The sequence below is a fragment of the Micromys minutus genome (assembly GCF_963924665.1).
Source record: "Micromys minutus genome assembly, chromosome: 2".
Classification (NCBI taxonomy): Eukaryota; Metazoa; Chordata; class Mammalia; order Rodentia; family Muridae; genus Micromys; species Micromys minutus.
In genome coordinates this window covers 6,147,041-6,219,129 of record NC_137971.1, presented here as the reverse complement: position 1 = coordinate 6,219,129, position 72,089 = coordinate 6,147,041, and positions in this window count along the sequence as shown.

The following is a 72,089-nucleotide window of genomic DNA, read 5'->3' as shown; positions in this document are numbered from 1 at the left end:
TTGGCTTCCCGTGTGAAGTAGTCTAATATTTCCTAGAACGTTTACTATTAAAAATGTACTTTGTCACCCTCCAGGGACAGTCATCAAAAAGAGTTAGAGGAAGTAATGAGCTATAGAATGAGTTCAGTGTAACAGCACTTTGATCAAAGATTATTGATTCCTTTTAGGAACAAAGCCAGTACATTAGAGATGATCTAATCCAACTGAAGTCTAAAGCCATATGAATATGTCTGACTTGGCAATAGAAGCTCCAGTCTTGTCTATGAGTTCAAAGCTTCTCCCAGTAGTTATATCATGAGCTGCAGGGTTCTCCTATGAACTGGGAGAGCTAGAGTCTCTTGTGAGGTCTGTGTGAGGAGTGCTGGAAAAGCTGTTTAGGCTGGAAAGAAGGCCCACACAAGAAAAGCAGAACAGCAACTGAAGAGGACAGGGCCATGGACTCAGGAGACAGGGACTGTGAGTGACAGTTAAAGATTGATGGAGCTGAAAGCACAGAAAATTGAGAATGGTCATATTCCAATGTGAAGATGGCCATTTGAAGCAGCTGGTACAGAGTGGAAGGATACAAGGCACAGAGAAAAGAAAGGGGAATACAATGATATCTCATTAGGGCAGACAGTTCTCCTCAAAGATGTGGAAGGAACCTTGGTAGTGGGAATCTGTCAGGATGTTCTTGTTCAGACACTTGATAACCTTCCAGAACCCTTCCCATTGTGGACACCCTCTCCTTTTCCCTAAGTAGCTCCAACTATAACCATCAGCAATAGGTAATAGTTACAAGATCAACTCACGAGCAAGAAGCAAGTCTTTTATTTTTTATTAATATTTATGTGTATAGGTATTTTGTCTCCATGTATGTCTGTGCACCATGTACATGCCAATTACCTGTGGAAGCCAGAAGATAACATCAGATCCCCTGCAACTGGAGTCATGGCTATAAACATCTGTGTGTGCTGGGAATCAAACTCTGGTCTTTGAAAGAATAGCCAGTGCTTATAACTAGAGTCATCTCTCCAGTTTAGAATAGTTCCTCTTAGAGGGCACAGACCTTATTTTTGATGTCAGCCTAAGTTTCCCTGACTTTTATACAAGTTTTATTTATAAGACAGACAAGAACTTCAGCTCACACATAGCACCTTACTAGGAGAGGACCGCATCCCTTCCCTCCTATACATTGTACTGAAGTTCTGTAACATCATCACTGAGGTCATAACCAAACCTCAAGAAGAAGCTCCCAATGGTTATCCTGTTAATTCAGTAAAAATAGTATTAAAGAGAGAGTCCTGTTTACCAAACAGAACCAAATTTCTAACATAATAATTCAAAGAAAATTTTGAGTTTGTCTATTAAACTAGTGTGTTTGTTTGAATAGAATGTGTTTTTAAAGTATTGCAAATTCTTATGGCCACTGGTAACAGCAATAAGTAAGTCACTGTGGAAATCTGAAACTGACACCCAGTGACCCTATTCTAATCACTTTATTTAGACTGACTCATTTAGTTCTGCCAATGTCCCCATGTCTTAAAGCTACTATCAATGTGGTGAAACATTATGACCACCAGCAACTTGCATGGGAAACTATTCATTTTTTTTTTAATTTTGTACATATTCTGAATCACAGTCCTCTGAGGGAAGTCAAGACAGGAAATTAAACAGGATAGGAACCCACAGGCAGGAGTTCATGCACAGACTCTAGAGAAGTGCTGCTTACTGGCTTGCTTCTCAAAGGCTTGCTTGACCTGCTTTCATATAGAACCCGGAACCACCTTTCTTTTTTTTAATTGAACAACTTTATTTTAAAAAACAAAGATAAATGTATAGATTTTAAGCATTTTTACATACATTTTTGTCAGTACTTTGTTTTTTTAAAGGTTTGATAGTGTGCATTAAGATCTTACTAGTTACAATGCGCATAAAGTACATGGAAAACAAGATGTAACCTGGAATTAGTCAAAGTTTTCTTGGTGTGTAAAGATTAAACATAATAGTTTTTCATTTTCTTCTTTTTTTTCTTGACCTTCATATAGTCTGTGAGTTGTTTCTGGGGTGTTCAGAGCTTTCTGGGGTTAGTGTCCAATTATTAGTGACAGTGACTGCATATTATGTCTGTTCTTTTGTGACTTGGTTACCTCACTCAGGATGATATTCTCTAGATGCACCCATTTTCTTAAGAATTTTATGAAGTCATTGTTTCTGATAGCTGAGTAGTACTCCATTGTGTAAATATACCACAATTTTTGTATCCGTTCATCTACTGAAGGACATCTGGGTTCTTTCCAGCTTCTGGCTGTTATAAATAGGGCTGCTATGAACATTGTGGTGCATATATCTTTGTTGTATGTTGGTGCTTCTCTGGGGTATATGCCCAGAAGTGGAATAACTGTGTTTTCAGGTAGTACTATGTCAAATTTTCTGAGGAATCCCCAGACTGATGTCCATGGGTGTGCCAATCCACAATGGGCTGGACCCTCTCCTGCCAATCACTTGTTAAGAAACTGCCCTATAAACTTGCCTGCAACCAGATCTTATAGAGGCATTTTTTAAATTGAGCTACCCTCCTCTCAGATGACTCAAGTGTGTCAAGCTGACATAAATAACCAGGTCAATGTATTACATGTACACTATTACAGCAAAAGTAATAAAAGTGAACTAAAACACTTCAGGCATCAACCTGGGTCAGGGATTCTAATCTGGGCATGGTTCCAGTATTCAAGTGCTGCATAGCTCCTCTACACTGTATTTCAATTGCAAGATGTTCTACTTTCCTTCCATGTCAATCAAACTGTTATGAAAAACAATGTTGTAGGTAGAAATATACTTGCATGTAGGATCAGGAAGGAACCATAGGAAAGAATCCTAATTAGCAGCAATGCTACTAACAGTCCCAGAAAAACCGTGTCTGAGCAGAATCTGGTTTGTAGTTATTTCATACAGATTGTTGGGTTGTATAACACATCATTTATAAAGGCCTCCTTTGCCAATCAGAATAGTATTTTATAGGTTAGAGTCAGCTTTGCAAGTATTGATATTTTGGGGCTAATTGATTCTTTCTTGCAGACCTCCTGTGTCCTAAAGGATGCTCAGTGCTATTATATTATACTCTGGGGATCAAAATCACTTAGGTTGAGAAATAACTCTGCCATCTGACTCTCATCTAACCTAGTGCTGTCAATCTCCATTGAGCTTCACTATAAATGGGAGAAGGTTCCTATGAAGCAAAATTTTACAGCAAAATAGCCATGTGAGGATAAGATGGGGACTGGAATGAAAAGGTCAGTTTCCAAAGCCAAGGTCTACTACCTAGTGTATATATACATAGGTCACTCCTTTGAGCATCATTTATTCCTTAGTGTTTTCAGAAAGAGTTACTGTAAACTCTATCGTAAACTGTGTGTTTTAGAGCCTTGCAGATCGAGTCTGGAATCAGGACCTTTCTGTCAGATATGCTTCTACAGTCTGTACCCTTCCATATCCTCATCACGGAAGTCTACACAATGACTCCTCTGCCTTAGCCTCCTCCATCCTTATACCCTAACTGTCAGCTGATTATGTCTACCTCAGGTCTTTGGGATATTCAAACTCACTCTGGTGTGGTAAAGACCCTTTAATTCTCTGCATTTTTGAGCAGCCTTGATCCGCATTGCAGTGTTTTTTTATTTAAATTCTACTTCCTATTACTCCTCACACTCATAGTTCTAAAGGAAGCAATCCTGGGCTCCTATAGTTATCAGAATAAAGACAAGTTCCTTATGAAGTATAAGAGCTTGGCAGATTGTGATGCTAAACATCAGATCTAAAGCCCGGCCTCCAACTTTGTGTCATGCATTTCCTTTACCCTACACAGCAATCCTGGGGTTCTGTGTCACCACTCTACCACACCAGCACTGGTTACTGCTTCCTAAGCTTTTAAGAGACCATCTTGTTCACCTCAAATGAAACTCTCCTCTCAGCCCAACTCCCATTCACCTCTTTCACTCCATATGTTGACACTTTGAGCAAAGGACCCAAAGCATGTCGGTCAGTCGTCATAATTCTCCCCTGCTGTTTATCCATTTTTCCACACCCTTTTGCTACCATGGAATGTCATCTATTAAAATATCTTGCAAACCTTTAGCTGTATGTTCATTTGTCCTACTCCACATATTACAATATTTATGAGGCTTCCTACAAATGTAAAGATCAAGGTGCCATCTCAGTTTGGAAGGGTACTGTGACACTCTTTCAGATGTCTCTCTGTTCTTCACCAGCTTCGAGGCAAGCTGACTACTATCTCTCTATCTATCTACAAGTGGTGTGAAAGGCCAAATATAATAAAATTCTTTTTCTCATAGATTTATATAGCAATGTGGGCAGAAGCACACACCTAGAATATGACAGTCTTTGGCTGTAGGGATCAGTCTGTGGTGGGACTGCCAACCTTGACTAACAAGACATGAGGGGATAGAGGTTGTTTGGAAAGGTTTTTCCCACATCTGAAAGAAAGCCTAAGAGATGTTTTCCCAGATGCGTGAATGTCTGTTTGAAGCCATCTTTCTGTGCCCTGAGGTCTCGAAGTCACATGAATGTGAGCAGAACTGAGAACAGTGTGGAAAAGACCTTGACCTCCTTTTGAACATTTCTTGAGCGTGGGCAAATAATTTCTTTGAATGTTTGAATGTGCATAGGGTTTCCATTCCTCAACAGCAAATGGATCTTTCATAATCCAAGGAATCAGCAGTTTCTTAAGTCACTCACCTTTCAAAGTAGGTTTTGAATTTGTTTTCTTTAGTTGTTTTTTGTTTGTTTGATTGCTTTTTTTTTTTTAGAACACTCTCATATAGGTAGGGGGAGGGAGGATGGGATAGGGAGATTCCAGAGTGGAAACCAGGAAAGGGGATAACATTTGAAATGAAAGTACCACCTTTAAATTTGAAAAAAAATGATACAGAATATTTTAAACCAATTCTGCACCCTCAAGAAAGGATAAGATCATTAATCTGAAAAACATATAACTTCTCTATGAGTAGGTGGGGAACAAATGCAAGCCCATGTTCTTGGCAAGCTAGCTGCATCCTAGGACTAAAAGGGATCATTTGGATTCAGTGTTTATGTCTATCTTCCTATTCTTTAATTTATGTGTAAGAAAGACTTCCTTGTTGGAATTTTTGCTGACTTGAGATTACGCATGCCTTGTATCTGCTCTTACAACTGGTGTGACTGCCTATTTTCAACTGCTCTCTTATATTCATAAAAATGTAAATTGTGGTCATGCATCTTGAAATATAATAATGCAGATATTACATACTGCAGTGCTGTGTAGTATATAGAATTGGGATATAGGGAAAGAGATAGATACTGTCATACAGGAACTAGCATGCTGGTAGCTGCAAAGGTGAGCACTGGAGACTTGCTGAGCACCCTTTTATTGTTTCACAGCTTCTTCTGGGTTATACTGTAGCTACTAATAGCAATGCCAAAGTTTGTGGACCCCAGTCAAAGGGCTCTACATTCTTCAGAGCCTAAAGGCAAAATATTGGAGATGAAATAAAAAATTATATTATGTCCTATTAAGGAGTCGCAGAAACCCTAAAAAAAGACTGAACCTTGGCCCTTAGGTTGTAGCAAAGAACAGCCAGAAGTTAAGACAGATGAAACCCATGCATCATAGCAAAGGAAAGACATCCTTAAACTATTCACATCTGTCTGTTGAACACTTTCACAGAATGAAGACCTCAAATTGATTCCAAAACATAGGAATCCTCTGAGATTTACCTTTCTTTAAGAAAGACTAACATTTATGTGTCCTTTGTGATCACAAATATTGTGCCTGGTTGAGTGTAGTCCTTCTTTGTCCTGTAGTAATTTCTAGAAATGGTTTCAGGTACAAAGCATCTTTCCTGGGAAACAAAGAATTTGGGGGTTTGGTTTCACTCCATTGAACCTTATATTTGGCCACATGCTCAAATGTACTACCACTTTGAGGATACTGTGAGTCCGTTCAGCTCTGCCATTTTGAGAGGAAAAATGTGAAATTACTTTGTGATGAACATGGATCCGAGCAGCAATGACTAGGAAAGGAGGAGCCCTGATTCTCTTCCTCTGTGAAGAGACTGAGGAACTGCCAAACCCACACTCACTTCAAGCCCTTGATCCTGAAATTAGGATCTCACCCTCGCCATCTCTGCTTTTGCAGGTTGGGTCACCCCCTCTGTAGGAGCTCAGCTCCCCGATCCTAAATTCCTAGCTCATCCCTTTTTGTTCCTCCTCCTTACTTTATCTGACACAGAATTAGCTTCTTGTCTAGATGTATTTCTTTTTCCATTTTGGGCCATGCTACACTGTTTACTGCTCTCGAGGTAGTGAGACCTGCAAGAACGAGGTCAATAAATGAGGCAGGATAAAGTCTTATGCAATAGCCAACTTTATTCAGAGCATTAGGCAATTAATATTCAGGGGGTTAATAGAAGTCACATAGGTAAAGTGTACAATCACAGGGGCAAGCCACAAGTAGCAAACACTTGATTTTTCATAGAGCCTGTTTTTTCCATATAAATATTATTTTCCATATAAATAAATAACAATAACTATTTGCATTGAATAATCAAAAGCAAACTCATTCCTATCCATTGTATCTGAAACAGACACAAAAGATAATCTAATGACAAGTATGTGTTTTTGAAGAAACTGAGGTCACAAGACTCTTGATTTCTCATGAGCACTTGGAGGTCTCTTCAGACAACTCCATCCTTACACCGCATCTAGCCCTACTCTTTTATGCTCATTGAATAACACAGAAGATGCTAGGGCAATGAGGTGGGAGTGGGTGGGTGGGTGAGTTCTCTCATAGAAGCAGGGGAGATAGGATGTGATAGAGGGTTTTTGGAGAAAAAAATGGAAAAGGGGAATAACATTGGAAATGTAAATAAATAAAATAACCAATAAAAATTTAAAAAATAAAATTAATTAAAAAATAAGTGTCTTCTATTACCTCTAATAATTTTTATTACATACTCTGTATTTACATTTGAGATGTTATCTCTTTCCTCCACCCTACTCCCATTCTGTATCCCCCTCCATTTGTCTTCACAAAGGTGCACTCCCTCTTAATAACCCTCTCTACCCCATTGCATTCTCCTACATTGGGAAAACATGCCCTCCCTGGATAAAAATCCTCTTCTCACAATGATGCCAGGCACTGCTATCTTCAGGTACATATGGAACTGGATCAATAGGTCTCTCAAAATGCACACAAAGGTTGGTGTTTTAGTCAATGGGCGTATTGGAGAGTTTAGTTGGTTGATAATGTTGTTCTTCCTATGAGATTGCAACCCTTTTCAGTTCCTTCAGTCATTTATTTAGCACCCTCATTAGGGTCCCTGCGTTCAGTCCAATGGTTAGCTGTAGGCATGCTCATTTGTATTTATGTGACCCAAGCATAGTCCCCGAGGAAGCATCTCTATCTGGTTCCTGCCAGTAAGTACTTCTTGGCATCAGCTATAGTGCTTGGATTTGGTGGCTGCATATGTGGTGGATCCACAGGTGAGGCAGTCTCTGAATGATCTTTCCTTCAATCCCTGTTCCTCTGTTTGATCTTGCATTTCCTTCCATGAGAGTTTTGTTCTTCCTTCTAAGAAGTACTGAGGCTTCCACATGCTGGCCTTCCTTCTTTTTGAGCTTCAATAGATCTGTGAACTTTTTCTTGGGTATTCAGAGCTTTCTGGGTCTAGTATCCAATTTTCAGTGACTGCATACTATGTGTGTTTTTTTGTGACTTGGTTACCTCACTCAGGATGATATTCTCTAGTTCTATCCATTAGCCTAGGAATTTTGTAAAGTCATGGTTTCTAATAGCTGAATAGTACTCCACTGTGCAAATGTACCACAATTTCTGTATCCATTCCTCTGTTGAAGGACATGTGTGTTCTTTCCAGTTTCTGGCTATTATAAATAAGGCTGCTATGAACGTGGTAGAGCATGTGTCCTTGTTAAATGTTGGAGAATCTTTGGAGTATATGGCCAGGAAAGGAATAGCTGGGTTTTCAGGTAGTACTATGCCCAGTTTTCTAATGAACCACCAGACTGATTTCCAGAGTAGTTGTACCAGCTTACAAACCAACCAACAGTGGAGGAGTGTTCCTCTTTCTCCCCATCCTTGCCAGCATCTGCTGTCGCCTGAGTTTTTGATCTTAGCCATTCTGAATGCTGTGAGGTGGAATCTCAGAATTGTTTTGATTTGCATTTCCCTGATTACTAGGGATGTTGAGCATTTCTTTTGGTGTTTATCAGCCATTCAGTATTCCTTCATTGAGAACTCTTACTTTATCACCATACCCCATTTGTTTTTAATAGGATTATTTGATTCTCTTGAGAATTTCTAGAGTTCTTTGTATATATTGGATACAAGCCCTCTATTAGATGTAGAATTATTAAAGATCTTTTCCCAATCTGTTGGCTGCCATTTTGTTTTCTTAACATTGTCCTTAGCCTTACAGAAGTGACTTTAAGTCAGTTCATTTCTGGGTCTTCAGTTCTGTTTCATTGATCTACCTGCCTATTTATGTACCAATACCATGCAGTTTTTATCACAATTGCTTTGTAATATAGCTTGAGATCAGGGATGGTGATTTCCCCAGAAGTGTTTTTATATTGAGAATAGATTTCACTATTCTATGTTTTTTGTTATTCCAGATGAATTTGCTAATTGCTCTTTCAAACTCTATGAAGAATTGAGTTGTAATTTTGATAGGGATTGTACTGAATCTGTAGGTTGCTTTTGGCAAGATGGCCATTTTTACAATTTTGATTCTTCTAATCCATGAGCATGGGAGATCTTTCTACCTTCTGAAGTCTTCTTCATTTCCTTCTTCAGCGTCTTGAAATTCTTGTCATACAGATCCTTCATTTGCTTGGTTAGGGTCACCACAAAGTATTTTATAGTCTTTGTGACTATTGTGAATGGTCTCAATTATCTAATTTCTTTCTCAGCCTGTTTATCCTTTGAGTAGAGGAAGGCAGTTGATTTGTTTGAGTTAATTTTATATCCAGCCACATTGCTGAAGTCGTTTATCAGCTGTAAAAGTTTAGTGGTGGAATTTTTGTAGTCACTTAAGTATACTATTATATCATCTGCAAATAGTGATATTTTGATATCTTCCTTTCCAATGTATGTCCCTTTGACTTTTTTTTTTGCTATCTAATTGCTCTGGCCAGGACTTTCAGTAATTTATTGAATAGGTAAGGAGAAAGTGGGCAGCCTTGTCTAGTCCCTGCTTTGTAATGGGATTTCTTCAAGTTTATCTCCATTTAGTTTGATGTTGGCTACTGGTTTGCTGAATATTTCTTTTATTATGTTTAGGTATGGGTCTTGGACTCCTCATCTTTCCAGGACTTTTATTATGAAGAGGTGTTGAATTTTGTCAAATGATTTCTCAGCATCCAGTGAGATGATCATATGTTTTTTTCCTTTGAGATTGTTTATGTGGTGAATTATGTTGATAGATTTCTGTATATTGAACCATCCCTGCATCCCTGGGATGAAGCCTACTTGCTCATGGTGGATGATTGTTTGATGTGTTCTTAGATTCAGTTTGCAAGAATTTTATTGAGTAATTTTGTATCGACATTCATGAGAAAAATTTCTCTGAAGTTCTCTTTCTTTGTATTGTCTTTGTGTGGTGTGGATGTGAGTGTAATTGTGGCTCTGAAGAAAGAGTTGGGTAGTGTTCCATCTGACTCTATTCTGTGGAATAGTTTGAAGAGGATTAGTATTAGGTTATCCATAAAAGTCTGATAGAATTCTCCACTAAACATATCTGGTCCTGTGCTTTTTTTTTTGGTTGGAATGCCTTTGATGACTGCTTCTATTTCTTTAGATGCTATGGGATTATTTATATGGTTTATCTGACCCTGATTTAAGTTTGGTATCTGGTATCTCTCTAGAAATTTGTCTATTTCCTCCAGATTTTCTAGTTTTATTGGGTATAGGTTTTTATACTAGGATATGATGAGTTCTAGAATATTCTCAGTTTCTGTTCTTATGTCTCCCCTTTCATTTTTGATTTTGTTAATTTGGACCACACACACACACACACACACACACACACACACACACACACACACATACACACACACACATAGTATATGTATAGGTGAAATGTTCTGTAGATGTCTGTTAATTCCAATTGGTTCATAACCTCTGCTAGATTTACTGTGTTTCTGTTCATTTTCTGCCTTCATGACCTTTCCTTTGATGAGAGTGGGGTGTTGAATTCTCCCACTATTACTGTGTGTGGTGCAATATATGCTTTGAACTTTAGTAGGATTTCTTTTATCAAATTGGGAGCATAGGTGTTCAAGTTTGAGGGTTCATCTTGATAGATTTTTCTTGTGATGAGTAAAAAGTGTCCTTCCTTATCCTTTTTAATAACTTTTGGTTGAAATTTTATTTTTTTTAATTGTTAGGATGGCTAGTCTGGCTTGTTTCCTGAGCCCATTTGCTTGGAAGTTTTTTTTCCAGTCCTTTACTCTTAGGTAGTTTCTGTTTTGTCTCTGAGATTAGTTTCTGATATTCAACAAAATGCTGGATCCTGTTTTTGGATCCAGTCTCATAGTCTATGTCTTTTAATTGGGGAATTGAGTTCATTGAGTTTAAGAGATATTAACGAATAGTGAATTTTGTTAGAGGTATATTTTTATTTGTGTGTTTTTCTTCTTTTGATTTGCTTGCATGGTTATTTTTTTGCATTTCCTTGGGTGTAATTTCCTTCCTTGTGTTGGATTTATCCATCTATTATCCTTTGTAGGACTGTATTTGTGGACAGATAATGTATATATTTGTTTTTGTCCTGGAATATCTTCTATTCGGGGAAGGTCGTCCTCTTCAACCGAGCACGCAGCTTCGAGAGGGACGCACATGGAGCGGTGAGGGAGGAAGGGGACACCCGCCTAGCCAGCCAGATCAGCCGAATCAACCCTGGTGATCAATGGGGTGACAGATGTCGCAGCCAGATCGCCCTCACATCCTGTCCTGGAATATCTTGGTTTCTCCATCTATAGTAATTGAGAGTTTTGCTGGAGAGAATTTTCCTGAGCTAGCATTTGTGTTCTTTTAGTGTCTGTGTGACATCTCTCCAGAATCTTTTAGCTTTCATAGTGTCTGTTGAGAATACTGGTGTAATCCTGATTGGTTTGCCTTTATATGTTACTTGTCCTTCTTCCCTTGCAGCTTTTAGGATTCTTTCTTTGTTTTGAACATTCAGTGTTTTGACTACTATGTGTTGGGAGTATGTGATGAATGACAACACTACCCCACTACCCTTTTATTTATTTATTTGTTTGGTGTGTGTGTGTGTGTGTGTGTGTGTGTGTGTGTGTGTGTGTGTGTGTGTGTGTACACATATCAATGTGTACACAGAAGACAGAGTAGGACATTGGGTGTCTCACTTTACCACTCTCTCCTGATAAAGTACCTGCTTGAAACTGGAGCTAGGCTAGAGGCAAGTAAGCCTTGTGATTTTTTTATCTCTGCCCCCAATGCCAGATTATAGGCACACATATAACCATGCTCAGTCTTTCCCATAGGTACTGGATATTTAAACTCAGGCCTTCATACATACCCAGCAAGAGCTCTCATCCGGTTAGCTCCTGATAGCTTTATTTTAAAGTGAAGAGGTAAAGACCTAATCTGAATCATGTCAGAAAGACCTGGGGTCTAAGATATGCACACTTGCTAAATTTCCTTGATACCATTTCATTTTGGTATATAATCTATAATCCTAGTTTTCATTCGTATTTGGCATTAGAACAAAAAGCCACATTTTTTTTCTATAATAAGGCAAATGGATCTTTCAAAAGAATACTTTAAATCAATCCTAACCTCTCCAGAAATCTGACCCAAACTAGTTTCTGGGTTGCTGTGCATCTTTGTGGGTGTGTGTTAATTTCTCCAGAAATGTTGCATACATCTTTTATTTTTTACCAGCTCAGTCAATAGCAGCCTGAGAATCCCATTATACAACACACTGAGTCGAGCTAAGCAGTCTCATCATCGTATATTCTTCCAGTTGTGTGATTTCAGCTCGAATGGCCATTGGACATAATGATGTTCTCGGCAGCGGCAGATCTGTTTCCAATGGACTGATCCACTCTGGGGCCCCAGCTCCTCCAACACATCATCCTTTCAGACAAGCAGATCCACCACTGCACACTTCAGTCAAGGCAAAGAGGGCTGTGATTCCCTCCGTAATTACACCATTAGACTGCGTTTTCCACAGACACAAACCCTGGAGAGTCATCTGTGTCATTGTTTAGCTTGAGTCAGCATCAGGTATGTGTGACTCAACGTGAATAAGCTGCTTTCCTTAATTACGTTCTCAGTCTGTGATACGCCTTTCAAAGTTGGTATCATCACAGTCTTTCCCTGTAGTCACCAGTTAGTGCAAATATGCAGTCCACTGTAGTACTTGAAAACAAATCAATTTGTTTTGTATTTGAAAACTAGGTAAGGTTACTGTTTTCACAGATGTTTTTTTCTCTTATATAAAACAAGCTCCCCAAATCCTTTATGAGAAGAAAAACCACTTTTATCCTTATTAGTCATTGTTGCTGGGCCTATAAAAGTTCTTATGAAAAAAAATTGTACTTAAATTCCATCCCAAATTTACCTTTTTTGTCTTCTGCAGGTATGGAGTCAAGAAAATAAAATATATAATTTATTTAAAGGTCTAGCTCATGCTAGTCTATGGGTAAACAAATTCATTATTACATTTAGTCTTTATAATATTCCTATAAAATGAACACTATTAATCTTGTTTTTTGAAGGGGAAAGCTCATTTCTAGGATAAGGAATCTGACCAAGATCACGACACTGGGTTCCTATGCATATAGCACCAACAGTTTCAGAATGTAGCACTATACTTACTTACTTACTTACTGCTCATATTTCTGTGCATTGTATGGCTGGGGTATTTTGCTTACCCTGGCTTCCTCTCTCTAGCCAATGTCACAGGATGATGAGACATAAGTAGCATTCTGCTCAAGAACCCACAGCTGGTGTCTGTGTGGGTTAAAGTCCATATTGCCCCAAGTATATATATATGATCTTGTCATATTTGCGTAATTTATGAATTTATCAACCAAAACAAAACTTAGCCTCAAATGAAAATATAGTTAAGTGTGAAGATCCTGGAGGGTGTGGTTTATTGGGAGACCATCAGATCTGCACCTTATCCCAATTATATAGAAAGGATGGGAAGTTCATAATTTACTAATCATATTTCAGTGAATAATATTTTGTGACCTTTTACAATACATCTTTCCTTTGACTGATTGTCCAGAAAACATTGTAAAAGAGTGGACTTATGATTTCACTGTTTGGTTTTAGTGAAACTTTCTGCAGTTAAGAATGCCTCCTAGCAGAAAACAGTTATGCTCTGAGAAACTTCTACTTTTGTGGGGGCATTCTGAGTTTGTGTCTCCAGGCAGATAGGCTCATTAATTTGTTCTAAATAGCTCAGTGGCTAAGTCAGGACTATTCCATAGTGAATTAGCCTCTCAATTATTTCCTTCAGGCTTCATTTGTTCTGAAGCCCAGGAAATCCAAACTGAACTTCAGTTCAGTTCTCACTTCCCTTCAGATCTTATCCTAAACTAACACGGAGAGAGAAACGTTTCTATAAAGATACAAAACTGGAAACTTAATATAGATGTCAACCTGTAGAGTAAACAAATGAATATAAAATAATAAATCTAAAAATAAAAAATAATTTTTAAAGGGGGGAGAAAAGCTCTAACCAAACATTAGGAGGCACAGAACCTCCAAAGATGCCATTGAATTTGTTTTTCGTTGTTTATCTAACACTGAGCATGCAGCCTACCCTTAAGAGTAGTTTATTTTCCCAGTGAAACTCTATTGGATAAAACTAATTTTTCATTTACAAATAGTTATCAATTAAAGATACCTTCTGGGTTAGGGATGAGGTATATGCCCATCTTTTCTTTCAGCTCTATGGCCCTATCTGGTGTAGCCCTGTGTAAACATGCTGTCCCAACCTCTGAGGGTTCATATGTATATAAGCCCTGGTGTGTTTAGAGGGCCTTATTTCCTTGATGTCCTTCATGCCCTCTTGTTCTTACATTTTTTCTGCTTCCTCTTTCACAGTGCTCCTGAACCCTGAGGAAGAAGGAATTTGATGGTGATATCTTGTTTAGGGCAGAGATTTCTGAGACCTCCCCTCTGCATATTTTCTTACTATAAGACTCTGTATTTGTTCCCATCTCCTGCTGGGGATCTCTGTTTCTTAAGATAATCAGGAAATTACAACTTACTCAGCCCTTCCCTATTCTCTCTTTGACTGAGAAGGCCATCAGTGGAAGATAGCAAAAGGTCAAACCCAAAGATTCTACTCTTAGGTCCCAGGTAATTATGAGACCCTGTATATAGCTTTCTTAGCTATAAAGGGAAGCTGTCAGGGTTGATGAGACAGAGCATTCCAGAGGTCCCATTGCTTATGATCCTTCAGCCCACAAAACTGAATAAGTTCATCTATAGTCATAGACTGCTGTTGACAACTATCATCTTGGCCACCATAATTATCTTTTATGAAAACATGTGTGTAAGAACTTAGATTTGCATTATCCTTCACACTCTGTGTATTATAGAAAGGCTTGGTCCCTAGCCAGTGGCACTGTTATGATGCAGTGGACTCCTTAAAAGGTGGCTTCTAGTGGTGTGTCTGCAGGTCATTTGGGAGTATAGGCTTGAAGAAATTGTGTGGTGACATTTCCCTCCTCTTTCTCTCTGGCCATGAAGTGCGCAGCTGTCCCTGTCTTTACATTTTTGTGGTGACATATTGCTTTGGCCCAGCTTCTAAAGCAACAGAGCCAAGCAATTATAGGCAAGAACTTCTGAACTTAAAAGCCCCTATCAAACTTTTTTTCTTATAAGTTGGTTGCCTCAGCAAGTTTTTAGTGGCGCGGAAATCTAACAATATGTGGATATCATTAATCTCGAATATCTGATGGCTGCAGAGTGGAAGGCATGTGTAATGCATGCACTACACAAAAAGACTGAACACTTGTGAGGAGAAGTTGGGGGAAACTGTGAGATGAATGTGTAACAATTTCTTTCCCTCTCACCACTGCCCTGCATAGTTTAAGCCATTTCAATATTCATCTATATTAGCATCGACTGTCACTATTCTTTTAAGGGTTCAGTTCACGTGAATTAATTCATGCATGTCATAGAAGATACAGGTGTTGGAATGCACAAGCAGAGAGTAGGTCTATTTTTCTAGAGTAAATTATCAGCTTCAAACCCACACTCACAGTCTCCTTTCTGTTTGCTCCTCAACTTCTGACACACAAACTTCGCTGCAATGCCTGTAGCAAATGACACGTTCTCTGTTTGGATCACTTCCTTCGATCACTAATGGCATTGTGATCAGTTACCACCTAGTCCTGATCAGAACTTCCTCTATAAACCACAACCTTTGCTTTTCTCCCCATCTACTAACACCTCTCAGCCTCCATTCTCTAACACTTCTTATTTTCTTTCATCTCATTTGATATTCTCCTTGAAATACATGGGCATTTAATATATTGAACATCATATTGCCTTTTAAAGTAACCCATTTTCTGCTACAGGATAGCTAGCCTCAGGAGAGGGAAGTGCTGGTGCTTTGTACTCTCTGCTCCATTCTCAGTGCTTGGTCCTTCCACCTACACATAGGGGAAATGTAATGAGTAGAGAAGTAAAAAAGTGGAAGGAAAAGAAATACCTTCCTCCTCCCATGCCATAGGAAACCTCCCAGAAAAGGAATCATAAAGAGTCTAAAAGCCAGAATGGATAGGGACACAAAGAAAGCAAGGTTCTCTCAGCACAGCACGGTTGGTGGACTCACAGAGACTGGGGCAGTATGCTCAAGGCCCACACAGGTCTGTGTCATGGGGTAGTCCAAGCACTGAGAAGAGAAGTTGACACAATTCCACATCTATAACCTAGACGCTATCTCCAATTGCTAACTACTCCAATGGAAAATTAGTTTTCTCCAATGGACTCACTAAGTATACGAGCCATTCTTAAGGCCAGGTCCCAAGCCTCCCATTCCCAGCTGTAGATGACCAACACAAAATAAACTCAATAGTATTTTCTGAGCTTTTTTGTCTTATAATATTTTGGACATATTCCCCTGTTGTTCTTTATTTTGCTTACATATTACAATTTCCTATAATATGTTTTTTTAAAATTTCTCTTTACCTGTGTGTGTGTGTGTGTGTGCATGTGTGTGTCTGCATCGATGGGATTCCTGTGCTTTCTCTTTGGCTCTTGGTTTTTATATTATTGTTATTTTTTAAGATTTGTCTGTTTTCTAGTGAGAGAAACAATAAAGAATGTGGATTTCAGTGGGGTGGTAGGAATGATCTGAGATGAGTTGAGAGATAGAACAATAATCAGAATATATTATATGAAAATACTTCTGTCAATATGAAAATACTTACTGTCAATATGAAAACACCCAAAGTCTGCAGAGTCCTCAGTAGCTGCTACTAGCTGCCTTCTGTCTCTTCAAGGAAAGAGCAAAAAAATATAAGACTTGTTTCACAGAAGTTTTTTTATTATTATTATTTCATGTCAAACCATTGGAAGAGTACACAGGATAAGACTTGTTTCGTAGAAGTTTGTGCTACGATTGACCATCAAAGCATTAGGGAAGTAGAAAGCATAAAAACCTGTTTTACATCACATCACAGGTGGCTCAGCCTCAAGGCCTTTTAGGATATTACAACAGAGGCCAATGTAAATGCAAGTGCATGTCACTATTGCTAAGCACTCATCCTGAAGACTTACAAAGCATAAGTCTAGGTGACACATTCAATGTGATGTCACATGACATTTATATTCTGGAGGAAATATGCCTATTATAATATATACCCAGGGAAGAGAAATAACGCCAACTTCTATAGAAAAGAAGAGGGATGAATCAGACCTCATATTTATGACAGCTCTATTTAGGAACTAGAAAGTCAAACTCCACTAATTCACTATTACTCTAAACATAATAAAATTAATGGATGTAACTTTAGAAACTTAATCTACTTATAAACTGAGCATTTATTGTTTAAAAGAATATTAAATACAAAGGAGCATTTGAGTTCATATAGAATTCAGACTCGGAGAAATGGATAATAAATATTAACTAACATGTAATTGGTACTGCATGAAAAGCACTAGTAAGTTTCCCATTAATCTTCACAGTAATTAGTATATTGACTATATAGTAAGGTGCATAAAGACTGTTCCTACATTGTGGATAATATAATAGATTCAGTGTGACTAAGAAAAGCTTGAATCACGTGGCCAGTAAACAGAACACTACAGTGTTAGTCTATGATGCAGTGTAACTAAAATCAATCCCAGGGGTAAGCTCCACAGATCAGCACTTGCATTCAGAGATTCTGTGTCCATTTCTTGATGTTTCAGTGATGCATCCATAGACACATTCATTAGATCATCCCCCATTCATTCATTCATTCATTCATCCATTCTTTTATGCAGGGAATGCTTGCTTGCTAATCATCATGTGTTAATTTCCAATCAGGAGGATAACAAGACTGACATAGTCTCTGTTATCTCCAAGTTCGGGTCTGAAAGGGGAGCACATGAAATTAGAACATTAAGAAACTTCACTTTCTTCAAGTTTTATGAACTAGTATGGAAGAGAAGATAGAAAGAATATATAAGCTGAATATGGGCAGGTGTGCAAGGAAAAGACACCTTCTGGGGGAAATGAAGGCTGACTCCCTGCAGGTGTAGTTATCTGGGTAAGACCTAAACAAGAGTAGTCTCAGCAACATTTCGTCATGTTCTTTGGGGGAGGTGCATAACTTTCCTTAGTGGAGTAGCCACAGATAAATTGACCTTGCTCCATTGAATGATGTCCTATTAATGCCCAGACAGGTTACTCTAATTAAACTAAATAGGCTACACACAAAAAGAAGACATGAACAAAGAAGCTTTAATGAGAAGAAAGGCTCCAATGGGAGTGGTAGAGTAATGAGGGAGAGGAGCAGGAGGTGGAAGTAAATAAAATTTATTATGCGGATATCTGAAATTATGAAACAATAAAAAGAAGCATATTAAATATAAATTCAGGTAATGCAAATTATTAACTAGAACATAAACATGAGGTGTGTATAAATGTGTATGTACTTCAGTTTTCACTCCATGATTATGCTTTCCTGCATTCATAAACACATAAACTAAAATAAAGGCCATAAAAAATGCTGGTAAACCTTGTTTGGTTTTCAGGGGTTTTTTTTTGTTTTTGTTTTTGTTTTTGTTTTTGTTTTTTTACACTACTCCCAGCATTCTTCCCCAGAGCCAAACACTGGTAAATCTACAGTTGTGCAGGCTTATAAAAGACCATTGGAAACTACAGGGAAAGCCTAGTGGAAAGCTGAATAAATTATCTAGGTAATTTGGGAAGAAATATTTCCTGCTGAGACATGGATATTTGGCTGAAGTACTTAGTATGACAAATGATTGAGGTAATTATTCAAGCCCTGATTCTGCTTTGGAAATTTTCTGTTCTTGAGGTAAGGTCGTGTATATCAGTTCCTCTTGAGTAGGATTATGGTCTAGACACTGCACTCTGAGTCCTGGCCTTCTCGTGGGTGCACTTATTTTAATTAAGATTATTTATTTATTGACCCAAGCATTATTTATCTAATATCTCTTATGTCAACTTACAACAAAAATTGTTTTGCTATTACTGAAACATGATTTTGTCTTATATGATAAAGTTTTCTGCTGAGATTTATAAGTTAATTAAATTACCTATTTTTCTTCACAGCCTTGCAAGAACATATAACATACAGAAAATCACAACTGACCATAATGCAAAGACCAACTGCTCACAGGCATCTATCCCCAGTGGATACATCTACATCACAACTCCACATAGCATCTAGGAAGAGGGGTCAAGAGAACTGAGATGTAAGATTGTGTCTCCTAATGTGACACAGAAGTGTCACCCATGATAACTGAACAACATGGTTGCTTAAACAAGATCTAAACAATGACATTATTCACAGACATACAAACCTGGAAGGAGAAATCTCGCATGGTCCTACCATATTCAAAGAACTGCAGACAACTAATGAGTACTGAGAGAGGAATTACTAGTCCCTCTTAGGGATGAGCTTCCTAATTTGTCATGTAATCCAAACTGGTCAGCCCTGATACCATGTATACAGATGCCATATTAAATTGACTCACCAGGTTGTATTTAGGCTCATTTCTATACATTTATATACTTATCATCTATCTTTATAATGATAATAATTTTTTAAAAGTCTAAAGATTTAGGAGTTGGTGTGAGTTGTGGTAAAAAGACATGGAAAGAGTTGTTGGGAGAAAAGGGATGGGGAAAGTGATATAATCATATTTTAATAATTTTTTTAAAATATAAAGAAAAATATCCAGTTTTAGTATCAACACAGAAGTGTCTTGGACAGTATGACCTCATCTTTTCCGTAAAAGACAGAGGGGTTTAAATATAATATAAATAAATATGCAATGAGAATAAAAATAAATTATACAGATTAAAAACACTATAAGAAAAATATACAATGCTTTAATGGTTTTAAGTGAATTACATGGCTGAGTAAATATTCAATGGGTTGAAGGAGCTTATGTTGGCAAAAACTTTTCACACTGAAATCTAGACAAAAAGTATAGAAAATGAAAGTATAATAGGCATGACCTTTGTAATAATTTCAAAGGCATAAATACAACAGCAAAATTAAAGTTAAGAGTAAATTAAACAAAAGAGAAATTAAAATTATTTTTCCAAAAATGATTGAAAAAATTCTAAAGTTATTAACAATGACCAAAACAAAAGTCTAGATCCTAAGACTCCATATAAAATCATGTAAGACAAATCAATAAATTATTCCTGCATAACCCTTTATCTAAACATAGTGTATCTGAACTGCCAAAGATTACAAAGATAACAAAATAATAAAAGAAGTTTTAATTAAAACTCTTAGAATGGATTAAAAAGGAAAACACTTCACTATATGTTTTATATCAGGTCATGTAAAATACAAATAAGTTTAAAGTAGAAAGAAATATACAACAGTAACATCAATCTAAATCAACAATACCAACAAATGAAAATGAAGTTTTTATTGGTATTAAGATGAAGAAGGTTTTAGAAGAAGAAAATTGATGAAGAATGAAGGTCTGACATATTGATAAGGTGAGTTCTCTGACAAAATGCAACAGTCCTATGCATACATGCACTTAACAATGGGCACAGAAATATAAGAGGCAAACACTGGGAGGAGCAAAATGGAGCCACAGGCCTTGCTGCTGACATGTGCTCTCCACCCTCAGTTCCTGACAGAGCAACAGGTAGAAAAGGGTCAGGGTATGTTGCATAATCAACCCCAACAAATAATAATATATAATTAATATTTACTCATCCCATAGTAGGATACAAAGACTATATTCAAATTCGTAAGAGAAATTAGTTGAACACAGTCTATAAATCACAACTTAGCAAATAGAGGACAATGGGACTCCTGCAGAGTATACTCTCAGGAAACAGTGGCGTCAAATGAATCACAAAAGCCGAAAAACCCCAAGAATTTGTATATTGGCTAATACATCTCTAAATTACATATTGATTAATAATGAAAATTAATGAATATTTTTATTAAATGGAAATAAAATATAACATAAGTCTATGACACTTAGTCAAGGTAATGCCTACAACAGCATTTCTATTATAAAGCACATATAAATATAGTATATAATATATATTACAGAAGAACAAAGATCTAAAACCAAAAACCTAATTTTTCCCACGAGGAAAAGAAAAGCAAAAATATAATTTAAACATGAGGCAGGCAAGAAAAGAAAAAAGAAATGGTTAAAACTAAAGTAGACATTGATGAATTTGGTGAAAGCAAAATAGAGAAAACAAAATGCAACAAAACCTAGTGGCAAGAAAGATGAATGAAACTGATAAAAACTTTAGTCAAGTTAACCAAGAAAATTGAAAGCAAACGCCCACAGCTGAGCAGGAAGGTGGTTATTGTACATGTCATGATGGACCATTCATTATGAATCCCATAGATATTTAATAGCCAAGGACTACTAGGAACTCCTGGCCCACAAACTATATGAAGGAAACATTTCTTTCAAAACTCATATTGCCAAAATTCACACAAGGAAATGTATATTTCAAAATACATCTTATTTATTAATTAAATAAAATCACTAACTGCTCATCTCCTGAAAGAAAATAGAAGTCTCAAATGTCTGCAAAATCTACTGAACATTTCTGACAAAACTTAGTCTACCATCCACAACCTGTCTCAGAAATCAGACACCGGCAAACCTAAGATAGTTTTTTTTCCCCTCTAGTGTATCTATTGTTGTTGTTGGTAGTGGTGATTCAAGTTCTTTTAGTCTTTTTTATTTAAAAAATAACTTATAGAATTGATTTTAGCATATGTAATTTTTATCTTATATTTGCCTGAATGTATCTGTGCATGTGTGTGCATGTACACACAGAGGCTGAAGAGACCAGAATAGAGCTTCAGATCTTGAATCTGGCACCATCTGCTTCAACTTATGTCTTGTGTGCCAAGAGACATCTAGGAGAAGCTAAAACTCATAAGGTGACCTTTCTGAGATGGTTCCACCATGGTCTAAATCCTACAATGGTTTTGCTTCTTTAGCAAGGCTGAGAAGATTAAATCTGAAGAAAGATTCCTGCTGTTAATATGCTTTTTCTGTTATTATTAAATATATAAGAATCACTAGGTATTGTCCCCCCATTTTAGCAGATCTCTGCAGACCTGAGAAGATGCACTATCTTGTAGTGATGCTATACAGACAAACATATAATGATTCTATAGAATTCATGATTTGATTAAAATAGTTTTAGGAAGAACAATTTTAGAGATGGCCTTAGTTGATAGAAAGATGCAATAAAGTTAGAATCCATCTATCCATCCATCCATCTATCTATCCATCCATTCATCTATCCATCCATCCATCTATCCATCCATTCATCCACCCACTCATCCATCCAAACGTATATGTCTGTTTGTGTGTATGTATATACATACATACATACACACACACACACACACACACACATACACACACACACACACACACATATATATATATATATATATGTACACATGATGTATATAGGTACATTTTATGTATGTATGAATTCATGAATACTCATGGACTTGATTGTGACAGATGGTCAGGCCTGGCCAGAGTGTGGGTGTATGAATGTTTGAATGTATATGTGTCTTTGCACGTCTGCTTGTATGGAACATCTTAATTCTTTTCCTTTCTTTCCTCTATGGTTCACAAAGAGTTAGGCAGCTTAGCTAAAAAGGTTGATTCACCAGGGAAAGAAACACCAGCAATATACCCTTACTTAATCTGCACATCCCCTCCCCGTTTTACTATGAGGTGCTAAACACCAAAGACTAAAGTTTCTGGCCTCCGAAAGGCTCAGGCAAGTCAGCTACCACCATAAAGTAACTTAGACTTAAGACAGATAAACATTTAATTTTAGAAAAGGCAATCCTAAGTATCTCATAAGACCAAGTCTTTCCCCTTCTGTCAAGAAATCAAAGGGGGAAGTTAGTATTTCCTAATCTAGAGTCACAGTCAGCACCCCTGTAATAGAAGGAAACTGTAAAAGCATAAAAATTTAACATGATGTTATGTGAATAGAGTCCTCAGATTTAATTAACCAAAGGCTCAAAGCAAGATGTGTGCTTTTGTGTTAAGTCTGAGATGAGCAGTGTGTATAAAATTGGAGCTAATGGAAGCCAGGGTTGACCTCAGGAAGACACAGTTGTTCAGATTTGCTTGTGCTGCTTTGTAGGATGCTTTCATCTGTGTAAACTACTCTAGTTTAGGGTCCCCCTGCCTTCTTTGAGTTTGTTCACTGGATGCTTTATTCTGAAGGCCAGGCAGACTAGAGAGAAACACATTCTGGGTCCAACTGAAGATTGTTCAGTTGGCTCATGTAGGACTTAAGGGCTTTGTTCTGCTAATGTGCATTGCAGAGCCCTGGGACTCCAGATCAGAGCAGGCTTATGGTTTGCTAAGATGAAGATGAAAGGGAAACAGCCCCTGTGCTCCAAGCTGGCTTGCTGTTCTGTTGGTATGTGCCTGAAGGGCTCTGGACCATTCATAGCAGTGGAAACATTGACTTGAGGTGCTGCTTATCACCATTGAGTTGGGGCAGGAAGAATGGAAAGAGTAAGAGAGTTAAATTAGACTCACAGATTAGGTGTCAGCAAAGAAAATAAACACATCTCAAAGTCTTCAGCCCATCTTTCAGCTTTAAGAGAACATCGTTTTCATTTCTTTCAATATATATCAATTGCCAAAGGCAATTTAGCAAGTTGTACTTTCATGAATAGACTCAAAAACTAATAACTTCCTCTGATCCCTTCAGAATTTGGGAATTATCAGTGAGTGTTATTTTATGGGAATAGAATTGTTACCCAATTTTAATATTAATGAGCTTTACTTATAATGATTGAAAGCTATGCTGCAATACCAAGGTCCTGAACACTGGCTTCTTCAGACTTGACCAGATTGTTTTTGAATAAATGCAAATGGCCTTAGGAGATACAGGTAAGAGCGTACCTGAGTTCAGCTCCCAAGGACCTACATAAAAATAAAGTTGAATATGACTGGATCTAACTACAATGCCAGAGTTATGGGTGCTGTAATAGAGACTGGGGGATGGCTGAGACTCACTGGCTGCCAGCCTAGCTCTAGAATCAGAGAAAGATACAAAGAAATAATTTGGAGAGTGATTGAGCACATTAGGACATACAAAGTCCTCTGCTGGCCTCCATGAGTGCATAGGTGCACATACCTGCTCAAATATATGTATATACTCCACATTCATGCAACACACACACACACATACACACACACACACACACACACACACACACACACACACACACACACACCTCCCAAATTGAAAAACTAACCAAACAAACAAACAAACCCTGAGTGATTCTATGAAACCCAACTGGCCTGGTACCTTAGAGACGAGTTTACATGACTGTCCACAGGTGAGCAGAGCCATATGTCTTCAATGCTGGTGAAGATAGAGAGGAGTCACTGGCTTGGCTTTCTTATTTTTTGGGACTTTACAAACACAACCTAAGCCTATCAAAGTTCAGGGGACGATAATGTTAAAAGAGCCTGGATATAGATACAGGTGCAATTAAAGAGGAAATGGTAAAAACAGTGAGAGGGGCTTTAAGTGGTAGAGGGAAGGTCAAAAAAGTCATGGGGAAATATTATTTTATGTCTACTTGCAAACATAATATATGTGTGTATGCATGTATTAGTAATTTTATTCCATTTTGTAAACATTTTTAAAAAACTGAGACCAAAGCACACTCAGAATCACTATCTTCCAGGCACATGCTTGTCCCACAGAAAGGCTATGGACCAAAGTCATGCTCAGTGTTGCCCTTCTCCCACTTTTTTGTTTCTATTCCTTATAGTTTAATCTTTCTGCTGGGCATTATCTTTGCTTTCCCACTAACTCCTTCTGCTTGGTCCTTCAAGAACCAGTTCCAGGAACTCCTAAATATCACCTTTGTTCACACCCAAATAGAAGGGTAGAAGAAGTTTTCTGGCTCAGGCATAATCTTGCTGTTTTCCTTTTCTTCAAGCCTCCTTGGTGTCTTCCAGACTTAATTCCTAAACTATAAACTACTCAGTCACATCACCTCAGGCTGAGATAAGGCCCCACTGTAAATTAGATATCATTCTTCTGAACTGCATCAGCATCTTACTCAGCCCTAGATGCTGCAGTGGCCTGGGCAAAGGTTCTCCAGGCCATAGACATTAAAGGTTGCTCTGACACCTTAAATGCCTTGGTTGACTCCAAAGGAGGTATTCTTGTATAGTTTATGTTGAGATGGAGAAAAGAAGAGGCAGAGAAAGAGGAGGAGGAGAAGAATAAGGAGAAAGATGAAAAAGAAGAAGAAGAAGAAGAAGAAGAAGAAGAAGAAGAAGAAGAAGAAGAAGAAGAAGAAGAAGAAGAAGAAGAAGAAGAAAAAGAAGAAGAAGAAGAAGAAGAAGAAGAAGAAGAAGAAGAAGAAGAAGAAGAAGAAGAAGAAGAAGAGGAAGAAGAAGAAGAAGAAGGAGAATAAGAAGAAGAAGAAGAAGAAGAAGAAGAAGAAGAAGAAGAAGAAGAAGAAGAAGAAGAAGAAGAAGAAGAAGAAGAAGAAGAAGAAGAAGAAGAAGAAAAGTGTCAATAGAATAACCAGCATCTTGAAGGGCATGGTATTCTAATGGGTACTTCTCTAATTTGATGTCACTGATTTATGGAAGAATCTTTAAAAAGCAGCAGGGGCTCATTCATGATTTTAAGACTAATTTATTGGATGCTTGTGTCTGTGCACTATGTAGATATCTTGTGCCCACAGAACATAGAAAACAGTACTGGAGCTCCTGGAACTGAAACTGCTGGGTCCTCTATGAAATTAGAAAGTGCTTGTAACCACTGAGCCATCTCCCCAGCCCATAATTTTACTGATTCAAATGAATTTTATTATTAATTCTTTGAGAATTTTATGCAATGTATTGGGATCCTATTCACTCCATCACTTGATGTGTAAATGTACCTGATATACCAAACCAAAGAGACCTAACTTTGGCAGAAGTTTACTTTCAGCACCATACCCACAATGAGACAACCTGAATGTCATCAGAAACACCAGATTGAGTCTCAGAAGGTCATGATAATATATGGCACTAGAGTCAAATTTATGCTAAAGGAGAGGGAATGCTCAGGAGCAAATTCTGGCTCTGGTTTTCTCCCCTTCTACTTCTCACCATTCTCTCTTTCCCACAGCGAGTCCCAGAAAGCAGAATTCTTCTCTCTGTTGATCACAGAAAGTAAAATCCTCTCGCTGAAAGCAAATCGCAAATCACAACACTCTGGGACATTACTGCAACCACCCTCCCAGGTTTATACATAGAAATTGGTCATGGGAAATTCTCCAGCAAATGTTGCCTGATGGTGGGTTATGGGAGCCTTTTTCCACAGGGCTGTGCCTCACACTTCAGTAAATGAACTGTTGAGCAGCACTAAAAATAACCCAAGCAGATGCTAGATTTCCCTCACTGAAGCACTGTCGGGCACGAAAACTTCTCTGCCTAATCACGTTTCAGTGTGGTTTTCTAACCTTTGCTTTTACCGCCTCTCTGCACCTTTATTTCTGAAGTCATGCAAAATTTTGTATCATATAAAGTTTGTTCATATTTTCCCTTCTTCTTTTGATTTGGTTTTTATTATAGTGGCATTGGTTGTGACCATTATGGGTGAAAAGAGGGTGTTATACTGTTCTACCTCATTGGAATCACATTTGAACTAAGAAAACATACACACACACACACATTTGAACTAAGAAAACACACACACACACACACACACACACACACACATATTTGAACTAAGAAAACACACACACACACACACATTTGAACTAAGAAAACACACACACACACACAATTATCTAGATATATAGCTTCATAATGTCAGAAGCACATTACTGAAGAGTTCAATGGGATTCCTTTAATACCTTTCAAGGCTCTCTTCCAACCCAGTCCTCATGATCATAACTGCTCACACAAAGACTTCATGTGTAGGAATGCTGATATTCAAGCTCCAGAAATGTTAGTACCTCTGGATAATGTCCTCTTCTGCTGCATCCCTACTAATAAGATAAACGGTATACACACACTCAGACTATTTAACAAGCCCACACTTCTTTGTACCTTTAACAGTTTACAGCTTTATGTATTCTCTTTAGCCGAGATCCATATGAACAAGGTCCCAAATCTCAGGGACACTTTTTACTTGGACAATCACTATGCCACCAAGAGGAATGTAAAAGGGAAATTGGACTCAAAAGCAGTCATTTGGGAACATATGGGGACTTAGTTAAAGCAATTATATAAATATAAAAACATTTAAAAGGTTTAAGATACACAGTCCATGTAAGAAAAAAATGAGAGGGAACAGATTTTTAATATTTTTCTGACCACTTAAGAAATATTTTAAGTAAGCTTGAATGTTAAGGCCCCACATGGCTGGAGGAGTCTATCGGGGTGTTAATCAAGTTTAAATCAGGTAGATGGAGATCAATGAATTACCATTTCCCCTTCTGCTTTTCATAAAACAACCAGGCATCAATTCTATGAAAGTTTAGTTTTTATTTATTCATTTTTTAATATTTTAGATTCCTTCATGATTAAGTTGATTGGAAGATATGGTTTAGATATGGAAGTGTAACAAGACTATACAATATCTGTTGTTCAGTTTGAGACTTCAGAAAACTTTCCCTGAGTGACAGTTCAAGTGTAAAAGGGGGCACCGTCCCATGACCCCACATGCTCTTTGTTGACCAACGGGAGAGGGTGACAGAACAACCAGGGGCCAGCCTGCTAACTTCAGTATTCTTAGAACACCAGGCATCTGTCTCTTGTAACCAGAGTGTAAAACTAAACCACGCCTAGATCGTCAGTCAAATTGGTCAGAAACGGACATTGGTATCCCTCTTAATCTTCACACCTACTTCAAACTTAAAACAAACAAGAGGAAAACAAACTTGCACTTTCACTTGGATGTTTAGGGCACCTCATTTTTAATTGCCCCCTACTTTTCCAAATGAGCAACCTCCAATTAGAGGTTACCATTATTATCTCAGCCTGCTTTGATTGCTCTGATAAAATTCAAGCTGTGGTGGCTGCCTCGCTTGCTATTGAAAACACTAAAATTAATCTTTCCTTATCCTTTCGTGGGTCTTAATTTAATCTTCAGAAGAGCAGGGAAGACAAAAGGCTCATGACAAGAGTCTCACTGACCTAAATGTGCAGAGGGGAGGGACACAGAGCGATGCAGGTGATTCAGCAGCTGCACTGCAAATGGTACATGTCCAGGTTTTCAAATCCTCCTTTCCAATGTCAAGAACTGTACATGCCCTCTACATACCTTACAGAGGACTGACAGTGAAAGTTAGGGTGGAGAGAAAGAAGTGGTGGGAACCTCCTTTCTCCTACAGAAGGTTTGAAGAATAGGGAATAAGTATCGTCCCCTAACACACTCTTACCCATCTATACATATGACTGAAGCCAAATACAGAGAAACAATATATTATTTTGTTTCTGTCAATTTAACTTTAACATTTATTTTATTTATTAATTGTAATATATCATTAATATCATTAATCATATAGGTTAATTATAATATTTAACATTTATTTAACTTTAACATGAGGGTTTAGTACATAAGTATTGTTTTTAAATCATCTCTATCCCCCCGATTCCTCCCATGTTCCACTCATTCCCTCTCATATTATTGACCTCTTCTTTAATTAATATTGTTTATATGTACATGAATTTAGGGATGAATACTTAGGATTGGATAACCTAGCAAGGGGCTCATTTCTGAAGAAAACTGACTCTTTTGCTCTTAGCAGATGTTAACTATCTGTAGCTCTTTTCTAAGGTGTGGGGCCATGTGAAATGTTCACTGTCTTAGTCTTGTGTCCATTGCTGTCATGATGCATGTCTCGTTTAAGTGAGTATATAGATTTTAAGAGTTTGGTATTCCTGTCATGTCTAGAAGACAGTGCTTAGCAGCATAGGACCTGATACTTGTACAATCTTTTCTTGACTTCTCTTTGTCATTTCCCTGAGCCTTGGGTGTAACAGTTATATCGTAGATTCATCAGTTGGGGTTAAGCATGCAAAGTCATTTACCCGACATTTTTGACCAGTTGTATATTTCTCTGATGTCTCCATGTGTTGCAGAAAGGAGCTTCTTTGATGAGATGTGAAAGCTATTCTTATCTGTCAGTATAAGGATAAGTATTAAGATAAAGGTAGAAATTATATTGGTTTATAAAATATTACAAATATGCTAGACTTATTATTTTTGTTAGGGTTTGTCTTACTGCAAAAACAAACAAACAAACAAACAAACAAAAAAACCCCACCATGAGCAAAAAGCAAGTAAGAAATTATACAGCTTATATTTGCTGCTCATCATCAAAGGAAATTAAAATAGAACCTCAAAAGGGCCAACATCCTGGAGGCAGTAGCTGATGCAGAAGCCATGGGGGGTATTGTTTACTAGCTTGCTTCCTTGGCTTGCTTTATTATAGAACTCAGTGCTACTAGCCCAGGGATGGCACCAGCTACAACGGGTTAGGCTGTTCCACATTGATCACTAATTGAGAAAATTCCTGATTTCCAAATATTATCGAGGCATTTTTTCAACTTATGCTCTCTCATCTCTGATGATTCTAACTTGTGTCAAGTTGACACAAAATGAGCCAGTACACACACACACACACACACACACACACACACACACACAAACACAAACACACCTTTCTTCTTTTAATACTACCCAAACAATCCAGGATGACAGCTATTTATGTTCTTTCCATTGCATTGATTATGAATTATAAGTAATCTGGATATGATGTAAAATACATAGAATGATATAGGTTATTAGCAAGTAATTTACAAGTGCTATACCATTCTGTAAGGAAACTACGCTTGTGTAGATTTAAAAAGATTCTGATGTGGTTTTAGAACTAATCTTCATGGATATATAAGTTAGATGACATAACATTTGATCATTATAAACTTAATTTTTAAAAAATTCTTTGAAAATATTTCAACACTATGTGCAATAGTATGTCATCACCATAATAAATTGAATGAATATATTGGAAAACATAAAAGCCAGGCCACTGGCAGGCTTCTCTCAAGTCCACACAAGCTGTAGATGAGTGGAGAGTTCAGCAAGACTTCATATTTTCTTGTAGTTATCATGGTTCATACACAATTCTTTCTCTTTTTGCTTCTTCCTCTGGAGGGTGAGGAAATAACAGAGAAAGTATCTTTTGTCTCAAAGATCCAATGTATTACTTTCAGAATTCATAACTGAAATTGGTATTTCTTTAGCATCTCTGTATCTCCTTCAAGATGACAGCAAAGATAATGAAAAGAGGAGTCCATTTATAACAGTTTGTTACCAATAGTGGTCCCTGTGTAATGGTAATGGACAAAACAGTGCCTACCCTTTGCCCAAGGGGAGTAAAACACAAAAAAGGAGTCCTGAAGCAGCACCAGCTGTCATAATTGGGAGCTTTTGAAGGAGGCTTAAGGAAACCACTGTGAAACATCATCATTTTTGAAAATGCTATATTTTTCTTCACTGGATTGTTTTAGCTGTTTTTCAAAGATCAAGTGACCATAGGTGTATAGGTTCATTTCTGTGTCTTCAAATCTGTTCCATTGATCTACCTGCCTGTCTTTGAATGAATACCATACAGTTTTTTTTTTTTTTATCACAATTGCTCTGTAATACAGCTTTAGGTTAGGGATCATAATTCCCCTAGCAGTTCTTTTATTGTTGAGAATAGTTTTTGCTATCTTTTTTTCATTCCAAATGAATTTGCAAATTTTTCTTTCTAACTCTATGAGGAATTGGGTTGGAATTTTGATGGGCATTACACTGAATTTGTAGATTGCTTTTGGCAAGATGGCTTTTTTACTATATCAATTCTGCCAATCCATGAATATGGGAGATCTTTCCATCTTCTGAGATATTCTTCGATTTCTTTCTTCAGAGACTTGAAGTTCTTGTCTGATCAAACTTGAGGGTCAGCATGTTGAAATGCAATCAATCCATTCTTATCACCTTGCACAAAGCTGAAGTCCAAGTGGATCAAGGACCTCCACATAAAACTCAATACACTGAAACAATAGAAAAGAAAGTGGAGAAGAGACTCAAGTACATAGGCACAGGGGAAATTTTTCTGAACAAAACGCCAATGGCATATGCTCTAAGATTAAGAACTGACAAATGGGACTTCATAAAATTGCAAAGTTTTTGCAAGGCTAAGGACATTGTCAACAGTACAAAACAGTAAGCAACAGATCTTTTCCAGTCCTACATCTGATAGAGGGCTAATATCCAATATATACAAAGAACTTAAGAAATTAGACCCAAGAGGACAAAATAGCCCTATTTAAAAAATGGGGGACAGAGCTAAACAAAGAGTTCTCAACTGAAGAATATTGAATGGCTGAGAGGCACCTAAAGAAATGTTCAACATCCTTAGTCATCAGTGAACTGAAAATCAAAACAACCCTGAGATTCCAACTCACACCAGTCAGAATGGCTAAGATCAAAAACTCAGATGACAGCAGATGCTAATGAGGATACAGAAAAAGAGCAACACTCCTCCACTGTTGGTGGGGTTTTAAGCTGGTACAACCACTCTGAAAATCAGTCTGGTGGTTCCTTAGAAAACTGGACATAGTACTACCTGAAGACCCAGTTATTCTACTTCTGGGCATATACCCCAAAGATGCTCCAACATATAACAAGGACAAATGCCCCACTATGTTTATAGAAGCCTTATGTATAATAACCAGAAGCTAGAAAGAACCCAGATGCCCTTCAGTAGAGGAATGGATACAGTAAGTGTGGTACATTTTCGCAATGGAGTTCTGCTCAGCTACTAGAAAACAATGACTGTATGAAATTCTTAGGCAAATGGATGAAACTAGAGAATATCAATCTGAGTGAGGTAACCCAGTCACAAAAGAGCACACACCTGGGAAACCATCCCACATACTGTCACCAAACCCAGACAATTCTGTGCATGACATGAAATGCATGCTGTTAGGTGCCTGATATAGATGTCTCCTAAGAGGCTCTGCCAGAGCCTCAGAAATACAGAGCTGGATGCTCTCAAGCAACCAGAGAACTGAGAATGGGGTGCCCAAAGGAGGAGAAAAAGAAAATTATTAAAGGAGCTAAAGGGGTTTGCAACCCCACAGGAAGAATAACTACACCTTCTAGAGCTCCCAGAGACTAAACAACCAACCAAAAAGTATACATGGAGGGACCCATGGCTCCAGCAACATATATAGCAAAGGATGGCCTTTTCAGGCATCAAGGAGAGGAGAGATCCTTAGCCCTGTGAAGGATTAATATCCCAGTGTAGGGGAATGCTAGGGAAAGGAGATAGGAGGGAGTGGGTGGGTGGGGGAACACTCTCATAGAGGTGTGGGGAGAGTGGATTGTCTAGGGGGATTCCAGAGAGGAAACCAGGAAAGAGGATAATATTTGAAGTGTAAGTAAAGAAAATATGCAAAAAGAAAGAAAGAAAAATAAAGACACTGTGAGCCTAAACAGGACTGACTTTGTATTTTCCATTTTTCAATTCAGAATTTAGAGCTCATTTACACTTGTAGTAATGTCCTTACTGGGTAATTTATAGCAACTTCTCATTGTCAAAATGATTTGCATAAACACTCAGTTTAGATAATACAATAATGTACTCTTCTTAGCACATGGTGTCCTGATTATGACAAATGGTGTGATTAGAACTAGTCTATCTCCTTTCTGACATGATGAAGAAGAATTAGTTATTAGATAAAGGTACAGAACAAAGACAAATGTGTCACGAGTAGAGGCTACATGTCACTGCCTAAACAGATGCACCCGGCTGGGGACAAATGGCAACACACAATATGCTCCAGAAGTGGCCACAGAGCATGGAGCACAGCTCGAGTCTTGGTATGGGGTAGAGCTAGGAACATATTGAAAGTAACTAAGAAAGTTTTAGAGTCACGTTGTCGAAATAAGAGGCTCTTGCCACTGATAATCATCTTCAAAGTGCAGAGTAGTTAGTATGTTTTAAGGATCCCTCCATCTCTATTCATTTTCTAGGATTTAGGTTTTTTAGTATAGGGTTAGCCCTTTTCTGAATTCTCTCAAGGAATTTGGACCATTGTTGGGTCAGCCAAAAGTATTTATTCAGTAGTCATTAAGAACTACTTAGGTGTAATTAAGAGTAAACTTTCATTAGGTGTAATGAACATAGCTACTAATACATTAAGCTCCTGTAAAACATTTAGTTTGGATAGGACTCTATTAACTACTTCTCTTGAGATGATCAGTAGAAATTCACATTTTTAGGACTATAAGTAATTCTATTAGCAATGCAGCCACTTATGTAAAATGAGGCACAAGTCTAAAATCCCTAAACTTGGAAGCTTAAAAATAGAGGATGCCAATTTCAATTCCAGTCTCCAGTCCTGGACTTCATATTAAGAACATGTCCAAGTTGTTTTGACTTGCATTTCACTGATGAATAATGACACTGATCTTAGTGCCTGAGCCACTGGTGTTCTGTTCAAAAACTGTCTCTTATACCAATGAGTTCGAGGCTTTTCCACATTTGTTCCATTAGATTTCATGTATCTGGTTTTACATTGAGGTCTTTGATTCACTTCCACTTGAGTTCTCTGCAGGGCGATAAATAGGGATGAATTTGCATTCTTTTACATGCAGACATCCAGTTAGACCAGCACCATTTGTTGAAGATGCTCTTCCTTTTCCATTATATGGTTTTGCCTTCTATGTCAAAATTCAAGTGTACATAGGTGTGTGGGTTTATCTCTGACTCTTTGATTTCATTGATCAGCCTGTCTGTTCCAATACCAACATCATGCAGTTTTTATTACTATTGCTGTGTAGTACAGCTTGAGATCAGTGATGGTGATACCTTCTGAAGTTCTTAATTGTTCAGGATTCTTTTTAGCAATTGTGGGTGTTTTTGTTTTCCACTGAGAAGTTGAGAATTGCTCTTTCAAGTTCTGTAAATGTTTTGTTAGAAATTGATTTGAATTTATTTGAATATGTAGATTGAATTTTGTGACATGACAATTTCACTGTGTTAATCCTACCAGTTTTTATGAGCAAGGGAGATCTTTCTATCTTCTGATATCTTCTTCAGTTTCTTGCTGTAGGGACTTAAAGTTCTTCCTTGTCATACAGATTTTTCACTTGCTTTCTTAGAATTACACAAAGATATTTGTATTATTTGTGGTTATTACAAAGGGTATTTTTTTCTCTAACTTCTCTCTGAGATTCCACCTTACACCCATAGTAATATCTAAGATGAAAAACTCAAGGGACAGCACATACTAGTAAGGATGTAGAACAAGAAAAACATACCTACATTTCCAGAAGTAAAAATCTTATACAACCACCCTGGAAATCAATTTCTAGGTTTCTTAGAAAACTGGAAATAGTTTTATCTCAAGACACAGCTATTATCACTCCTGGGCATAGATCCAAAGTATGCCCCACCAAGACAGTTGCCCAACTATGCTCATAGCAGCTTTGTTTATAATAACAAGAAACTGGAAACAATCTAGATGTGCCTTAACTAAAGAATAGATATAGAAAATACGGTTCATTTACACAATGGAATACTACTCAACTATCAAAAACAAAGACATCATGAATTTTGTGTGCAGATGGGTGGAACTAGAAACTATCCTGAGTGAGGTAACCCAGACCCAAAATGACATGTATGGTGTGTACTCACTTAAAAGTGAATATTGACCATAATAGGATAACCATGTGGATACAATTCATAGACCCAAAGAAGCCAAGTAACAAGGAGGGCCTATGGGAGAATGGTTGAATCTTTCTCAGTAGGAGAATTAAAAAAGATATTGGATGTAGGTTGAAGGGGGAACTAGGTGGAAAAGGAAATGGGGAGGGGAACACGGTGGAGCTTTCAGGTGTAGGGTGAGCAGGGGAGAGAAAAAGGAAATCAGCTATGGGGAAGCCTGTATAGAAAGTGACATCATCTGGGGTGGGGGCAGGGTGTCTATGGAGCATCTCTGGCTGAAACTCCTAGCAGTGGAGGATTATGAATCCCTATGTGGCCACTTCCTCTAGCCAGGCAGGATTCCAGTGAAGGAATAAGTACTGCAACCCACTCACAAAATTTTTTATCCAAAATGTGTCCTGCTTACCATACATGCAGGGACAAAGACAGCAAAGATGGAGGGAATAGCTAACCAGTGACTGGCCCAAATTAATACCCATCCCATGGGCAAGAACCAATCCCTGACTCTATTAATGATATTCTGTTATACTTATAGACAGGAGTCTAGCATAACTGTCCTCTGAGAGGCTGCACCAAGCAGCCAATGGAAAGATATGTAGAGACCCACAGTCAAACATTAGATGGAACTCAGAGAGTCCTGAGGAAGATTGAAGGACACAAAGAGAACAGGGACTCCACAGAAAGACCAACAGAGTCAACTCACCTGGACCCTTGGGGGTTTCCAAACCCCCAAGACAGAACCACCAACCAAAAAGCAAGCATGAGTGGACATAGGCCCCTGCACAAATGTAGCACATGTGTAACTTGGTCTTTATGTGGGTTCTCCAACAATTGGATCAAGGTTTGTCTGAGTTGGTTGCCTACCCATGGATCCAGTTCACCTAACTGGGCTGTCTTGTCTGGTCTCAGTGTTATAAGATGTCCCTAGTACCACAGTGACTTGATGTGTGTGTGTGTGTGTGTGTGTGTGTGTGTGTGTAGGGGGTGATACTGGGAGTATCCCCCTCTCAGAGGAGAAGGGGAGGTAGGAATGCAGGGAGAATCTCTGTGAGGGGCATGGGGAGGAGGGAGGCTGATATTGAGATTTAAAGTGAATAAATAAATACTTTATAAATAAATGCAAAAAGAACGCGTCACATATAAAAAGTGTTCAGCATTTTCCTGTACTTGGCTGATTTTTCATATTTTTCATTCACATAAACTTAATTTACTTAATTTCTTTGTGCTTCATTTATAAACTTGTAAAGATTGTGTTCAAAATACGATGGCTTCATCATTGTGCTTGTGTCTCTCCCAATCCGAGTCTGAAGCCATGTTCACTGTAAAAATGGGTCAACTTCCTGCTCAAATTTAGGAATGTTTGTTGCTGAAAAGGGCAGCCATATTTTTAGGAATCAGTGAGTACCCAGAAGCCCAACACCTGAAGAGTGTGGAGAGCTGACACATGTCTAGATGCTTTCCAGGTCCTCAAATATTCTATACTGAAAGCGTCAGTTTTCTAATTACTGCAAAGAAACACAGGAAGGGAGCCACTTTAATGGTTAACTGAATGGTAACAAACAATTCTCTACATGCAATTTCAATTCCTTTATACAACCCTTGGAATAACTACAATTTCATCTTTCTTCCCAGAAGGAATTAGCCAAAGAGAGTGAAACCTGGTGTCTGAAAGGATCTTGAAGTCAGCCCAAGACACCATAAGACCAAGTTCTGAGCATAAGGAAGATTTATCTGCTTCAGATGGACAAAGAACAGGAAATAAGAGATAAAGACAGGAGATTGAGAGGAGAGGAGAAGAGGGAAGGATTAAGGAAGAGGGAGAAGTGATATTTGTCCTTGGCCTGGGGTGATGGGGAGGGAAGAGAGCTCTGTCTGGATAGAGATGACACAGACATGACCCATAGGTAAATAGGTAAAAGGGAAAACTCTGTTATGGTGAGGTATTTACTTCTGATTGGGCATGTTAACTATGGAGACAAAAGTGGGCTTTTGATTGCTGGACTTTTATACTTTGATAACTGGACCTTTACAGTCAACTTCCAAGTGGTAGGGGGAATGGCCAAATAGGGGGATAGACCTTGGTAGCTAAGCATTTAGAATGCTATTTAAGGGGTTTTAGCCAGGAAACGGGAATGGGGGAAGAGAGACAGTTGCTAGAGCCATGTTCCCTATGCTGGGATGTGCTAGATCCCATGGTACCCACAGTCTTGCAGCAAGGCTGAGCTATTCCGGTAAGATTGTGAATTGGACTCAGATGAACTTAAATATTGCTTCCAGATTGAAGCTCTCTTCTTGCAGGGAGGGAGAAAGAAGGAAGGGAAAAATTCTTAGTATTCTGGAAGCTGACTTGTTGGTCTGAGAAGCTCGGGAAGTGTTAAAATTCACAAGGCCCTACCCTGATGTTATATACATAGTGAACAATCGCTGGCAAAGAGACTCTTCCATGGAGCTGCCAGAAACTTGGGCAAATAGCTTTCGTGAGTCATTATACATGCAGAGCTGGGAATTTTTAGCAACACTGGCTTTCATTCAGTTGCCTATGCTAAGAAATAGTGGCCATACTCCTGTGAGTGGCACCAGTAAACTCACTGTTTTACCAAGTTAGACTTGGGACTAATAATTCTTTTGGTCCTTCACTGATGCTCTATCCAGGCTAGGAAAACATCAGTTTCCATCTCCCTGGGAACATACATCTTAGTCCATCCCACCTCTAATAGCATATTCACCATCTCCTCATCTCCCCTTCTTAGAAGGTGACATCATACATTTTGGGGGCTTCTCAGAATTGAAATGACGTGAATACCGCATAATTGTCCAGATCAAATAGTAGGACACATTTAAAACAAACTACTTGTGGCCATTAAAGACTTGAGGCAGTTGTGGAGCTCCAGTGCTTGGCAGAGATGCAATGGAAGTACCTGCAGCACGACCCTATCTGGACATGTTTGAAGTTATCAATGTCTTTAATCACAAATATATAATTTCTGTGCTCCTTCCTGTAACACAGAAGAGAAGCTGCTCATACACAGGCAGCCTTACACACACTTCTGTCTTTCTGTGCGTATAGCTCTCTCCATTCACACCTATCTTCACAGAGAAAAAAAGTGGTCAAAGTATAAGGGCCCCAGTTCACACCATGGGCAAGAAAATCATTAATGTATATCTGATGAACACATATACCGTGTATAAATTCTTCTAGGTATGGAATTCCAGCATAATCTAAGTCACTCTAGAGCTTAAAGTTCATCAGAGACAGGAGAAATGGGATATCATTTAAACCTTAAATACGCAACAACCCAAATGCCCTGGAAAAGAAAAGCACAAGACCCAGGCTCGGGAGCATTGGGATGGGGTAGGCTGGTGTGACTGTTAGCTCAGGAGCATTGGGATGGGGTAGGCTGGTGTGACTGTTAGCTCGGGAGCATTAGGATGGGGTAGGCTGGGTGGCTGTTAGCTGGGGAGCATTGGGATGAGGTGGGCTGGTGTGGCTGTTAGTTTAGGGAGAATTGTTCCCAATCAGCACCACTACAATTAATATCCCCTCAGAGACAATAGTTCTGAGATGAAATTGTAAATCGTTAATGCTGTTTTGAAAGAAGAGTGGATGGGAATGATAACTTAAGAATAAGTATTTAAATATTTTAATCGATGTTTATGTAACAGAGAGGCAGTGAACTCACAGTGGGATGCTGGATTTTTCATTTTTTCATTTTAATCTCTTTCTGGATGTGAGGTCACCTTTCCAGGTAGCCATAAGCACTACTCTCTGCCTGGAAAAGTCCTCTCATTTTTTCTCTCTTGCAGTGAATAGAAAGTATTGCTATCACTGTATAAAAACCTCAGTATTATCAACCTAAGACTAGAGGAGAAAACTCAGCCTATTAGTTAGAAATATCACCGCTGGAGTTGTGTCTTTGACATGTCCTCATGACATGGCTACATTCTTATGATAAAACTTATAAAAATTGTATGAAATTTCAACGCATTAGGTTAGCCTGCAATGCATTTACATGTATGAAGGGGGTCACATAACTGATGCACTAAGAAATAACTTATGCTCCAGTCACTACCCTTCCGACATTGTGCACACGTGTGCACCCACACACATGCACACACACAAACACCCAGAGAGAGAGAGAGAGAGAGAGAGAGAGAGAGAGAGAGAGAGAGAGAGAGAGATGTGCATACACATACATAAGAAAAGGCCTTATTTTAGCATTTACAGTGGCATACATATCCCTCTGTAGATAATTGTAAGCTAGTAATGTTCAGTTGGTACCACCTGTACTGGAAATTTCACAACTTGAAATTCTATGGATATTAAGTGTAAAACCTTATAAGAATAATTACAGGTGACATGAAACAGCAAATTTCCTTTTAACAAAAGGTCCTGCATTCTATCACTGTCTGGTGATTGGTAGGGTATAATCAATATTTATTATCAAATTCCTTTATTATCTACCAAAGTATAAAATTTGGTTGTGCCATAGCTGCCAAATTGATCCCAGATTGGCTTCTTCAGTGATGCTGCTCTGTTCTCCAGGAAAGGGGAAGGTAGTTAATATTACATCCCTTCTACTGTCACATCCTTTGTACCATTGCATTCTGTGTACCATCACATTCCATCTACCATCACGTCCTGTGTACTATCACATCCTGTGTACTATCACATCCTGTGTACCATCACATCCTGTGTACCATCACATACTGTGTACCATCACATCCTGTGTACCATCACATCCTGTGTACCATCACATTCCATCTACCATCACGTCCTGTGTACTATCACATCCTGTGTACTATCACATCCTGTGTACCATCACATCCTGTGTACCATCACATCCTGTGTACCATCACATCCTGTGTACCATCACATTCCATCTACCATCACATCCTGTGTACCATCACATCCTGTGTACCATCAGATTCCTTCTACCATCACATCCTGTGAACCATCACCCCTCTATCATCACATCCATCTACCATCACTCCTGTCTACCATCATAACCTGTGTACCATCACCTGCTTGTCTACCATCACATTTTGTCTTTCATGGCAATGTCTCCAGAAAGCCACAGGATTTTTGCCAACAGAAAATCCATTCTCTGAATCTTGACTAATACTGTATTCTTGCAAAATTTTATTTTTCCTTTTAATAGTAAAGAAAGTCAGGTCCTGAATTTTATAGCCTTATATCTAGTGTTTCCAGCACATTTCAGAGATTTTGCAAAACTGAGGGTGATAACTCATTTCATATGCTGTTTCTGAACAGGGTGTTTTTGCTCAGTGGGGCTTTAGCATGTGAGAAAGAAAACAGTTTTCCACGTTGAAAGTGAAGTATTAGCTAAAAATTACAAGGATATCTATCGTGAAGTGTCAGCCATTAAACTATAGTAGATCTTGATAGACCCAGGGTCTGCATTGGGCCTACAGTAACATTGTTACTGACTTTACTGGGGAAAGAAATTGTGTAGATTTCACAAAAATTCTTGACTCAAACAAAAATCAACCAGATTTTACTTAAAGGAACTCTCCAAAGCATCCTTACCATGATTAGTTCATCCCTGAATGGTCCTTGTGTAATAAGGTCCATATGTCAGAGATGATGCTATGTGCCTTGCATCTGTTTAAAAAACATATGTTATGTGTTTGTGTGTGAATGTTTATGTGTGTATGTGTATGTATATGATATATGTGTATATGTGTGTATATGTATGTGTATATAAGAATGTGCATATATATGTATGTATATGTATTATATATGTAAAGGATGTGATGTATATGTGTATGTGTATGTATAATATGTATATGTGCATGTATCTGTAATGTAGGTGTAATGTATACAATGTGTATGTGTATGTATAATATGTATGTATATGTAATGTATATAATTTTTGTGTGCATGCGCATGTATACACAATATATATGTAATGTATATGTAATGTATATGTAATGTATATGATGTATGTGTGCATGTGTATGTATATGTAATGTATATGCATGTATAATGTATATTTAATATATATAATATATGTGCATGTATATGTGTATATACATGTGAATGTGTGTATATGTATAATATATGAATGTGTATGTGTATATGCATATCTTCTGGTTTCACACTGTAACTTCTTTACTTTTGAGACTTGTTGAGAACTGAGACAAGGCCAAATAATGAGATGTACAAGTTTCCATTGATTTTCCCCTTTTATGAGGAGTTATAGGCTTACATTTTTCAAAACCCACTTTTGTAAGAATATTTAAATGCTTTAGCCTCCCTTCTAGCCCAATGCCCACCTTTCTAGTGGAAAGTAAAGGTTAACAGAGCAGAGGAGGATATGGACCTGTTTAGAAATAGTTCTTTGCAGCGATGGGATATCAGCAGTTTGGTTTACATGATTCAGCAGCATTAGCTCAATTCACTTGCAAACACCATTCACAAATCAGTAATGGAATTTTTATCCAGAAGGAACTGCGAGGCTCTGCCAATCAGCTCTTGTTCATGGGAGAGGCAAGAAGCTGGAACACCAACAGAAGTTCTTTGGTGCTTCTCTCTCTATGAAGTCATGACAAATGATGAGCGGCAAATGCTGGGTGGCAAGGTGGACCAAAACCACACAAAGTTATCCACTGTCTGTTGGGTTATATTTACACACTTTTCAAATATCACATGTCCTCTCAAGCATCTGCTCTAGCAAAACATCACATGCCCCTTTTCCAGGCAGCTTCCAGAAAAATACCATGTGTCTGTTCTCACCGAGACATTCTCCTATGTGTCTGCTTCACCAAAAACATCCCCTCCTAAGAAAGTTTCAGGAAAACATGACACCACACAACTGAGTCTCCAAATAAACCAGAAACTTCAGGGAGCAGGTACCCCACCTGAAGGCTCCAGGTTCTCACTTGTGTTTGTTACTGTGGTGTGACAGGATCTACCCATGGCCTATCTACACCAATGGAATGTGCAGTTAACAGGAGAGACCATGGCTGCTTTACAGAGACAGAGTTCTCAGGACATGTCTCTAGACTCTCCAGAAAGTCAAAATACATGCATGATAACTCACGGAGACATTGTGTGTCTTGCTCCATATCTATTGCAGGAAGGTTTGGTCCCTGAAATGCATCTGTGATAATCCTTAATCCTTGGTCAGATAGTGATTACACCTCACATGTTAACTTGTCAATATTTGAAATGAAGACTGTCAAGAACTGTTATATAATTTAAGGATAGGACTGTAGGGGTAAAAATCCAGGAAAAAACATAATGCAAATAATATCTAATGTATTATATTCAATATATATAAAATATAAAATATGATATGTATAAGAAATTATTGATATATAGCATATGATGATATATGATATATAATACATGATAAATAATTAATACATGATATATAATATATAAAATACAATATGTATGACTGATGGTCATTCCTCTCATCAGAGTGCACATTCTGTAAGAACTAGAAATGTTTATTTGTTTACTGTAGTAGGAAACCTAATAGAGTTATTATATCTGGTAGAAATGTTCGAATGAAGTAGTAGTTTTTTTTAGAAGTATTTAGACCTTGAAGAAATAATTGTAAAAAACAGTAATTGTTTTCTGTGATCCTGGAGTTTTTTCCCCCCCTTAGGGAGTTTTATAGCCGTTGCAAACTGGGACCATCTTGTATTATTGGGAACTACAATCAGTGCAGCAAAATAAGGCATGAAATGCATGGGTGAGGTGGTCCTAAAAGGAAAATATATATTAGATTTGGGTTTTGATATGAGGAACTTATTTTACTCTAAAAATAATCTTTGTGTAACAATCAATAAACACTATTCTGAAACGTGGCTTGGTTTCAGTCCATCAGAGGCCATTCCTGTCTGTTGCTTGCAAGGTCTTATTTCATCCTGTAGTGAGTGACCCTTTTTATGATCATTCCATGTAACTCTGATGGCAAACAGTTCATGTTATGGGCACTGTGTTCAGGCTGGGCCAACTGCTGCGCTGAAGATGCCTCGTGTGTATATGCCCTTCATTCTGGGACTCTAGGCTGCAGACTGAACTGTGGATTCTAACAAAGTGAATATGAGAGCTGAGACAAAACAAATACATTGTTATAAAGCCTTCCTCACTTAAGCACAATGAGAAAATCTCACCGAAGTGTACAGTCCATTGAGAGGGCTTTCTCAAGTAAAGATATAGACCAAAGAGCTACCAGTTCAGAGTCCCTAAGCAGTGGATCTTGGATTTGTACAGGGTTCAGCTGATTCCAGGGCTTATTCTCTTTATGCCATCCATATTTTAGCACAAATTGCCTTTCAGCTGAATTGTTAGGATTAAAACATATCTGTGTCATTGAAGATGCTGGACTACTTCCGCTAAAGTGCTGGACCACTGGCATTAGGGGATGTTGTTCTTTATTAAAGAATCCCCAAATACCTCCCAGCTCAACACTGGAAAGATCTGTAAACTCTTAACAGCATCTTTTTAGTTCAAGTCTATGAAATCAGGCAGTGGGGAAGTGGGGAACGGAAAACGAAGAATGGACAAATGGTTTTCTGAGTCTTTAAGACATTGGTACTCCTTTGGAATGATGAGAAACAAAATAACAGAAAGCTATTTTAAGGAAGTATCATGTTAGTTTCACCCATATCAACTTCCTCTCTCTCTCTCTCTCTCTCTCTCTCTCTCTCTCTCTCTCTCTCTCTCTCTCTCTCTCTCTATCTCTATCTCTGTTTGACCCTTCCTACCTCCTATTCTTTCTTACTACTTTAGGTCTACTAAGAGCTATGCCACACTGAGTGTATCAACAGCTGTGTGCAGTGACCCCTCTTAGAAACCACTGAATCAATTAGAAAGTTGAAGGCCAGCTATCATTGGTAACTCCTAGACCTGAAGCTTCTCAATATTCAATTCACTAAATGTGCAAAGAATCAGCATTACTCTGGTCTCCTTTTTTTTTTCTAAGTCTGGCTAATACAGACTAAAAATTCCGAATACAGAATGACTATTCTGAAAATCTCTGGTACATACTCAGAGCCACACAGATTCACAATAGCCAAACAGTCATCTTAAAGATCAGGAACCCTTTGATATTCTTGTGTTCAAGTTATACCTAGAAGCTAGGAAATCACACTTTATTTAAAGGCAAATTTTGTCCTGGAAAATTTTTAAATGCTGCCACCATTATTGACTGGATCTGATTTTCCAGGGCACCACTGAAAGTGGATCCATTTATCAATATGCTCACTGATTTGACCCAATACATGGCAAAAGTAACTTCAGGCAGATGATGTTTGTTTGGTCTCATGGTTAGTGGTACAGCCCATCACAGACAGGACATGAGTGTGGCTGTAGCTGTGGTGTCAAGAGCATGAGGTGGCCCAGGATTATGGTGCATGGAGTGGCACTGCCCACATTCAGCTGAGTCTTCCTCTGCTGTTGAACCTATCTAGAGATATTCCAGAGATAGACTCAGAAGTATGACTCCTCAACAACCATTATAGTCTTGTCAAGTTGACAGTGAAGATGAACACCACTGTTGCGATTTACCTTCTACTTCTCACTCTGTTTTTTTCTTCCTTTCTTTCCTTTGGATTTTTCTTTTGGTTTCAGTATTTCTTACCATGTAGGTGGCAAGAAATAATTGATGAATGATTGAGAATCTGCCAGCAATCCCAAGCAAAGCATTAGGCGTACAGAGTCTGATGCCTCCAGTATCATCTAGAAAGCTATGAAACAAAGCTCTCTGAGTTAATAAAAACACAAAACACCACAGCCTCACAATCTCTCTGGAGATAATGAAAACAGCTTTGGCCTTCTTCCTTGCCCACTTAAAAGTCAGAAGCCAACAGTATGGTGCTCTGTGTTGATCTATAAGATTAATAAATAATTCATGGACACTATCAGTTCCACAGCCCCGCCCCTCACACAGTCTTTCTCCTGCACTCATTCTTCCCCAGATGAAGGGTTCAGTATAAAATTACTACGCTCATACCTGTCAACGTTTGGAGCCAAATCTAAGAGCTACAAACACAACACGAGGAATGTCAAAGGATGATACCCCTGCCAGCATCCTCCCTGTGTTTCTTCATTTGACCAAAGATGTTTTTCCTAATACAGCCATATGTTCATGGATTTGGTTTTCAGAGAGGCTGTATTTTTTTCAAAATGGTTTAATGTACTCATTAGGGAAGAAAGAGAATATGAATTTTGCTTGCATAGAAAAAAATAATAAAAAAGCAGTCCAACTAAATTGTCATACAGTGTACTGCTCATGGTTCACTGGGCTATAATGTCTTGGAAGAATAAATCTGAATCATATTTACGGTGTTGAGCCACCAGGATTTTGTCGTTTCCTGGAGTATTGAATTATTTACTTACTTACTTATTTATTTATTTAAATACAAATCTATTTATTTATTTATATTTAATTTCCATGTGATAAATAGAAATATTTATGACATTAGTACTTGGACTAATATATTGTTCCTGTTTTTAAAAGTGTGACCAAATACTGTAAAACACAAGATGTGTGTGTGTGTGTGTGTTATAACCAGGAATATATCATTAACTTTCTCATTTAGGATTCAATAAGAAAATAAGAATTAGCCTATTTCTATTAATCAGAAGGTATTTACTAATACAACAGAGTATGAGAGTATTTCAAGAGCTAAAGGGTTAAAGAGGAAAGAGATAAAACTATCCACACCATGTACAGCAAGTATATTGGCTGGTTTTGTGTGTCAACTTGACACAAGCTGTATTATCACAGAGAAAGGAGCTTCCCTTGAGGAAATGCCTCCATGCGATCCACCTGAAAGGCATTTTCCCAATGAGTGATCAAGGGGAGAGGGCCCATAATTGGTGGTGCCATCCCTGGGCTGGTAGACCTGGGTTCTAAAAGAAAGAAACTGAGCAAGCCAGGGGAAGCAAGCCAGTAAGTGACATCCCTCCATTCTCTCTGCATCAACTCCTGCTTCCTGACCTGCTTGAGTTCCAGTCCTGACTTTCTTTGGGGATGAACAGCAATGTGGAAAGTGTAAGCTGAATAAACCCTTTCCTCCATAATTTGCTTCTTGGTCATGATGGAAAGTATAAGCTGAATAAAACCTTTCCTTCGTTATTTGCTTCTTGGTCATCTTGTACAGGAATAGCAACCCTGAATATGACAGCAGGTTAGTTCTACTTTTAGATACTTAGAGCAAAGTCTTCCTAAAGGATATATTTCTGTAGTACTGAGATTCTTTCTTTTTGAGGTTCGATGCTTACCATGAACCAGAAGCCTATATTCCCAGCCTCTTCTGTTGTTGCTATGGCTGCCATGGCTGAAACCTGTGGATGCCTCTATCCATGCCATGGGAATAATTTCTGCAAGCAAGTACATTCCTATGTATCTCCTGCTGCCCCACCACTGACAGAATTCAAGCTGCTTACAGGGAATCCAGGATACATTGTTGACTGTTTATAAAAAGAGATGATTGTTATGGACACCAAGGTACACAACTGTGAGGTGAGAAAAGTAAGCTACCTGTATTTCTGTATAGAGACAGATGATCAGTGCACTATTCTAATAGCAGGGGAGCACGTAAGCTGTTAACAGAGATGTGGGCTCCTATCCCAACAAAGATAAATCTAGAAAAACACATGGTTGAAATAAAGACATGGGAGAAAGCCTCACATTCTTCACAGGTGTGTTTTCATGTTGTGAGGTGTCCAAATCATTAGAGCAGTTAAACACATTAGAGAGAACCGAATCATAAATATATTAATCTCTCTTAACTGATGCAAGGATTAGATGAGCTACCATGACCAACTACTCTGGTCCACTGCCTGTCCCTAAAGTGTGGGACACAGAGGAACTGGCTCTATCCCTCCCAGAATACAGAACAACACCATACAACTGCTGAGCTGCTCTTGGCCTAAATAGTCATGAAGTTCATAAGCTCCAGATAGAATGCCAGCCTGTGTATTCCATAGACATGCTTCCCGTCTGTGCTTTGGAAATCTAGATACATCAATAACATCCCATCTGCATCTGTGCTTGGTGGATAGTTTTGCTGATGTAAAATGGCATTGTCATTCCACCAATGGGCTGTTGTGTTGAACATTTGATATTTCAGTGTCTCTCTCAAGTTTACATTTTTTTTCCTAAAATACCAAGAATCAGGATAAAGGGGAAGCTATTGTCTTTTTAGGAACCAGAGAAAACAAAATTCAAGGAAGACTTTTTGCTTGCAAAGAGTCAGTTCACTGAGCATAGAAATCACAAAGCTCTATGCTCAAGAGTGTGTGACATGTGGAGACCACAGTGTCTTTTTCAATTTTTCAATAAGTGACTTCAACTTATTCACGATTCCTTCCATGCAGCGGGGGTAATTTCTAATTTACAATATCCGATATGATTCATTAATCTAGAAAATTAGATTTTGAGGGGAACATGGCATACATTTCCAAAACATGAAAAACCCAGCTCTGTGCTCTTTCATTCGCCTTCAGAGGAACGTTTAGGCTAGCAAGTGCGGAGAAAATTGATTTAGCGACACCAGTGCCCCTGTTTAGAATGCTGGGTGGCTTAGTCTTCACATAACTCTCTAGGAAGAGCAGGGCAGGGATGCTGGTGAGTCACAGAGAGAGCATCGAGGCACACGTACGGGAAGGTTCTCATCCAGGCTGGGTAGTACTGAAGGGCCTGCCACCCACATTCTCACAGCAATCTCTTAAAAAGTGGGAGTGAATCAGGAGTCAGATTCCCAGGCTAGACTGTCAGAGGAGGCTGGTCTAACTTCTCTGATCTGTAGTGACAGAATTCCACATACCCCTATGGCCGGCAGTGGTGCAGTTATATAACAGATGCCTTATTGCAAGTGCTTTGGGATGCCTAACAGATGTCAATGCTCAGGGGAGTTTTCACGGAGAAATATTCTGAGGATGAAAACATAGGAACACCTAAGTTATCATCACACATAAAATGTTCTGCTCACAGTCTTTTTCCATGTTGATCCAAAAGCACCTGACTAAGGCCTTCGGAAGAAATCGGAACCATTGGGGCAAAGCCAGCAAATCATTTTTATTAGTGAAGTAGTGGAAATGAAGATTAGGAGAAACTCGTTATCATAATTTCTGTCTGGCTGAGCAGTGGGCCTCATTTAGACCCATGTACAGTGACCACGAGTCTGCATCTCATCAGAACATGTCTCAGATGTAAAACAGTGAACCCCACACTATACCTCACAACCACAAGATGAAACTAATTGGGTACTACGTAGATTTTATACAAAAACAATCCAGCTTCTCCAAGGCTCCCAGTTTTACATCCAGCAGGCCACATGACTTTAGGACTACTTTAATTTAATATTAGAAAACTAGATATGCTTCTAATGAAACACCATTGCTCATAGCATCTAATCATCTACCTTTCTCTGTACGTTTATTTTATGTGTGTTTATTTTCTTTGAAGGGTTGAATCAACGTGATTAGGTATTCTTATTGTCCAGTGTAAATTTTTGCTGTTCTTTACAATTTCCTTTCTGACATACCACACCTTTATTCACACTAATTTCTATAAAGTTATATTTGATTACAGTTATGTAACTATCCTACTTTAAAGAATAAGCACAAAAGAATGTATAAAATAATACAATTATGAACTCCTTCAAGCCTTTTAGCAACAGCAACCTTAGCTATGAAGGCTGATGAAATAGATACCTCAGATGGTAAAGTGCTTTCAATGCTGACTTTAGCTCCCTACCACAAAGATGGAGACTAATATCTGAGACTTGCTGGCCAGACAGTATTATTAGATCCTTGAGTTCCAGGTTCAGAGAGACCTACACTTAAAAGAAAGGTGAGGAAATCCCCTGACATAAAATGCTTGTCTTTCACATGCACATATACACACATCTGCAGGCACAGCTGTGCATGTGTGTGTGCATGCACGAATGTGGGCACACGAGCACACATACACATAGACACACGCACATATACACACATCTTCAGGCACACACACACACACACACAAGCAATTTTTTTTGCTATGTAACCAATTATATGTTAAAAACAAATATCTATAGTTGTTAACTCGATGTTTAAGGGGTTGAAGAATTTGGCAATTTGGCCTAGGTCAACCTGGGCAGTTCTCATGATCTCTGCTAGTTCCTAGGACATGTTGTATCACTCTAGAGGTTACTATGATTTCAGCTAGTTCATTATGACACATTGTATGAGTCCAGTGGTCAATGTCCTTGTTCATGTATTTGGTGGTTAATCCCATGGCTATATAACTGGGCCAGATGTCTTTGCTATCAAGTCATTAAACCAAATTCTCCATGCTGCAATTATTTCATGGTCCCAAAGGCAGCAAAGAACAACAAGCCCATATATTTAAGCATGTTCAAGCCTCTCCTTGCTTGGTTTGGATAAGTCATATAAAGCTTTTGTGGTCAGTACTGCCTACAGGATATGAATAAATGAGGAACAGTTTATCATCACAGGCAGTAAGTCAGGTACTTTTATAACCATTTTTGCACTGATATCTCATCAGGGGAAGGATTCTTTTCTGCATCTTTCTTATGGGTGGAAACTTCAAAGATAATCCTTCCACACCCTCATCTGTGTGGGTCAAAAATCTACCAGGAGAGTCTTTTGTCTGTCATGATTGCAGCCCACTTTAAGGGGTCTAGATGCCTTGAAATTGAACCAATTACAAGAGGTCTTTGAACTGTGGCTTCCACTGGTCAGTAATCACAGAGTGACCCCTGCGGCATGAGCATCAACACTTCCAACTCGCACCAGCAAAGCCAGACCTCAACCTCACTGATGAAAGGGACCCATCACCTGGATCAATGGACTGTGTTTACTCTTCAAGACACTGTATATCACAAGTCCCCTTGTTTTTCTGCTGGCCTCAACCACATATATCTTAAGATGTGATGTGTTTTCTTCTACGAAATCACTGGGCCAAATGGTTTGTGTAATTTTAAAGAATGGTTACCAGACTGCTTAAGCAAATGGTATAAGAATTCCCAGTTGTACCAGGAACTGGTGCATGTGAACATGAATCCTCCACCTGTAATGGGCAATAGAAACATTGACAAGTTTGTCAGTTTGGTTGGTACATAGACTCTCACTGCTACTTTAAATTTCACTTCTCCTAGCCGCTGATAAAATTGGATTTACAGACACACACTGAGCAGTTGGGTATCTTTCCCTTGAATTACATATTTTTGCCTTAGATATATTTTCCTAGATGATTGTTTCTCTTTTCTGCTCATTTGTGAGAACTTTTCTTCCTTATAATTAAAATTATTCTTTTTTTTGGCTGTGCCATAATTTCCTTCCAGCTCACAGTTTGCATATTGATTTATCTTTGTCATTTAAACATTATTTCTACAAAAGCAAGCATGTTTATCTGTTTTTAAATAGTTTGGAGTTTCCTACATAGATCATAAATTTTCTCTAGGGCATGCGGCCTTCTTTGTTTTTGTTTTTGTTTTTTGTTCTAATAATTTTATGATGTTGTTATTTACATTTAAGTTTCTCGTCCATCTGGGATGTATTTTGGTAGGTGATCTAATATAAAGGCCAAATGTTACTTTTTCATCAAGAATATCAGTCACACCGCTATCACTTGTTAATAATTCATCCTTCCTCCACTGAATTGAAATAGGATTTTAACATCTATTAAAATTTAATGTGTGCTGGGATTTCTATCTCTGGTCTGTTTCTCTGACATTTCCATTTTGATTTGTTGATAGAATACGTTAGCAACTGGCACAACAACCTCCTTCATTACTGCTCTACCAACAAACACTGAACATTTGCTCACTCCATAGAAAGTTATAGCCAATTAACAAGAAGCTTTTCAGGTCTCCAGTTTTGCAGAAAATCACATTTTTATGCTATTTAACCTATCCCAGTAGGCACAATGGTCTTTTCATTTGTTCATTTGTTATCATCCTTCAATGCCATTTGATAATTACCTTCACGTAAGTCGTTTGTCATTTCTGTAAAATTTATGTCTGCTAACTTCTTTCATTTCCTCACTATCTTACCTGTGTCATGCCTATCTATACCTCGTACAGCCAGGCAGCTGCCAAGAGCCCACTTACTTCCCTCTCCTCAGCCACGAGTTATCCCCAAGATGGGGTAGTTCCTTTCTTCTTATGACTGTATGTTCCAGATCCTTTTCTCTGCATACTTCCTTCCAATAATTGAATTCAAGTCACGAGTGTATGGCCAGACCTGCTTCTGCTAAGTTTTGGCTTCCACAGAAGCAGCAAATCTCCCTTCACATACACATCAGCTGCACAGTAAGTTAGAGAGCAGTACCGAGGTTCTCGAAGTAAAGTGTAGCTGACTAGCCTAAGTTTCTTCAACTTTGTGGAAGGAGTGAATGTCTACCCTATTACATCTTACTAGACATTAATTGCAATACAGCAGGCCTCTAGTTTATGTGTCTGCTTGTGTTGCTTTGTACAGTGCTTCATGCGTGATCAGATGATGATATAGGTACTAATGTGTGCTATCATGAGTCACTGTTGCTGGCTCACAGCCGTGCACCTTCGAAGTGCTTTTGTTTGCAATAGTAGATGTATTTTGGAGGTATGATCAAATTAACAGACAAAAATGCACCATCGGCTGTGTCTCCATTTCTTATCTTACTGGATATGTTTACATTTCCAATATAATAAAAATATTGATAGCAAGCGCACTACTACTTTCAAGTGCCTAAATAATGTGGATTTTTTGTTCTATTCTTAGCTGTCATATACTATTGAGTTTTTGGAAAATGGAATTAAGAAGTTTCACTAATTAATTTATATTTTACTTGGTAATTTAAATATCTATATATAATGGAATAAATGATCTGTCTTTGTTATATGTTTACAATTATTCAATATCAATTGATAGAATGGAGTAGCAGATTTTTCAGACTTGAACTTGTGGCTAATTCCCCAACACCAGTTTTAGTTTTATCCTAATACTCTTGGTTGAATTCTAATTGAAAAAAGCATATTTAACTATTTTTTTATAAAAGAAGATAATAAAATGACTCTTAGAGGATTCTTCTGCACACATAGGCCAACATCTTATTCTCAGTCGTTATCAGAGAAGCTTCCTCCCATAGTAGACAGCAATAAATACAGAGACCCAGACTGGACAGTGTGAGGAGGAAAGAGAACACTTGGAAACTCAGTCCTAAATGGAATGTCTCCATAAAACCCCACCTCTCGGGATCACTGAAGAAGAGGAGGTCTGATGATTGTAAGAGTCTGAGAGAACAGATAACACCCACAGAACACTGCTTACCACACAGCAGGACTGAAGTACATATGGACTCACAGAGACTGAGGCAGCATGCTCGTGTCTGCACAGGCTGGAGCCGAGCAGAGTCCCAGACCTGAGAGGGGAAAGTAAATACAGGCTCCCATCTCTAACCAGGAAGCTTGTTCCGACTGACAGCAGCTTACAAGTAAAGAAAAATCTGTTCTCTCAGGGTGTTTATAAACCACACTTAAGGGTAGGCCCTATGAATGGGTGCAGCAAAAGATAAAACATTAGGTCTAAAAGATAAAGTAGAGAATATACTTTATTTTTATATTCAATTTTATTGAAATTAGGAACATTATTTTTTTAAAATACTAGCAAGGAACATACAAAAAATGTGAGGTATCCTGAACAAGAAAACCCTTTGAAATTGTGGGCATAGGTGAGGAGAGGAATTCCAACTCAGTGGTGTAGACCAGACTTTCCAAAGAAGCAAAGACATATCCTTACAGACATAAGAAGCATACAGGACAGCAAACAAACCAAATGAGAAAAGTGCAGCCCTGTGGCCTACTGTAGTTAATACTGAAAGGTAAGAACAGAGGGAGAGAACTGAAATTCTCAGAAGAAGAAAACTGCAAGTCACCTTTAACAGAAAACCCATTAGAATAATAGCTGATTTCTCAGTGGAAAATTTGAAAGTCAAAATAACCTGCAGCAACGTATTCCAAGTTCTAAAAGACTGTGATAGTCACTCCAGACTAACACATCAAGTATATATTCATAAAGATTAAATAACTCAATGCTGAATGATGAATGGGTCAAAGAAGAAATCAAGGAAGGAATGAAATAAATTTTTATAACTGAATGAAAATGAAACACACAATACAGCTAAAAGTCTGGAGCACATATGTAACAGAGGACAGCATTGTCTGGCATCAATGGGAGGAGAGGCCTTTGGTTCCATGAAGGCTCATTTTTCCAGTGTAGGGGAATGCCAAGGCACTGAGTTGGAGTGGGTGGTTTGGAGAGAGAGCACCTTAATGGAAACAAATGGATGGGGAGGAAGATGGGAGTGGGGGGAAAGGGAATAACATTTGAACTGCAAATACAGAGAATATCCAGTAAAAACAAAAAAAGGAAAAAAAAAAGAACGCTGTTCTGCAAGAGGAAGTTTTAGCTCTACGTCCCCATCAAAATCAGAACAAGCCAAAATTCATGACTAAATGATGCAGCTCAAAAATGTGAAACAAGAACAAACCGCATCTAAACCCTCAAGAAATAATTAAAATCAAAGCAGAAATCAATGAAATAAAGACAAAAACAATAACAGATTGAGCCAACATATCTACGAGCACCTGGTTTTAGAAGATAAAATTGATAAACTCTTTTGGCCCATTTGGCCATAAGAAAGAAAAGACCAACATTAACAGAATCAGAAACAAACAGGGAAAGCTTACAGTAGATATTAAAGAAATCCAGAATGTTATGAAGAAATACTTAAACAAACAAAGATCTCTGGACTCCATTAGGCTGAAACACCTATAGTACTGGATAAATCTCTAGCTTCACTCAAATCACCAAAACTAAAACAAGAAAAAGTGAACAACCTAAACAAATGCATAATAAATAAAAAGTTTGAAATAGTAATCGAACTCGAAAAATTCCAGGTGCAGATAGATTCAAGAATTCTACCAGACAAACAAAACAGCATTAAAAATATTTGTCCTTATACAGACAGGAAAATGCTATCATCACCCTTCACCTAGAATATTTATTTCTCTTTACCATAGACATGAGTGGGGGTGAGGAGCCTCAACATTACACAAAATACTACAGGCAACCAAGGGATGCTGAAAGTGAGAGAAATAATCTTCCCCAAGGCACACCACGTGGTTATTCAATACTAAATAATCAACCCTAAAAATATACATAATATTAGGCAGCCTAAGCAGGTTATATTTTAAAACATAGATGCAGATACACATTGTATGCCTATATGCATATAGTAACAAGTAAAATAAGGGGTCATAAATTTGAAAGATGGCAAGGAGAAGTGTATTGAGGGTTTGTAGGAAGGAAAGGAAAGAAGAAATTGAGGTAATGATATGTCAAAAAATTAATTAAAAAACCCAAAATCCTTATATATACACAGGAATGTATTTGTATATTATATATATTTGTGTATTGTATATTTGTATACAAAACATTATCTAAAATATATTTATATTTAGCTAGCCAATATAAAATAACTAACTAGAGATATAATGGATATTATGCTTAAAATGAAGAAAAAGTTTTCTATTTTTCTAAAAAAATAGTAGCCCAAATAACTTTGCAATCACTCTTCTTTCAAATGCTCTAGAGAGCATTAGTTTTGACCCTATCCCAGCCTCCTTCCATGATAGGTCTGTGCATGCTTACGGATCTCCACAGCAACCAGTCACAGTAGAAAACCTTAAATGTCTCATTTGAAAATAAGTGACAAATGTTGAGCAGACATAGCAACTAGTCCGATTTGATCATTAAATAATATGTATCAAAATATCACATGAGCTCCTGAAATATGCACCATTATTGTTTTGTGGGGAGGAAGGGAAAAAGGTAGAAGGAGACAGAGACATACTTGGGGTAGAGAGGGAGAGGAAGAACTCAGAAGCCAATCTGAGATAAAGAAACTGTTCAGACTGACGGGAAAAAAAGACCTGTTAGACACTAGATCTTTTGCAGTTTGATTCTTTTATATGGACACATTTTCAACTTTCTAACTGAGCTGTTTAGGTGTTTCTAAGGTTTATGTTCTATAGTAAAGTCAATCACTATGTCCAAGAACTTTGGCTGTCTATGCATTCTTTCTTCTAGCTCTTTTAAAAGCAATTAAATAGGGAATTCAAGGGGAGAGGGAAGTCACAGCATGAGAAAAGTGAGATATCTGGGGTCTGGGTATCCCTGAAACAGCCACATCTTACATCTGAGACCTCAGAAAGTTTATTCAACAGAGCTATTGTGTTGGTGACACCAATTTGCTAGTCTGCTTTGCAATACTGTCTTGGAGGGGATGTGTATGTATGATTTGCTTAAAGTACTTGCTAATGGGCAAACCTTGCCCACCCAACCCATTCTGACAGTAAAGAAAGTCCAACAAAGGTTTGCTAAAACAAAACCCCTGCCATTTGAGAACTGTGCATAGCTTTGCTGAGTTTAATGGGAAGGCATCAGAAAATAGACTTTAGTTTATCTCCTACAATATCTTACTTATTATTATTATAGTCAGTAAAAAAAAAGTAATTGCTTCTAGCATTTATTCTATCAATTTGACACTGATCTGGCTTCTGTGGGCACCTGCACAGATGTAGCATATACTCACATACACACAGACATACACAATCAGACACACACTCTCACACACATACACACACACACACACACACACACCTACTCACACGCACACTCAGACATACACACTCACACACTCACTCCACACACACACAAATAAACTGGAAAATAATATTTGTCTATTCATGTCTTTGGTCCTTTTTAAAATCAGACCGTTTGTATTTTTGTCCTTGAATAATTTAAGATCTCTGTAGCTCAGCAGCTTATAAGATGGACAGCTTGTAAGCACATTCTCCTATATGTTGCCTTCCATCATCTTCATAACTCATGTCTCATGATAAGAAACTTGACATTTGTAAGTATTTTAATTTAAATTCTCTGATTATTTTACATAAGAACATTTATCAAATCTCATGTAGAAGTTTGTCTAGTTTGTCTAGTCTAAGCAATAAGATTAAGATTTCATATTGTTTTAATCAGGTGTTCCTAAATGTAAAGGGGGTTGCAAACCACTATCTGAATTAATATACAGAATTTATATATTTGCTCTTGTGTGTCTAATTTCTAAATGTTGACTAAGAAAAAGATTTTGATAAAATTTTGACACCAGGACAGGAGTGGAACCATGTCACCAGCTCTTTGATGTGTTCTGAAGACTACCCTTAAACTATTCACAGATAAATGGTATGAGGCCCTAGTGAAGGTAAAAACAATGTGATAGAAGTGTTTGGAAAACTGGAGACTAATGCAGTAAATGTATAATTACAAGTTTTAGAACTACTAAAGTTAGGGGCGGGGGAAGAGACCTGTTCTACTTTGTGTTCTATTGCTGCAATAGACCAAGAGCAACTTGTGAGGAAAAGGCTTAATTTGCTTTTCTAGAACACAGTACAGAATTGCAGAAGTCACGGCAGGAACTTAAGCTGGGCAGGAAATGGAAGGCAGGAACTAAAGCAATGGCCATGAAAGAGTGTTGTTTATTGGCTTGCTCCTTGCAGCTTGCTCAGCCTGCGTTCTTACAGCACCTAGGATCACCTTCCCAGGGGTAGGTCCACACACAATTAGACCCTGTCCTGTCAACTATCAATCATGAAAATGTCCTACAGCCCAATAGGGTAGGTGTATCAATTGAGATTCCCTATTCCTAGATGACCCTAGCATGTGTCCAGTTGACAAAAGCCAACCAGCACAGGGTGTTGTGCACTTCATTCTGACTGACCTTCCTTTTAGTTATGTCTGCTTTTCCTGATGTATTTGTGGTACTTTGTGAGGCACAAAAAGTCAGCCTCTGCTTTGCCTTGCAGAAGCCAGGAGAGGGACTGTAGAAAGGTAAAGGTAAGTCCTGAGTGTGTTTCAAGAAGAGGGAGGATCTTCCCAAAGAAAAACTTAAAGCAAAATAGTGTGTAAATGAGCAAGGGTGAGTGTGGCCTGGTGTGCAAGGTGTTAAGATGCTATGTGAGAGGAGATAAGACAAGTGACAAGGAAGGGGAGTTGGAATTATATCATAGAAGAATCTAAGTGCCACTGAAAATTAAATGTAAGGGGGCAAGAAGAAGGTCAATTTCCTGGTGTGGAAACCCCGTGGCCTCTGGGGAATACATTGTTGATTTTGTGGTACCACTTTCATCATTATATTAGCCCCCAGAAAAGGTCAATCTAACAAAGAAGGTTGTACTCTTCAAGGCTTTAGATAGTGGACAAAGCCTCCCTGCTCATGTAACTGTAAGCATCCGGCTGGACCTCAGCTCTCCATCCAATGACAGGACTATCTCACTCCCAAGATACGCACAGGATGTGGATCTCTGTGGTCTTTCCACTGCTTGCTCCAGAAATCCCTTGATTCTTCATACTGAGGGTCTTTAAAGATATGACCTCATCTCCCACTCACAGAACTCAGCCACAGAAGCATTACCCAGGAAAGCGCTCTCTGAAAGATGAAACCACAAACAAAAGATGCACTGTTTTAAAACTATGTATTGTCTAGCCATGACACATTATAAAAGTAAAGTGCTTCAAAGGCAGTGAAAGGTAGAAAACAAATGATACCTCATACTACAACAGAGACAGAGGAGATGAATAAGGAAGTTGCTCTGCCTTGTTTCTGAATGTCATATCTTCTTATGATCGACAACAGAGCTGGTATCTCTTCTGTACATTGCTGCAGGCAGCAAGTCACCAGAAATACCTACCCCAGCTTCCCACAGGCAGATCCAGCTGGTGACATTCCTTTAATATGGGAACATCTGGACATACTAAAGTTGTATTTTCAATTTCTATCAAAATGGCTTATTTTGAAAGAATGGGAATCTAGTCTCTGAAACACATTTTTGTCTCAATAGATGAGACAGTCTGAGTAATGATGCCCGTGGCAGCTGATTATTTCAGCTGAAACATAAGAGTTCTACGGAGCATTTTGAGAACAAGGTAGGATTTTTAAGGATTAAAAACTCCCTATTTTCTAACTTCTTTCAATATATAGAAAGAGATTGCTATTTTTTTCCAGCCACATTTTTAGAAGCTCCCATTTTCTTGTGGCAGGGACAGGACAGGAACTTGTCTCCAACAGGGGTGGGAAATCAAAACTCAACTAATCCAACAACTAAATTAAATTAATTAAAACCAACAACTAAAGAACAATAATCTGATATATTTTCCATTAACCAATCAGTCAAAGTGTTTTTATCATTCTTTGGATATCTAAAGTTTCCATGCTGTGGGAAATGTAAAAGAACACAAGGTATAATGTCTTTTGTCAACAGTCTTATTTATAATTATACATGTGCTTTTGTCAGCATGCACATATGTACACATGTAAAAGTGCTTGTAAATGGCAGAGAATGGCATCAGCTCTTCCTAGAACTGGGAGTTTCAAGTGGTTGTGAACTCCGGTATGTGAGTGCAGAGAAGTGATTTCAGGTCCTCTGCAAGAATAGCACATACTCTTCTTAACTGATGAGCCATGTCTCTAGCCCAGAATATAATTTCTTGAAGATAATAGTCTAATTGTATAATGAATACCTGCAGATGAATAACTATTAGGCAAAAAATATAGATTAGGAGATCCAGAGAGATGGTTAAGAGTGCTTTCTGCTATTTTAGGGGACTCAGGTTCAGTTCCCAGGACCTGAAGTTCTCCTACCTCCAGATCCGGGATATCAGATCCCATGTCTTTTGGACATCACAGGCACCTCCACTTGTGAAGCACATGTACACATCAGTAAAAAACAATGAACTCTGACTGGTTCAGCTCATTAAATGCTTGGTGTTGCATTGGGAAAAAAACAAAGAAGAAATACGGGGGCTGTGAAAGACAGAAGTGATTGGTGGTGATTGTGGAAAACTCAGTATTTACATCACTCTAAGGGAGTAGTGTTGCCTTTGATAACCTAATCTTTTCAGATCAAATCCAGTAACCTGATTTTTTTTACATGTAGTAGCTACAATCATAAAAGTTAATGGCACATATCTATATGCCTTATTAAGTCCACAGGCTAGAATTTTTCAAATTCTTTAAGAGCCAAATAGAAAAGAAAATAATCACACTGTAACATACAAGAGCTTCGGTTTAGAATTAGGCAATCGTTGCCCAAAACTAATTTACCTCTCCACAGCCCTAAACACTAAAAAATGGGTAACTCATAGTGTTGTAAGATATAAATGATAGAACATGCACGTGCACATACACGCGCACACACACACACACACACACACACATTTATCAGGACTGCCAGGAAATCACTAAAACTCATACAATGACAGCTTCTTTGTTTATCATTTTTATTTGGCATTGGGATTTATTGCACATGCTCATGGAATACTATGTGATAGTCTAAAATTTGTGTGCACTGACAAATATTAAATCAAGAGAATATATTCATCATGTTATATTTCATGTGTAGAACATTTAAGATATACTTTTCTTTGTGGTTTTCAAAACCTACAAGAGCTTAAATTGTAGAAGTAGAGAGTCACATGTGGCAAATAGGAGTCACATGGCCACTGAAATCATATAGTGGTCTCCAGATTTTGCAAATGGGGAGCAGATGTTGAGAATGGGAAATAGCCCTCAAGGATGCAAAATTAGGCTAGGAGTAAGGGTGTGTCTTAAAGGTAGGCATGCAACATGACAGTCAACAATAATTAGTCACATATTTCAAAATTGTTAAGTTTCTTTTAGTTGTAAGTCAGATCTAAATGTTTGATTGGAAATATATAAGGACATATACTTCTCTTTGAGAGATAACAGTAGTGATTGGTTATGAACAATTGGAAACACTGGTTCATTAGGTATTGTGTAATAATGATGTTGCTTTGTCACTCCACCATCTTTAGTGCTTTCAAATAAAAATACAAGTGATGTATACGAACTGCTTTCTCATGCTGGGTATAAATGTCAGACAAAAAATAAGTTAAAACTTGTCAGTTTGTACCATAGGTCCTTAGGGACAGAGGACTGCCTCCTGTGTTCAGGCAGTGTTCATGTGTACTGGCTCATCACCCTACTAGGACTTCTAGGAGCTTAGACTCCACCCCCTTTCCCAGCACTTCTGGTTCTTTTACAGAGAATAATGCTTAGAAACCACAGTGTCTAATGATTTCCTACTCTGTTTCCTATTTTTAAGTAAATCTTTCATTACCATCTGTTATAATTTTTCCCAAGGACATATCATTTGATGTGGAAGATCACAACACATGTTTTGTTGTTAAATGATAAGTTGCTGATTTGCTGTACCATTTGCTGTGAGGTTTCCATCTCTCACCCCTGGGATTCATGTTCTATTCTTATGTACATGTGTAAGTTAGATAGCTGTTTCCTCATGCTTCTTGGTGATCACGTTTTAGAATTTAAATCCCATCTACTCTTTTGAAATACTTTTTATTTTCATTTTCTAATGCTCTTAAAATATGATCTTTTGAAATGCTTTGCTCATTTTTCTATTTCAATCTGAGTCAATTCCAATTTTAAAAGATGATAATATTCTAAGTTCTGCCATCTCTCCCAAGTTTCCTTTCTTCTGGTCTTTTCATTGCTGGTTTGATAACTGTGGCTTATGCTTTTCTCTTGGAGAATCTACAGTTTTTTTCTCTAATATTTTTCTAATTCAATAAAAATATCAACCACTCAGTTTTGAATGTTGTACGTGGTTTTTATTTCTGTCCTGGGTGTCTATTTCTAGTTTGTTTTTATGATGTGCAAAAGTGTTATTATTTTCTAGTTGTTTCATTTTAAGGGTTTCAAAACTTCCCTTGATTGAAAAATGGCATGAAATCAATTAGGGCCTCATTAGGAGTAGAACATCTGTTTAGTTTTAATGTATAAGCATGAAAGTTGATGTTATGTGCTTGACTATTTCTGAAAATAAATTTGCCTAAATTATCAGAAATGCATAGAGCATATATGGGAGAGGGGCAGGGAACCAGCCCAGAAGTTTCAACATGGTAAATTTTAGACATAAATGAAGAGACAGTAGAACCAAACAACAATGCATGTTTTCTCCCATCCAGTAATATCTCAGTATTCTACTTGGCATGTTACTCTACATAAAAATGCATATTACTAGCTAAAAGATAATTTTTCACTGAGTCAGTATTGATAGCAAATTATCCTCTTGCCCCTGCCATGGTGTTCTTATTTTATAAAGAGTTCAACTGCAGGCAGTGGGTCTAAAGTCAAATACATGAAGATCTAGGTCCCATTACCTGATGCTGAATGTTCTTGTGCACAGTAACACCATTGGGCCTGAAAAGGGAAACATAGAGTAGTTGTGTTCTATCTAAATAAAATGCTGCGCCTGTAAAAATGGCTCACAGGTTAAGAGCACTGGCTGCTCCTTCAAATGTCCTGAGTTTAATTCCCAATAACCACATGGTGTGGCTCAGAACTGTCTATAATAGGATATGATGTCCTTTTCTGGCATGCAGGCATTCATGCAGACAGCACTCACCTACATAACATACATGTATATACCATACATATACATTCATATATACATACACACATATAGACATACATACTGATATTAAAAAGAACAATTATCTTGTCACTTACTGAACTGTGGGTGCTTAGAGAGTCTACACTCGCTGACCACACTGGGAAGGAAACCTTAGCCTGATGGTACCAACAATGAACTCTGCTTTTCCTCTCTTCTGGGAGACTTAATAGGAAGAAGAAAGCAAGATTATTTTAGGAAGAGTTATTTACTTTCTTTATCCAGATAGTCCTCAGCAAACTGTAAATGATCATGTAAATTTCTCTAATATTATAGCAGGTCTGCTTTAATGTCATCATCATCGTTGCTGTTGCAACCATACTCAGAAACTGAGTCCTCATGTTACAGTTTGAGTGTGAAATATCCCCATGGGCTTATATGTTTGAATGCTCGGTTCCTAGACAGAAGTACCGTCTGGGGGTGTTCTGGGTCTTTTAGAGGAATAAGACTTCCTAAGAAAAGTGGTTTACTTGGGACACATCATGAGGTTGTGTAGCACAGTCTCCCTTTCTCTTCTGCCTCCTCTCTGTGCCCTAAATGTTGAGGCAATGTGACACCTGACCTCCTCACCATAAAGGATTGTATCCCCTCAAACTGAAAGCCAGATAAACTATTCCCCCCTGAGGTTATTTCTTGTGAAGGAATTGATTACAGCCATGAGAAAAATGATACCCAGGGTCACTTTCAACCTAAAGCATATGTTTATCTGGAAGAAGATGATGATCTCAGTACAGTTGGAGGCACTCTGTGTTCAAGAAAGCATAGATGAGGTAAGAGTCTCACTCCACTACTCCACTGTGGCATTGTCTTCAAAAATCATATATATCCTGAATTACTTGGGACGTGGACTGTATTGCTGAGAAATCAGCTTTAGCCTCCTATTCTAGACTCAACAGAAAGCCTATCCTAGACTATGGCAATAGTAAAACCGTAGAGAAGAAACATGCTCACCCTTAAGCCAAGTCAGGTATCATTGCACCCGCAATTTTAGTGTCCAATTAATCTTGTTGGTTTAAAGAGTGGGGTCTATGCTAAGGACTCTGTGGAGAGCTGGAGAAATAGCAGATCATGTGACCCAAGGCACAGAGCACAGATTCCTCAGTGGAGTCAGTAGTTCAGTTTCACATGCAGATCCTCTCTGCTAGATGTTTCTGTTTCCACAGATACGACCAATCACAGGTCAAGTGTGTGTTTAAAGTGAGTCAGTACTGGCCCATTTGACATTTTGTAAGGATGCTACAGATGAGAACCTTCCATATGTTAAATAACATCACACTGCCGCACATTCCTTTCTCTGATTTGTCTTTATTTTCTAAAATAGGCAATGTCGTGACATGAAATTTACATTGTATTGTGTATAATATTTTACTGACTATTTGGATTTGGACATGAAAGAATGTGGAAAGATAATATGGAAGTGTCACACTACAGTGACTTACATGAGAGACATCACTGTCTCTAGATTTCGGCATTTATGGAGTGCCTAAGGCCAATTCTTTAGATGGCTGAGGTAGAACAGCATGTCACCCAGCTCAGGTTTTCCTCACTTATATTTTAGTGTTTGGGAAGAAAATCCCATACCTAGAACATGGCATGATAGGAATTTGCCTCCTTGATTGTGTTCTCTTGTGGGCAGTGGGTGAGTGTATGAATGAGGGAGCATTCATGACATGGACATGGCCCTGTCCAGCAGAACAAGACTGCAATTTCCTTCTCCCAGATGATTGTGTGATCTCAACCCCTGGGACTGCTGCCAGGACTATCTAACCTGCAACATTGTCTATGTTGTATTTAATAAATGTACTGAGTATCTGGGCTGTCGGTACATCCCCATACAAGCACACAGCTCGTGTGATACCAGTGTTATATTACTGTGTCTGTATTGATTTCCCATCACCACCAACCAGGGCTCTATAACCAGCCAGGCCACAGCATCATACCTAAGTTCCAAGGTAGTCCACTGTGATTGTTATTAAATATTATCAAAATGATGCTATTAAATGATATTATTTAACATGTGATATAAAACCTCTTAGAGGATGTTTAAATATGAGACGTTTAAATATGAGCACAGTTTTCTTTATAAGGATATGTGGCTTTATTTGTGACACGTGCATTTTAATTCTGAGAATATTCATGCTAGAATGGCTATCCTCTTAGTTCTTGCGTCTGTTGTAAAAGCTACTCTAGAAATGCTACTTACTGTTGATCATGAGCAAAGGAAATGTTTGAGGTACTTCTCATGCATTCACAGTCATGAAAATATTTCCTAAGTTTATGCTTTGGTATTGTGTCAAATTGTTATCAAAGATTTCATTTATTTATTTATTTATTTATTTATTTATTTATTTATTTATTTATTTATTTATTAAGTTATTATTATAGACCAAAAATTGTTACATAATAATATATGATGAATACAAATTTTTTTCTAAGAAGGACTGAGGCTTCCACATTTTGGCCATTTTTCTTTTTGAGCTTCATAAGATCAATGAGATTTTTTTGGGGGGGGTTATTCAGTACTTTCTGAGGCTGGTACACAATTATCAGTGACCACATACCATGTGAGTTCTTTTGTGACTTGGTTTCCTCACTCAGGATGATATTCTCTAGTTCTATCCATTTGCCTAGGAATTTTGTAAAGTCATTGTTTCAAATATAGAATAGTACTCCATTTTGTAAATGTGTGACACTTTTTGTATCCACTCCTCTGTTGAAGTACTTCTGAGTTTGTTCCAGCTTCAGGCTATTATAAATAAGGGTTCTTTGAACATGGTGGAACATGTGTCCTTATTATATGTTGGAGCATCTGTGGGGTATTTGCCCAGAAGTGGAATAGCTGGGTCTTCAGTAGTACTATGTCCAATTTTCTGAGGAACCACCAGACTGATTAACAGAGTGGTTGTACCAGTTTACAACCCCACCAACAGTGTTGGAGTGTTCCTCTTTCTCTGCATCCTCACCAGCATCTGCTGTCATCTGAGTTTTTGATCTTAGCCATTCTAACTGGTGTGAGGTATAATCTCTGGGTTGCATTTCCCTAATGACTAAGGATGTTGAGTATTTCTTTATGTACTTCTTGGCCATTCAGAATTCCTCAGTTGAGAATTCTTTGTTTAGCTCTGTACCTTATTTTTTACTAGGATTATTTGATTTTCTGGAGTGTAACTTCTAGAGTTCTTTGTACATATTGGATAGTAGATTTCTTTCAGATGTGGGATTGGTAAAGATCCTTTCTCATATTTGGGAAAATGGCTGCTATTGTGTTTTCTTGACAATGTCCTTAGCCTTACAAAAACTTTGTAATTTTATGAGGTCCCATTTATTGATTCTTGATCTTAGAGCATAAGCCATTGGTGTTCTGTTCAGGAAATTTACCCCTGTGTCTATGTGTTCTAAGCTTTTGCCCACTTTCTGTTCTATTAGTTTCAGTATACCTTTCCAAGCCTGTGCCTCAAGCTCACCTTTGATCCAAAAAGCACTGTGCCTCCTCCTGCGGGCAGATACCGAGTTTCGGTGGTGGGGACCTGGCCCTCTCAATAACAATCTTTTTAAAGGTTAGTGTTATTGTGGCTACATGCAAGTACAATAAAATACTTTTCAGTGTTCTTTCCAGGCAGACAAAAGAACAATCCACTTAAGGAAAGAGATAGGCCTCGCACCTGTGCCTGAGAATCCACAGCTGCATTGCTGGGAGAAAAAGCAAGGGAAGAGAACAGATACAGGGCATGCAGGGTTACTGTTAACATGATCCAACTTGTGAGCCTGTGTTCTGTTCGTATTATCTACCCTTGCTTTTCCCCATTACATGAGAGATGTAACTGTTAATAAAGTAAAGCCTAAGGCACAAATAAGCAAAAAATGACATAAAACAAAATATCCTACACAGTCAAGCTCTCCATTTTGCTATTTGAAGTTCTTGGACCTGATGCAACTATGCAATGAATTTTCTTGAGAGAATTCTGGCTGCACAGCCTCGGCTATGGCAATTTTTATCCAGCTTTGCATCATCCGGAAATAGCCATGGTTCATCTACCTTCATCATTGTTCTCTCTTGGACCACAACAAACACAGGTGTCTTTTAGTTTTCTAGGTACAGATTGGTTTGAATTAAGGCAAAGAGAAGATCAGCTCCCAGAAAAACATTGTGTAGAGATGACGATGGGATCTGTGCTTCCTCCTAAAATCCAGAAGCTTCCTGCCTTTGCAACAAGAACAATCATGATGGCTCATAGCAGGCATATGCTGATAGATTCCATGTTTCAGAATTCAGATCCTCTTCTTGCTGCTCTCTTGACCATTTCCTTGCTAAGTGAGTAAAAAACAACTTCTGTGATATAATCTACAAGGGGAAGGGCACACACTTCATAAGAAGATGCTGTGTATGATGAGAGACAGCCAGCTCTCAGAGCTGTCAGTTAAGTACAGAAGTTGCTCTTTCACCATCATTTTCCCCTATAGCACATAGCCAGAGCCAACACAGTGTTTCCAGATTGCTGTTTTGAATCCTTACGATCACCTTCCACAACCACCACATATAGTATGCTGCCCATTTCTAAATCAGAATGACCTTGTCACTATACACAGTCAATTGTGTCAGGTTTCTCTCAATCCATTTCAGTGATCTTTTCTTCCTCATGATTTATTCCCGTGTCTTTGGCATGCTGCCCTCCATGAGCTGCCCATCTTAACCCCCTGACCTCACGCCCCACAAGTTCTTGTATTGATTGGTTCATGCCAGCTATGCTTGATCTTTCTTCATGTGGAATAGGAAAATAACTTCTCATCTCAAAACTCACAGATATTCTATTCCTTTTGGCTAGAAGGACGCTTTTTTGGATTGTGTGATAGATACTTTCCAGCCTAAGGAAGTAGAACATATTATTTTTCCTTTGGCTTCCTTTTTGCACCATCTACCCCCATATATCATCTCCTTTTCTGGTTCCCAAACATACTGAACCTTCTTGTGACCTACACTCTTTGCCCTTCCTGTCTACTCTTCTTGGATTACTTTTCCCTGAGTTATATATCTGGAGCATCTCTTTCCTTCACATCTTTGCTCAAACATCATTTTCTGAGAAAGGCACAGTAGGCTGTATGTCCCATTAATGACCAGTCTTTTACTCTTGCCCTCTTTAAACTTCATAAATTTAATTTTATTATTGTCCTGACATGTTATGTTCACTTTAGCATCTGCCTCCCTCTACTAGTTACCAATTTTCATGAAAGTAAAAACTGCTTTTTATCCTTCCTTCAGATGTCAGGGCATTTATGAAATAAAGCTCACTAAATGTTACCAAATGCATATGATGGAAGAATGCTGCCCTGTAAATTGTGAATATATATATATATATATATATATATATATATATATATATATATATATTCAATGGGACACAAATAGTTTGGTAGTCCAACACAAACAATGTAGATGAAATTCAAACCCGTGTTTACACTCTCAACCACACTCTTTGACATATGTTGAGGACCCTGCCTAGCATCAACAATGGTTGTAACAACGCACAGCAGCAGACAAGAGGGAATGAGGTAGACACTGACCCAGCTCTCAGCCAACCTCAAACATGGAATTTGGTGACACTCATTTTTTCCATATTTAAAAATGGTTGAGGACTTCTAACTTTGCAGGTCCTAAAAAAGGACAAGACTTCAATCAGTGGATACTAGAACCTGCTAGTTTCAATTTACTTTCAAGAGAAATAAGTTAGTGGCTTTGAGAGATTTTAGAATGTTTTCAGACTTTTGAAGGGTTGACCGGATGTAAACTTATAATGTTTCAAGTCATCCATGACTGAGCTGCTTTTTCAGTGGAGATCCTGCCAGCATTAACACACACACACACACACACACACACACACACACACACACACACACACACTTACACACACACACACACACTTACACACACACAGCAAAGTGAGTAGAGCTAGGCATGTGAGACAGAAATGTGTTCCTGAGTAGAGCAGCTGTCTGCAGAACCATCCAGAATTCTACCTATAACTATCCTCAGACTGCACTGGCTTTTCACAGTTATCTGCACATCTGTTCATACAGGAAAAAGATAAAGTAATTTTTCCAAAAAAGTCTATGATGAAAACGATTGTTCTGCATATGTGTGTCTCAAATTTACACAAAACTCTCAACGAAGACTACATTTTATCCAAGTATAGTCATAGAACCTACTTGTGTTCTGTTTTGGCTCTTCCCGATAAATTCTATCTTCTTGGGTCTCTTTCAGATCCATCTCCCATTCTTCATGTCAAAAGCACACACTCTCTTCACTAAATCTCCCACCATCTGCCATCTGCAGGATAAAATAGGCTTCTAACTAATTTTTTGGAACCCTTGCTGCCAGTTGCAGCCCAACTAATCCATCACTTGCCCAGATGAGTAGTTTTTCTCATCATTTCTCTTCCCTGCACAAAATCTCATATTTTGTAGCTTCATATTATGGTGCTCTGGCATAAGCTTGTTGTACTGGTCAACTGGGATGTTTATAAAAATATATACTATGCATTTTCCATCTCTAGAAGCTCTGCCTGTGTTGTGAAATTGTAATATAGAAACTCTGAGAAGCACAGACAAAACTGTTAAGGAATTTGATGTTCTGCAGCATGGATGTTATCCTTGGCTCCCAAAGGCCAACCAGTGTTTACCACCTCTTCCACTCTTCATTCTGTCCTCTCGACATATTGAATTACCCCACCTTCTGCAATTGTCCTATTAGCTAAGACTTTGTGTCTTTGTTCCATCTGTGTAAAAGGCTATGTTTCTCTACTTGCCTGTTCTTTGAACACCCACATATATTTCTCTTAAAAACATATCTATAATCCTACTGTGATCTCCAAGGAGAATTGACTGCTCCACCCTACCTGTTTCCATTTGATCCTTATAGGCTTATTTCATTACTCCTACAGTGCCTCTTTATTTGCTTAAAAGATTAGAAGTTCCTTGAATTTAGTGACAATATCTTACCTTTCTGGGCCTCCTGGCATCTAGTGTTGTTCCTGGCACACAGACGGTGCTCAATAAATGTGTTGATGAATAAATGTGAACTTGATGCCATTTAAGAAATTTTTTCATTCTTTCAAGTCAGATTAAAGTTGATAATAAATTTCTCTTGGACAACAACAACATGTTATTGAGAAAAATAAATCTTTAGCTTTACAACATGGTTATGTGTATTCAGCTTTCAATAGCTGGGGGCAACTAAGTCCAGGGAACTTGTGCAGTTCAGATTGCTGAACCATTCCCTCAGAGACTGATTCTGAACTTCTGTGGTGGGGTTCCAGAGAAACTACATTTAAGAAAATGGCTCTGGTGGTTTGCACAGGAACCTAAGAGAGTCACTGCAAAGGGTTGGTTTTCTAGTGAAATTCAAAAATCACAAAGCTTGACAGATGCCTTCAATCCTGCTGCCCAGGACCCCAGGGTCTGCAGGTGTAAACTCATATATGCTTAGCCATGGCAAACACCACCTATGAGTCTCTGTGGATGCAAACACTGCTCAGAGCTCTCTAGTGAAGGTTGGGAGGACACTTTTGATAAGGTTCTAGTTGCTGACCACAGTAGAGGAACTTATAAAACTCTTCAAGAGTGAATTACCCATTTGAGCACTATGATCCAGGGACTAATAAGGCAGTTTGCTGCTCAGAGTAGACAAGGTTCACCCTGTCCTTTCAAAGAGAGGAAGCTTGGGGCCAGGTCCTGGACTCGCAGTTTAGTCTGAAGCCCTTCCTTATCCCTATACATAATCTATCTTCCTTGACCTTTCAAAGCAATAAATCTCAACAGAACAGATCTGCTGGGAGACCGGCCATGCTATTGCTAATCACAGTAGAAAACTGCACAAGCTCAGCCTGTCCTGAGATTATCTGTTTTTTGATCTTCACATAAAAACTAATCTAATCAAACCAGGAACAGGAGAGAAAGGCCCAGGAAGGCCTCTGGGAAGTGCCTGTACATGAAGTAAGGTGAAGCGAGGTGAGGTAAGGTGAAGAGGTCTTCAACTGCTTGGCTACCTTATGACTTCTTTCAGGCCCAGTTAGGCCCAAGCTCTTCTCACTGGGCTCTTCTCAGCTCAGGTTAAAAAAAAAAAAAAAGGTGGTTGAGTTATACAGAATTTTGAAGGCTTGGCTAGGAATGTGTGAACAATTTCACCTTTCTTTAAGAATATGTACTGTTCATTTTTACTCAGATTTACACACACACACACACACACACACACACACATACACACACATACATACATACACACACACACACACACACACACACACACACAAAACTAGCTGCTATGTATGGGGCACATTTTATGTGCAGTACATTTATGGATTGAAATATGTTTAGTATTGTCATCATCACAAAAAAATGTAGATGTTTTTAAACCTTTTTATACCAGAGGAAATGCAGGCAACCAGAGAAATCGGTTGCTTAATTATAATGCTTTAGCTCATGCTAGCATGTGTCTATCTGGGGAATAAAAAGACAAATGTGTGAAAGTCTTTAATACAAATAGCATAAAGCTTAGGCTATAAAAATTGTTTTGAGGAAAGAAAAGAACACATGAGAGGCACCATTTGAAATATTGTTAAATTCAGAAGAAGGGGGACCATGGTTAGAGCAGTCACAGGAGTGTCTCCTTAGTCTGGCACTTGAAGAATGGACAGAATCAGGTATGGTTTAGAAAAGATTTAGTGGCATTAGAGAGGGCAGGAATGATGGATGACACTAAAGAAGTGGGACTCTGGACCTGTTGTTGTGCCTGCCAAGCACAGTTTCTAATCAAACCATTGTGGAGAAATCTACAGTAGCTTCCAGGTCCAGTTAAAAAGAGAGAAAGCTTTTTGAGTGTTCGGTTAAAATTTTTGGATTTTCTTTATAAAATTTGAAACTCTTCAAGATTCTTTTTTTTTTTATTTCATCACTTTAATGTTATGTACATGGGTATTTTGCCTGCATACTTGCATGCTGATGGCAGCAGGAGCCGAAAGACAGCACTAAATTCCCTGGAACTGGAGTTACAAATGGTTGTAAGTCACCACATGGGTACTGGAGGTATTGAACATCAAACCCAGGTCATCTACAAGAGAAGCAAGTGCTCTTAATTGCTGAGACATCTTTTCTATACTTACTTCAAGGTTGTATTAATGAAGCTTGTATTAGGTAATAGAATGCCATGGAATCAAATATTGAAATCTACTTAGAAGTCATTTGGTTAGACCAGAGAGATTATTCATGGATAACAGAAGGAGAGAAAAGACAGGAGCAAGCAAAGGTACAACTATAAGGGTGAGCTTGACTTTCCTGTGTGTCCAAGGAGGTCTATATTTGAATCTGCCTTCTATTATTTATTTTGATAATAATAGCCATAACCTACTGAACACCTATTACATAAGATGCATGCTACAAATTATCATCAATCATACAGCTACATAGAGAGTCTTACAAACCAATCAGTCATTATTTTATTTTGATTCTGAATATATACAGCTGAATAAGTTCATCTCTTCTATGCTATGACTTTAAGACATGATCATCATCCATTTTTGACACTTGGGAAAACAAAGTTTTAAGAAACTGAATACTCATGTCTCTGGATTCCACAGTCTATGTACCAAATCACTTGACTCATGTAGCAGTTTACAAACAACTAATCTTTTTGAGATGCAGGTGTCTCTTCTGTCAAATGTGAATACTTAGTCTTAAGACAAGGTACCTGAGGGTTGAAGAGATGGCTCAGAGTTTAAGAGCACTGGCTGCTCTTCTAGAGGTGCTGAGTTCAATTCCCAGCAACCACCTGGTGGCTCACAACCATCTGTAATGAGATCCGATGCCCTCTTCTGGTGTGTCTGAGGAGAGCAACAGTGTACTCAAATACCTAAAATAAATAAATCTTAAAAAAAAAAAAAAAGACAACGTACCTGAGTATGCTCATTTGCTGATGCATTATTGATGGATATCTTGACAAAAGAATCTCAAAATACTTCATAACACTCTTTTAAATACACAATGACCTTGAGATGTCAGGGAACAGTGAAACCTTACTTGTATTCCAAATGCGTTTCTTTTTTGTGTTTACCAAGCAAAGCTAGGCAAGCAAAACTGTCTGTCCAAGTTCTGAAACCTTGCTTCCCCCCGCCCCCAAAAGTATTTTCATTCCTTGCATTTGTTTTATTCTGAAATTTGAAAACAGGGCCATGGGTTCAAGGAAATTTGCTTTATAATTGTGGGTTTTAAAGTTTAGAAGAAGTACTTTTCTTCAGCTAAAATATAGGAAGAAAACAGGTAAGTGGTTTCTTGACATAGTGGAGCATGTTGAAGTAGGCATCCTGTGTGGGTAATACTACCTTCTTCGTCAGAATATATTCATGTGAAGGCGGTAGCACAGGGTCACAAAGTGGCTTAATCCTTGAACAGGGACTTGCTGCTGGGCCACCTTTTGTTAGAGAAAATACATTAAGAAAAGAAAGCACGTCAATCTGTCACCTTGTTGAAAATACCACCCACCATGTCTTCCCACCAGAACAGAAAGTGTTGTTAGAATACTGAAGCCAGTTTCACTTTATTTTGGAACTCAAAAGAAGAAATATGCTGGATGTGGAAAGGAATACCATACAAGTAATATACACCAATCATCAAGATGAGTGAGAGGCATCTGTCCAGAGAATAGGGAGCACAGAGCTCTGTGAATTGCAGATTAAAACTTGCTCATGATATTTTAATTATTTAATTCTCACTCAATAAACAGTTAAGGTTTTACTGATTCTGGTATTCCAAATTCAAGAATAGACATGTAGGGTTGGGCTAAACACTTCTCTTGTTTGCTGGCGTTATTTAGAAGAGTGACTGTGGCTTCATATATAACAATCATGACCCTGACTTTCTCATTTACAGATTGTGAGTATTAAGGGCAGTCATGTCACAGGGCTGATATGAGAACTAAATTAAGTAGCCTATGC